Source organism: Thalia democratica, chromosome 5, assembly GCF_965202585.1.
Source record: "Thalia democratica chromosome 5, ktThaDemo2.hap1.1, whole genome shotgun sequence".
NCBI classification, from domain to species: Eukaryota; Metazoa; Chordata; class Thaliacea; order Salpida; family Salpidae; genus Thalia; species Thalia democratica.
Window position 1 is genome coordinate 40851665 of NC_139169.1, and position 51327 is coordinate 40902991.

The 51327-nt window shown below is 26.2% G+C and overlaps 2 protein-coding genes across 3 annotated transcripts in view; both read left to right on the forward strand.

Moving 5' to 3' along the window:
* LOC145837276 (uncharacterized) overlaps positions 1–1286 on the forward strand; it is a 19892-nt gene extending 18606 nt beyond the window's left edge. For both annotated transcript variants that reach the window (XM_082945077.1, XM_082945076.1), the window contains exons 4-6: positions 125–314; positions 745–892; positions 1018–1286. In XM_082945077.1, the coding sequence (XP_082801203.1) occupies positions 125–314; positions 745–892; positions 1018–1180 (501 nt within the window). In that variant the 3' untranslated portion in view covers positions 1181–1286. The remainder of the gene's footprint in view (positions 1–124; positions 315–744; positions 893–1017) is intronic.
* Positions 1287–21113: 19827 nt separating this feature from the next.
* LOC145835754 (PDZ and LIM domain protein 7-like) lies at positions 21114–30794 on the forward strand. The gene is made up of 8 exons (XM_082943465.1): positions 21114–21215; positions 24685–24836; positions 26869–26996; positions 28206–28542; positions 28896–29076; positions 29338–29455; positions 29627–29742; positions 30058–30794. The coding sequence occupies exons 1-8, from the start codon at positions 21123–21125 to the stop codon at positions 30130–30132; spliced, it is 1200 nt and encodes a 399-aa protein (XP_082799591.1). The 5' UTR covers positions 21114–21122; the 3' UTR covers positions 30133–30794.
* The last annotated feature ends 20533 nt before the right edge of the window (positions 30795–51327 follow it).

Below are 51327 nucleotides of genomic sequence, written 5' to 3' on the forward strand. Positions count from 1 at the left end.
TACAATAACAAGTAAAACTGAAATTCTACTGATCTCGTAAACAATTAAACGTTACACTAAGCTAAGCGATAAAAAGCTTCTTTCTTCAGAACAATCGTTTGCTAACTTCGACTAATTAACACAGATGGTCAGAACGATCCTGATTCTGCTTATGGTCCGCTCAATAATGTCGGCACAGTTAGACTGCTACGTAGGATTTGCATACTATAAGGACGGTGCAGAGCAGATATCAAAGCCAAAATCAATACTTTGTGCAGACGGTCTTCAGTGCGTGGCAGGAAAAGGCTCTTTTGAATTAAAATCGGGAAACATATGTGAGTTGTTTTAAGCTTTTGCAATCTGTTAATTTGCGCATTGAAGTTAAGGTTAGAATATGTCAATTGAAAATCAATTCTATTTTAGTTATGGGAATGTACAAAGAATAAAGTTTGGTTTATGTTAAAATCAAAACAATGATACTTTTTTGTTTATTGATAGCAATCAAATCTAGTGCAAACTTAACTTTTTAACTGAAAGTATATAAATATATTGCTATACTACTTGAAACACTATACATTACAATAGATAAGTATAAAGCACTGTACATCACATGACTTTAGATGGTATTATAAAAATGTAAAATGTTTTATAAAGATTATTAAAAATAAAACAGTTTTGTAAAAGTTACGCGTTATTATATAATCTAAAATATCTTTTTTTTTTGAAATGTTTGTAAAACAATCATTAGGTTGAACATTTTTTCAGATGTGGTTTCAGAGTTTAGGGGTTGCCATTCAGCATCGGTTTGTGGAAATATAACACAGGCTCCCGAAGATGAAATGCACAAAGAATTGTATGCTGCTGCCATGTCTGCCCTTGGCATCTCTAGCAGGGATACTGTTTATTCGAACGGGTTGGTTACTCTCAACTAGTTTTCATTACTGGGAAAAAATCTTACTTCGCCTGTTTACTCCCTTACTTTCGTCTTTTTATACTTTTTTATTTGAACGCTTCTTTAAAAAACAATAATTTTTACAGAACATACCCGACCGAGATAGCCTGTTGTTCAACCTCGAATTGCAATGGAGCCAACTTTCTTCCAGCAGGTTTTTCTAAGCCGGAGGACAAAAGTGGCAGTGCCTCGCTTCCAATTAACATAAAAATAACCAGCTTGGCGTTTTTGTTTGCAGTTTTCGTTTAATTTCTACAAATGTGCTATTGAACACAGAATTAAAAAATTAAACTGCCATACTTAGTTTATTCTAAAAGTTATCCTGTCGATACAAAATTTATCAACAAACGACTTGTAAGCATTTTTCTAAACGACTTTATGTAATTGCAAATTTGACACATTATGATGCGATACAATTTGCTAGCTTACTAAAACTTCTTTATTAGTTATTTTCTGTTTGTTAAACTGATTATTTAGTTTAGTTATAAATCTTGGACAGTTATTTTTTTTGTTTTCTTTTGATATATTGTTATTGAGCAACTGATAGCAAAACACATGTTTCTTAAAAACTGTAAAAATGTTTAACATAATTGAAAAATAATACACAATTATATGTACCTAATTTAAGTTTTATATTAGTTAATGTTTTGTTTTAGTTTAATTTAAAGTGATCAATGATTAATAGGCAAAGTAGATCAACATACAAACTAAGAAGTAAAGAGATATGTTTAAAAAATAAATAGCTATATAAATAATTTACGTAACTGTAGTTTGATGTGAAATGTTTCATATAACTTTAGTTTAAGTGTGTAGCTAACTTTTAAATTATTGAAAAGTTTAATTATGTAGCATAAAATCAATGAAAGTTAGCTATTATACATCATAAACTGCGTAATATTAAATTTATTACTTTTTTTTTGTTCTTGTAAAAAGTTATAGCTAAAGTCATTTTTATTTGAGAAACACTTTCTTCAAATACTCAACAATTTTATTACCTAAGTAACCGAGAAACTATAAAAAATTTAAGGTTAGTAAAAATTTAACCAAATATTTCTAAACATATTAATAAGTTGTAGTTATACGAATGAAAAATTGAGAGTTAGCCTAGTCTAACAATCTCACAGACAATGATACTCCTTCGCAGTCTTGTTGATTAAATGGAATTATAAACCTAATAAAGTTTTAAGTTATTTTGTTGATAAAAAGGCTTATGATTATTTTCAAGTCAAATATGTTTCAATTCTACTTAGTTTAATAAATTTTTTTAAATGCCACTACTATAAAGTTTTTCTGCAAGAAAATAAACTTTTTAATTTAAACTAGGCTTTTATAAAAAGTAAAAATCAAAAATGTTTTGGATATTTTTCTGAGTCTCATGCGGGTTTTAATTAGTTTTTGTTTTTGAGATTTTGAATGTTCTAGCTTTACTATATTCTAAACATGTGTTGCCACACTTAAAAAAGCCTAGATACGCCCCTGCTAAAAAAAGAAAATCGTAAAACTCCGTTTTAAACAAGGTTTTAAAAAAATATATTTAACCAGTTTAAGTAAGAAAAAAAACGTAGCTTTTCTTATTTCATTTATTCAATGAAACTTAAAGTTATAGCATTTTTTTAAACTAACAAAGGAGCACAGTTTACTCTAAAACAAAAGCAGAGAATTTTTGTAAAATTTTCCTATGAAAAATCTTAAATTCAATCATTCTGCATTAGGTGTTTCTTAAAAGCACGTTAAGCACGATAAATTTTTAAGTGATTTTCGTACGCAGGCCGTAGTTTGCCGACCCCTGGTTAGTTTGAAAATTCTTTAAGCACTTTTTTTTATAAGATGAAGTTTATTAAAACAGTTTTGTATTTGGGATAAAGAATTTGTTGAAAAATGAAAATAATTTTTTGACTATTTAAATATTGTAATTTTAAAGATCTTAACCTGTTATTAAGAGAAATTTATTAAAGGATACTTAAGTATTTAATTAAACTCTAAAATTACGTATCATTGAAAATCTAATGCGCTTAAAACTAAATGAGTTTCCTTTATATTGTGTGAGGTCATATATTAGTTTACAATAGTGAAAGTACTGTGTTTGATTTTTATGTTTTACTTTATTTTTAGTAAGCCCTTTTGCCAACCAAGAATGTATGTTTTCTTTACTTGTGACTGCGAGTGCCATACCAGCTACAACTCCCTTCGCAGATTTCCTAGTTGACGCAAGTGAGACATTGAAGTTCAATTTATTTCATTTTTACAACAAACCCTCGCACGATAATACTCACGTGCAAATGACGATAAAAAAAAAACACACAAAATCACTTACTTTCCAAAACCTTAGATCAAACGCTTACACTTTTGGTTGGTGTCTTTTTTAAGCAGTAAATCTACTAAAGTAATCTATACAGACATCAAAAAAGCTTTTGATTCTGTCTCCCATGTTAAATTAATTAAAACATTATCGCAATAAAAAATTCATAGCAGTCTAGTTAGTTGGTTCAAAGAGTAAATTTAAATTAAATTTACATTTTTGATTACAAGCTACTTGAAAGTTATTACTGCTTTTGTTAAAGTTTTTTATTTTGTAATTTAAATTTGACTTTAATTATGCAGTTTAAGTTAGTGCAGTAACTAAAGAAATTTACTATTAGTTTAAAATATTAATAGCCTTAAAAAATATTAGAAGTTGTCTATTTAGTTTAAGTTATTATTCTTAAATTTTTTAAAGTTATTTAAGGCCAATACACTTTTAAAGATTATTTCAGTAAGGAGGCAGGTTTATATTATAACTAATTTACTTCAAAAATTTGATTTTTATTAGTTATGAAAAGTTTATTCAAGCTTAAAAACCATTTAAGGTATTTTTAATGTATTTAAAAAAACCCAGGATGGTTCAGGACAGTTTAAGGTAGCTAAGGATAATTAGTTCAAAGAGTGGCAACCCTGTTTTGAGTTATAAACAATACTATCTTTTATTTTAGTAAGAATATTAACAACTTTTATTAGCTTAAAGTTGTAATTGGATTTATTTAATTTTTGTATCTAAACTAGTCTAGTTTTTATTTAAGTTTAGCTATACACTAATACATGTTTGATCCTAATAAAGCCAGTTCTAAGTACTATACATTTTTAATTTACCTACGATTTTTGATTAATATATTTAGATAACTTATTTAACGTATTTTTATTTTAATGTCTCAAAAGTTAACCGTAAAAAGCAGTCACAAGTATTTGCGCAAAAAAGTCATTGATATGAAAGTGACGACATGCAGAAATAACGCTTCGTGCAAAAATGCAGTTGTACAAATGTGATGATTTATGAAAATTTGATTCAGTGCAGAAGTAACACTATGCAAAATCTACACCAAGCAAAAGTGAAACAGTGTAAAAGTGACGTGCAGAATTGATTGTTTCGGATTTGATTTGGTAGGAATAGGGCGGGTTTAAACTGAGTATGTCCCAAGGAATTATGGTTTATTTATCTATTTATGTTTCAAGTTAGATTTAGCAGCTGGATTCTTAAAGGTGTATTAAAATGATAATTTTAATTGTTGTAAAAATTACATTCCCAGCAAGTATAAAATCAGAAACAGTTTAAGTTTTATTTATTTTTAGGTAACAAGCAAGTCCAAAATCGGAGGTTTTAATTGAGATAAATCGCTTAAGTAGGATATAACTTTTTAAACATGTAGATTTTTTTTTTTCAAAGTGTTTTATCTTCTTCGAGTTATTTTTCGTGAAGTTTATGAAATATCAAAAAAATGTCTTTAGTGAAAATTTACATGTCAATGTTTTAGAAATTAATGTTTTAATAGTTTTTTCTAAATTATTGATTAAAATTTATGTTAAAATGTTTAAATGTTTAAATAGTTAATAACTATTATATTTTTTAGACATATTTTAAAATAGTTAAAAATTTTTTACTACCACTTTGTTCCGGTTAAATATGTTTCAATAGTGATATTCAATATGTTTTATTTGAAGTTTAAAATCTTAGTTTGTAAATTAAGCAAAACGTTTCTTTACAGTTTTTAATCTATGGTTACCAGAAAAGGAAGAAAAATAGTATAAAATAAAAATCATACCTATAATATAATAATGTTTTAGACAACTATAAGAAAGTGTTTTCTTATTTTTTTATTGTATATCGAACTAAGTTTAAAGTTAGCAAAATAAATTTTAAGAAAAGCTTCAACAAAATAAACGATATTTCATGTTAGAAAGCCATGACGTTTTTCACAAAACAATTAAGTTAAACAATTGAATTTATTCTATTGTTTTGAATATAACAGCATTGTTTACATAAAGTTTAAATCATTAATTGATCTAAGTTGTTTCATAACTATTTTTGATTACTATATGAATTTAAAGAAAGTTTGTAATAATTTATGCATAAGTAAGTTTTAAGGAATTAAGCTAAGTGTACCTTTCCAAAAACTTGTGTACATTAGATAAAGTTATTGTTACACTAGAATTATTTTTGTAGTTATTTTGTGTTATAGATTAATATGCTATTCTAATAATAATACTTTTAAGGTATTTGCACTAACTTAAACTGCATAATTAAAGTCAAACTTAAATTAAAAATAAAAAACTTTAACAAAAGCAGTAAAACCTTTAAGTAGCTTGTAACCAAATGTATAAATTCAATTTTTTTATAAAAATTGTTTAAGAATAATAACAAACTGTTGATTAATTAAGAGAAAGGTTTACAAAAAGCAAATTTTTTCTTTTAAATTTTGAAAAGAATCCTCTAAATTTATTTTTTAAAACCTTTTTTTAGGCATTTAAATTTTTATTTTTAAAAACTGTTCCATATATGTTGTTGTTAAATAACTTTTATTTTTTCAATTTAACATGTACACTTTATAAATGTATGCGTTAGAGTAAAAGTAATCTTGAATTCAATGAATGTTTTTCTATTGCTTTTTAAGCTTGATAAAGCCTTTATCTTCAAACTCTTTAGTTTAACTAGTATAAAATTTTAACTGGTGAACCGTAAAAAATGTGGAAGTTGTTGTTTCAAGCAATTACGTTAACTTGTATCAAAAGTTCGAAGCTAGAAACTGAAGTTAATGATCAAAGTTTCATAATTGAATCCCCAACAGAAACTCTAAGTAAGTATTATCAGCACTTTTTACTAGTTTTTATACATAAAACAGGAGTCGGCAAGCTATGCATCGCAGAAAAAATGTGGTCTGCCGGGCAAAAGTTTTTGGTGCGCAAGGCGATTTTTGTAACAAATCAACTAATGCTAAAGGAGAATTTCAAGATTTTTTTTTGAAAAGTTTCCAAAAATTTTTACTTCTTTGCAAAGTTTATGTTTTTTATTTGTTTCTTTGTTTAAATATTAAATAATTCAAAAATACTTTACCCTGCAAATTACTTTTTTCTTAACTACGTAGACTTTCAAACAATAAAACTAACCTGCTACCCATAAAAGGCCAGCGACCCTTGTACTAAAAAAAAACAATTATTTTAAGTTTTTTGTTTAAATGTTATTTTGTTTTAACTTTCTTGCTTATAAATATTTTAAATAAGCAACAATTAAATCAGGGTTTGGCAAACTGCGGGCCGCGAGCATATCTTTGTTTAAAATTGGATACGGCCCACAAAACGGTAAAACTTAAAACATAAAACGGTCATGCAAACATATAAATGTGGTCCGTAAAAGAAAAATTGTCGAGCTTATAGTAAAAATACTGAAGTTTGAAATGAAAAGCTAAAAAATTTGTTAGACAAATTTAAAGTAAATTCAAAGGTTGTACTAAATAGTTCAGGTCAGTTATAAAGAGTAAAAAGTAAAACTACAACTATGGCCAAAGATTATTCTTATTTTTTAAGTTTTGCCCGCAACCATCAAATGCATTTTCACCCCTGCTATACATAATAAGTTGAAAAAAGTTCTAAACACTTTTTTTAATAAAATATAAATGATGTACAAAAAGTAGAACTTTACTTTAATTTATAGCTTTGTTTAAGTTTTAAAGCCTCAGCTTTTAAATATATACATCTTTTTATTTATATGCAGAAGATTTCATTAGTAAGATTAGAATTTGTATCGTCTTTAATAAAACAGTTTGTTTCAATAAAGTACGTTTGAAAACAAAAACTCAACAGAGTTTGGTAACTTTGAGCCATCAAGTAAGTGCATTGGAAATGAGCACAGTTGTTTCAACTCTTATGGAAAGAAAATATGCGTGCAAGAAAGTGTAAAACAAGCAGCATGTGCCGAATACCTTACCAAAATTTGTGATGATTATTCAGTTTATTTTAGACAGTACCACTTTTGGCCCCAGTTTTTTTCTTCAAAAAGGTGGGAATTAAAGTATAATTAGTTTTAATCAAAATTAAAAATTACAACATATTTACCTAATTTGGTGGAAAATAATAAAACAGAAGTTTAGATACTATTACTTGATATTAACTTTTCATTATAGTGATACAGTTGTTTTACCTTTTAACGTTTCTGTAGATGTTTGAGGTGCAGAAAAACATTTGACATGAACCAGTCGAAAGAATGGTTCAGTATAGAAACTTCAACAAAAAATAATAAGACGACATTTATTAAGAAAGATTTATATTCCATTATGATTGTACAAATTCCGTGTGAATTAAATGTTTGTTTTATATTAAGATTAGTAGCTAGTTGTTTAATCTATACATCATTATTAATGCATATTTTTCAAGTAAAATTTTCCATATAACGTAATGGAGCGTACGTAAGTAGTGAACATTTTGTTGAAAAAACTAAGTTTGCGTTAAAATGGAGTTTCTTTACGATGAACTTTGTTTATTTATTTATTTATTTTAATCAAAGGTAAAGACGCTGACTTCATCAGGCGATTGTGACCTGAAAACTGAGTTTAAGTGCGCAATTGGCAACATCAAGTGCATTCCGAGAAGTTATGTAAACAATGGAAATGCAGACTGCAATGATAAATCAGACGAGAATGTAGCACTTAATTGTTACAAATATGAGTTTAGCTGTTTATACGGCTTCGAACAACATAAAAACAGGTCTAATTTGTTACAAAACAGATGTTTAACTTTAGAAATGGTTGCTGATGGTAAAATCGATTGTGAACTGGACGAAACAACATTGATCACCAGTTGCTCTGACTCGCATCTTTTTCTGTGTTTAGACAAAAGCAGGTGTCTGCCAAACAGGTTCAAATGCGACGGAGTGCAAAACTGCGCAGACGGCAGCGACGAAATAGAGCAGTGCGAACATCCGACAATGTTCAGAATTCACAAGTTCGGTGGCAGAGAAAAGGTTTCGGTAGAGCATTGGCTGCATGTTCTACAGCTTGATTGGAAACTGTTCCAACATATAGTCTCTTTTGACTCTGAGAAAATACTAAAAAAAGGGAAAATGTTGGTTAGAAAACGTCTTTTTGGAATTAAATGTGAAGTGCGTGGTCACAACAGCCGTTATTATTCATCCGTTCCCCAACCAACGGACTCATCTAGCGAATATTTTTGCTCGAACGGTGAAGACAGATGTTTTGATAAATTTGATGTTCTGAAGTGTTTCAGATGTTTCAACGGCACCATCATACTGCACTCTCAAGTATGCGATGGAATAGTCGATTGCCAAGACTTATCTGATGAGTGTACGTGTGAGAACTCAAGAGTACAAAGCTTGTGCAAATTAATTTATGACGATAAACAATCAGGTTTACATAAGTTGGGAAAGGTTTGTGACTTTAATATTGATTTACCAGGCTCTTTTGATGAAAAGTATTGCAGTTACGAGCTAATGCACGCATATGAAGTATACTCTACAAAAGAAGGGTTTCATAAGCGAACTTGTTCTAAAGGTAAGACGGCTCACAATGTGTCTTTGTTAGTTCCACAAAAAAAGACGTTTTGTACGTCTTCCAATGATTTAAAATTTTGTGATTTCACCTTTCCTAGGTTCGAACAACATATTGTTTATGAATCACAAGTACCAAATAGTATACACAGTTTGTCTGAATCACAAAGTAAAATTTGCAATAACGAATTTGAATGTGCTTACAAAGAGGACGAATGCTCAAAGGAGTGTTTCGAACTTGATGAGTCGAACGATTATTATAGAGAAGAGATAATCTTAAAGTGTTACAGTTTTCTGTTCACAAACTTAGAATGGTTTTATTTTTACTTTGGAGGTCGAACCGAAACGTATTATTTCAACGATTCTATGCTGTTTCATGTGCCAGCTGCTCCCTACGTTTCGCAAGTTTCGAAGTCAATATATTATAGCGGTGATTCCTTGTTATTTCGTGACGAGTTAAAAAAAATTATGGTAGATTTAAGAAGCAGCACTTTAGAAGTTTGTACAAACACTTTTATTGAATGCCCTTGGTTTTTTAGATGCGATCAAAACAAATTTGAGATTATCGAAATTTCAAAAGTGTGTGACTTTAAGTTTGACTGTGAAGACCAGTCTGATGAAAAATATTGCTCCACAGAAACTCATTTTAACTGTTCAAGTGGACATCCTGTTTCTATAGCTAAAACTAATTTAAACGATGGTAACTTTGATTGTAACGACCGTTCTGATGAGTGTAAAGAAAACCAATTTAGTTCAGCTAAAGAAATGATCAAAAACACTCATCTGAGAAAGTTTATTTGGATAAGTTTTTCCGGTATTATTATTTTTAACTTGATGGTTGTCACAAATAATCTCAAAGAAATTAAAAGTGCTGTTAACAAAAGCTCTATAAGGTTCTACAACTTACTGTTTATCGTAAATTTAGCTCTCTCTGACATACTGTATGGGTTTGTCTTGGGCTCAATATCTTTTCAGTCGAACAAGTTTTCAGGAAACTATTGTTTAAATGATTTATAATGGCGGTCGAGCGCAGGATGTGATCTAATTGGACTTTTAACGCTAAGTTCATCGCAAACTTCTAAGAACATTCTTTTTCTTATCACTAGTTTTCGCTTGTACACTGTTTACAGACCGTACAAAACTTTACACATAAACAAATACAAAGTATACTTTTCTGTGTTTATTTGTTGGGGGTTGTCTTTCACTATTTCTTTAATACCGCTTGTTTTCAGCAAGCATTTTGAGCAAAAACTTGTAGTTTCAAAAAGCGTTTTTTTAAACAATAAACAAGTCGATCGCCTAATAAAACCAGAGAATCTTTACGAAACAGCTGAAAAAATTGAACGAGTCTGGGAGGCCGTGAAACCTGGAAGCATACCTGCAGCGAAAAGCGTTTCTAGAATTAAAAATTTTAACAACTGGTATTTTAACAATGAAGACGTCAAGAAACAAGTTCATGATGCAAACATCAACGTGAAGATGACTTTCGGCTTCTACAGCTCCTCATCAGTTTGCCTGCCTGACTTCTTTTCCAACTCATCGACGGCTTCCAGATTTTCCGTTGCTCTGTTAAGCTTAAACATGCTTTTGATAGTTCTCATTTCGATCGGTTATGTTCTTATTTTCTACAAAATTAAGTTCAGGAAAGTTGATAGGAGGTCAAAAAATAAGTCGGACGAAAATGAAGGAAGTGTGTTTATGAGAGTGTTTTTGATTGTGGCAACGGACATAGCTTGCTGGTCGCCAATTATTGTTTTGTCATATCTTAAATATTTTGGATATCAGATACCTGAAATTGCACATCCTATTTCTTCTATTGTTCTTTTGCCAATAAACAGTTTGCTTAACCCTGTCTTATACTCGAAAATTGAAAGTGTTTTGTTCAGGAAACTAAAATCTTTGTTTTCTTGTTTTAGAAAAGTAGAATGATAACAAATTCTGTATTTTAAACATTTAGCAACACAGTTTTTAAACATTTTTAGATTAACTTAAAATAAAAAGTTAATTCTTTTTTTTTTATGCGTAATTTAAATTTTGTTAAATATAAGAAAAGTTTTAGCTTTGCAAAAAATTTTTTTTGTGTGCATTACAAAATAAAAATATTGTTAAGTTTTTAAGCGAATATTTGAAAAAAAAAATTAATTCAATTTTATTGTTTGTCTTTATACTTTGAATATTGACATAAATTCAGGTATCAAAACATTATTTGATCTTCAACAATATAGTACAACTGACTAGATACTTTTAAAAAAGTATTTTATAATACTTACTTTAAAAACTACACTATACATTTAAAATAATTATACATTTTACTGGCGATTATAAAACTTACCCAATTACTCTAATTACCAGAAATTGAAGTAATAATTCGAAAGGTATCCAATTTTTTTTTCTTTAATTTATTTGATGAAAAACTTTACTTAAGTCAACAGTAAAGTTTTCAAATTATTATAATTTTAAGTTCAGTTAAAAGTTTTAAACATAGTAAAATCTAAATTAGATAATGATTGAAGTATATAATGTACAAGTACATGTTATGTATATTATTTAACTTTTAACATACCATATTACACTATTTTATTAAACGTATAGTCTAATAGTCTTTTAACCGATAAAAAACGCTAAACATATTTTATTAAAGGACCTGGTAAATGAAAAAACCTCTCAGCTATCAAGTCGCCCACCACGGATACCTTTTAACGTCTTGTAAAGCAACTATCATATATTGTTTTAAAATATAGTTGTTTTGACTATGTTATACATTCATAAAACAAATAGTAATACTTTTACTTATACCTATTTACAAACTTATAACTACTAAAAAATAAGATAAGTTAAATAAACTAAAATAACTACTTGTATATATGACATTCAATATTAAATTGTATTTAATACTCTAATATAGAACATGTTGAGTTATTTTTGTCGTTTCTATACGGTAAAAGCCATAGTTTAGTTTAAATTGTTTTAATTTAAACAAGAAACTATGTTAAAACGTATTATTCGACCAAAGATATGTAATTATGGCTTTATGAATATCAAATTTAAAGAATTTTTTTTGTTAACAATGGTATAAAAAATAAACTGTTTTAATCGGCTATTGTTGTCAGTATGGCGTAAATCTAGCAGTTAAAAATACTATAAATTTTAAAGTTGATCATCAAGCGTATACTTCTGAAAAGCTAAGTTTTAAAATTTACAAACTTTTAAACAGCAAGATATATTAGTATTTTTTTTAAACATCTTCTTTTAACAGTAAAAATTAAAAAAAAAACTGACTTTAAAATCAATTGACTTTATTTATACAGAAAAAGATTGAGTTTATAAACAAAAATATTAAAGAAATTTAGAAACTAATATATCATTTTAAGAAATGTACAACACTTTTACCAGATGAACAAAAATAAAAACAAGTTTTACTAAAAACAATACTTAAGTTTCCTAACACTTATGGAATTTTAGTATTCAATTTTTTTTAGTGTTTTGATGACTTAAGACAATTATGTCAAATTGATAGTAAAAAAAAATTAAAAGATTATGTTTAAGTATAAACTTTGAAGTTAAAAAGTCTTTTAAAGTTATAAAAAAGTAGTTAGAGTGAACTATTTATTGTTTAAGTCCTATTCCATTTGTTATGTTAGGGAAAAGTATAAACTACTATTAAAACATTAATTAAAGAAATTATTTGTGTATTATTTTTCTATATTTATTATGTTTATTATATTTAAACTATAAACTTTTAAACAATAACAAAAATACTTATACTGTATACACAGAAAATACACAGAAGTGATGCGTAAATAATTTCAAAATATTTGAGTTGTTGTAAAAACTTTTAATATGAATAAATACTACTTCTAAGTCACAAATATACTTAAGTTTTGTAAGTAAAATTGAATAATGTTATTTTAACTTAAAATTTAATCTTTCATCTCGTTTTAACCTACTTTAAGTAATATGTTTACCAATATTAATTTGACCTTTTAACAAAGATCAAATTTTTTATTAATACATAGGGATTACTTTAAAAACTATAATTTATATGTGCAGAAAATCACCTAAATAGTCTTACATAGCTTATTTAAAAATTATAAACCTAAATTCACATTAATAATTTATTAATAAAAACGTTCAGTTTTTTTCATATAAACTAAATACTACAGTTTTCTAATTCTACTTTGATCATACACAAAGTAGAATAGTTGATCAAGGTTAATCCCTGACGTGACATTATTTCATTTTCTTTTTACATATTGACTGTTAGTTACTTTGTATGTTATAAAGTTTCAAAAATTTTTGTTTTCTTTATTAAAATTTCTAAGACCACTGCTGTCTAGGACAAAATATTAAACTGATCGGGTTTTTGTACGTAAGTATTGTTCCTGGGCTACCTTGTCGTTCAATAAACATTCTTTTGCTTATTGTTTATTTCTTATTCTTTAGTTTTTTCGTTATAATATTTATGTTAGGCTATTGATAGTTGAAACTATTATATGTAAATCAAAAATTTTATTTAATGAATTTAGATATATATATAAATTTAGCGAAATGATCAAATTAATATAAATTTTCAGTAAGAGATTAGTTATCAAAACTCTAAACAGTCTTATACAACAACACAAAATGTTTCAACACTACTTACTAGTAAATAAATCTAGATTATTTTCTGCTAAATAATTTTTAAGATTTTAGCTTCTAATAAAAAAAAAACTACCTTAATAAACAAATTGATAAAGGTAAAGTTTATTAAAAAATGCATAAAATGCACATTTGTAGCAATTCATTTCTTTTTTTCTAGTTTATACATACGGGTGCACGACTATTCAATTCTTAAAAAAAAAATTAATACAGCCACAAATAAAAAAGTAATGTATATTTGTCAAATATGAAAATTATATATGTAGGTTCTATTAATATCTACAAGCCATTTTTTTCTTTTCGCAAAAAAATAAATATTTTTTGAGATATAGGTTAAATAAAGTAAAAAACATTGTTATTTTTAGTAATTTTAGAATATCTTTAAAAGCATTTTAGATTTTGAAAATATTAAAAAAGTGGCTTGTAGATATTGTTAAGATCTACATATGTATTTTTTTGTTTTTTGTCAAATTTATATTACTTATTGAGATGTAGTCTTTTAAATATTTTTTAAGAATTTTAATTGTCGAAATTTGAGTTTTCCGAAATTGAATTGTCATGTAACGATACATACATACATATATATTAACTATTTGCTCAATAAAAAGATAATTTCTCAGGTTTTTATGTGCTTTTTGAAAAATATTCATTTAATGCGCTAATAAGCTCTTAAAGAAAACTTAGTTTGCTAAAAACTTTAGAGAAAATAGAAATATGTTTGTTCTCATTCTACACAATAGAGGTTTTTAATTGTTCTGTAACAATCAAACGTATAGTACTTATAGTAATTAACTATAGTAAGCTTTATTTAAATGCTTAAAAAACAGTTAATAATTAGTAAAACAAAATCTAGATATATAATTAAAAAAAGTACTTTATGTACTGCATTTATTGTTTTATAAGAGCTTATGAAACTGTGTTAAACATAAATTTAGACAGTAGTTACCCTTAAACAATGGTTTCAACATTAAAGCTATGCACACTTAATTACTAAAAAACAAATTGTGCACACTGTACTATGAAATAATAAAATATTATTAAAAAACGATTCTTTTGTCTTACTATATAAACAACGTGTCAAGAACTCCTAATAACTATCTTTTCATAAATATTTTTTACCTCGCTTAATTTTATGTTAGAAGTAAACTTATTTCTACGCAAACTACTGTGAACGCAGTGAAGACAACTATTTTACAGTAATGTTCAAACAAAATCATGAAAAACTGTGTTTTATATATTTAAGAACTTAATTAAGTAAAAAAACTAAACTGTCTTAAATTAACTTCAAAGAAAAGGTTATCAGCAAAAAAAAAAGTAAAGCATAACAGAATTTTTTCGAAAAACACCATAGTTAGTTGAAGGTAATCTAAGAAAACTTAGATAATTTAGTTATCCTATTCCCATTTTTAATGGTCAGTATTTTGGTACATATATTGAACATCATAGCTGTTTTTGTCATTTAAAATTTATGAGGTTTCAAAAATTTTCATAGATATTTAAATTGTTTAAGTAAAACTAATACAAATAATTATAGAAATATTTTATACAGTTAATTTGTTTTCTATTTCAATTATTTTTTCTTTGTTGTTATATAAGATTTATAAGTAACTTTTTAAGAATGGTTTAAAAGCCTTTGAAAAATTTCTAGATGTAGTAAAAGTTTTTGTAGTCCACAGTTAATTCTTTATTTATTCAAAAAATGGTTTAAAGCAAAATCGTAGTGCAATAAAAATTATTTTGACTCTATTGCTTTATTACAACTGAATTAAGTTTTTGTTTAAAAGTTTTATACATAATAAGTGTAAATTTTAGTTGTTCAGCAATTTGTATTTTAATCAAAAGGATAAAAAACCAGCCAACAGTTTCTTCTAATTAGGTCCGAAAAATCGAGACATTTATTATCAACCTATATTTCAAGGTTAATTAAGAAGCTGTAATGACTGTGCAAACTAAGTTTTTGTAGTAAAGTTTGTTATTTTCATACTAGTCTGGATAAAAAAGCTTCACTTATACAAGCATATCTAACAACTAGTTTAAAGTATTCAAAATAAAAACAAAATACAAGTCTAACAACTTTAATTTTGATTTTATTGTAGTACTTTTACAAGTTATTCACGCAGTAACTATTGTGATTAAAATTATTCTTCGCAGTTGTTTGAATGAAAGTAAAACTAAACGCTCTTAATTTTTGAATAAATTTTTATATAACGAGTGTTAATGAAATATAAAATGTTTAAGAAAACAATATTAGTTATTACGAAATGTGTGGATATAGTTTTAAATTATAGAAATGACAAAAAAATAATCATTTATTAACAGTAACTTTTATAGTTTACTAAAGTGTGTTTAGAAGGGAGCCGATCATTTCTAACCCGCTATCATTTCTAACCCGATCACTTCTACCCCGATCATTTCTAACCCGATCATTTCTAACCCGATCATTTCTAACCCGATCACTTCTAACCCGATCACTTCTAACCCGATCACTTCTAACACGATCACTTCTAACCCGATCATTTCTAACCCGATCACTTCTAACCCGATTATTTCTAACCCGATCATTTCTAACCCGATCACTTCTAACACGATCATTTCTAACCTGATCACTTCTAACCCGATCACTTCTAACCCGATCACTTCTAACAAGATCATTTCTTACCCGATCACTTCTAACACGATCATTTCTAACCCGATCATTTCTAACCCGATCACTTATAACCCGATCGTTTCTAACAAGATCACTTCTAACCCGATTATTTCTAACCCAGTTTAGCCAGATCATTTCTAACCCGATCATTTCTAACCCGATCATTTCTAACCCGATCATTTCTAACCCGATCACTTCTAACCTGATAACTTCTAGCCTAATCGTTTCTAGTCCGATCGTTTCTAACCTATTTTACTTGTTTATTTACATTTCTTTGTTTTAAGGATTTAATGCAAAAACCAACAAATCTTAATAAAGTAATTAAACCAATAATAAAAATTTCAATTTTTATTTTTTTATAATATAATGATTTAATATGTTACGTAAAAATTAATTTTTGTATAATTTTTTATTTTAGTATTAACTTAACATAATATTAATTTACTTTATTTACCTCATTTTTTGAGTTGTATAAACGAATCTATTAACTTATATTTATAATTCATACATAATGATCGCTAAATAATATAAAGTTTTTGTGTTTTTGGAAATCTGTAAAATAATAACTTTTAAGACATATCAAAAAAAAATACTAAAGAAGTTTTTACTATTAATCGTGTAAAATTATTTTTGGAATTTTAAATTTCTAAAACTTTAAAATTTTTATTAAAAATGTAAATTTATTTTGCTCTATATACAACATATTTTTAAAGAAATATGAAAAAATCAAAATATTAAGTTTTCGACACTTAACTTTTATGTTTAAGTTTATTACATAATATTTCTTATTTAATCTTTAGATATAATTTACCATTGGCTAAAAGAAATAAAATCTAATTTAAGTTCTAGTAAATGACAGGGTCTATTTATAAACAAAAAAACGTTTACCTCTACTTTTTACTTTGTGCTATAAAGTATACACTTTCGTTTTAAGAACTTATGATTTAATGATAATAATTTTTAATTAAATTACTATACTAATTATTATTACTAAATTATTTTAACTGTATTATTTTAAGTTTCATATATACTCATACTAATACTCTTAAAAAATGGTATTTCGTTTAAATTTGCCCTAAATTTGAATGCAACTTGCCAGTCTGGTCTCCATACTTAAAATTTATACTAACCATATAGAATCTCTTCAAAAAAAAGTAAAGAATAGTCTTTAACCACTGCAATGCTCATTATATTTCTTACATTGACGACTACCAAAATTTAATATTTAATCTTTAGAATTCAGAAGACTTCTACTTTTCCTAATGCTTTTAAAACTAAAAACTACAGTTAATTTATAATCAGTTTTTGAACTCTATTAAAATAATTAATTACCACGAAAATTACCACAAAGTCATAAATATTTTTTAGTTTAAATGTGGACTTAGCTTTTAAACAAAACTAATCTTTACATAAAGTTGAACAAATTTGATTAAAATAAGATAGTTTATATTAGAAACTATCAGTAATTTAACAAATTTTGTACTTATGAACCATTGATTTAATATGTAGGATTTTGTTCATTCTATAGTTTGATTTTATTGTAATTGCCTTTCCTATGTAAATAATAAATCATTTTCTAATGTTTCCGATAAATGTTTATTTAAACTGTATTATTAATGTGCTTTGGACTTAAGGTTTTAAATTTAGTGGTTAGTAAATGTATTTAAATTTTTCGATTATGCTTTGGCAAAGCTACAAAAAATGATAAAAAAACAATGAAATACCAAACGGTTGCACAAATGAGCAGAACCTAAGTCTAAAAGTTAGGATGTGAAAATCTGGTAGATGTATAAACTAGAAGAAGTTTTATTCATAAGTTTTTGTAGTTTGTTTAAATTCTGACACTGTAGTATATTCTAAATAAATTTCATAAAAGTACTACTGAACCTTATTTCAATGTAGAAGTGCTTGATTAAGACTACTTTGCTGATTTCTGAACTAAATTCATAGAAGAAATTTACTAAATTGTCTCAATATATATTGCTGAATTTTGCAGAGAAGGTTGTTTGTTGAAAAGAAATTAAAGTTAATTCTAAAAAGAAATGTTAAGCAGCTGTGTTTTGTTTTATTGCAACTTACTGATCGTTAAAAGAGTTGATATTTAAGTTGCTTATTATAAAATAAAAACTGAGTTTGTTTAAAATTTTTCTTCAAATCATAAGTAACTTAATTAGTCTTATACTAAGTGTTGATTTTATTTTTTGCTGTAAAAAAAAAATGTAGTTTTTGGTTTTAAGATATATAAACTTTTGTCTCTTTGTTATGTCCTATTTAGTTTAAGCTGCCCAGATTATTATGTGTGGGTCTAGCGTAGGAAAAAAAAACTTCCAATAACAATAAATATCAAAAGTTGAATTTTATTAAAGCTATCTAAACATTAAGTTTTACTTTAAACAAAATATACTAAATTTCGATAAAAAAAAAACAACTTTCTTGAGATTTTTTTGTTTTTAAAACAAATCTTTAAATTACTTCAATAATACATAAACGTATTAATACAGATCGAATAAATAATAGTCGGGTTAGAAACGATCAAGTTAGAAATGATCGGGTTAGAAATGATCGGGTTAGAAATGATAGTGTTTAATCGGGTTAGAAGTAATCGGGTTAGAAGTGATCGGGTTAGAAATGATCGGGTTAGAAGTGATCGGGTTAGAAATGATCGGGTTAGAAGTGATCGGGTTAGAAATGATCGGGCTAGAAGTGATCGGGTTAGAGGTGATCGGGTTAGAAGTGATCGCGTTAGAAGTGATCGGGTTAGAAATGATCAGGTTAGAAGTGATCGGGTTAGAAGTGATCGGGTTAGAAGTGATCGCGTTAGAAATGATCGGGTTAGAAATGATCGGGTTAGATGTGATCGGGTTAGAAATGATCGGGTTAGAAGTGATTGGGTTAGAAATAATTGGGTTAGAAATGATCGGGTTAGAAATGATCGGGTTAGAAGTGATCGGGTTAGAAATGATCGGGTTAGAAATGATAGCGAGTTAGAAATGATAGTAAACCGTTTAGAAAGTTATCGTTCAGTTTTTAAAAAATTTTCACTTAAAATCTTTGTGCAAGATTTTAAGTTGTATACAAATCTACAAAGTTTAACTGTGAAACTATAGTATATTTTGAAATTATCTTTTTCGGGTTCGTCAACTTTTTTATAGGAAGTCTGTATTTCTATATTGTTTAAAAAGCAAAAAAAAAAAATCAAAAATCTCATAGCTATAAATAAATCTAATATAGCTTATACTTTTATAAAATAGTTTAAATGAGTGAAAGACTGATTTTTAAATAATTTCTTGAATTAATTAACTGCCAAACTTTATAATATACAATATAAAAAAAGTAGTGCAAATAACATTTTCAAAATTTTTAAGATTAAAATTGTGTATTAAATAACTTAAAATGGTAAGACCTGATAGTTTAATTTTTTTATTTTGTATGATAAAAGTTTTAGCAAAAGTGTTATTTTAGGGTTGGTCAAGTAGCTATATGTTTATGTTACTTCATTTGACTTGAAACTTCTATTGTTATTCAAATTGCTTTTTATAAGAAGGTATACATGTTACAGTAGCACAAAATATGAAAATTTTCCAAAAGCTTAATCCGTTCACTTATATTTTACAAATTAACAAAAACTTTGTGTTACATAAACTTTGAAACAATAAGACTACATGAAATACAATTTCGTAACTTCATTTTAGCTCAAATGACTTGAGTTAATATATTATTTAGAGCTTAAGTCGTCAAAGTTAATGAATATTTTATTATTATACAAAATTCAAAAGCCTTACAAGTAAGATAGTAGACATTCGTTGGTTAAAAATGTTTCAAAAAGTTTAAGGTTAAGATTTACATTTGAACAAATCTACATAACTTTGCTTTTTGAAAAAACTTTAATTTTTTTTGTAAATAGTTTATAAGTTTTCAGTAGTTGTTGCAGTTATAGTTGCATAATAATGTTTTAAATGTTTCAAGAGTTTTATATTTGTTATAGACTGTTTTTAATTACAGGCAGACAACTAACTAGTTTGGTATACTTCGAAAAGGTTAAAGCGAGTAGTAGTAGAAAAAAAAGCTACAAAAAATGTTTAATGAATTTTAAAATTAAGCACTGCTATTTTCAAACTTAAATGTTTTAATCGTTTTCATGTTCAAACAACTTATAACTAAAAAAATTAGTACTTATACTGAAGCAGTTTATATTAATTTCTGTTTTTTATCACAGTATTTATGATAAACTAAGCAGACGGTGATAAAACATTGTCTGTTGGTTATCTACTATTTAAAGACAGCACTAAAGTCTCTGGAGAATATTGTTTGTATAATTCGCTTTTACAAATCATATGCTTAAGTTTCTAGCAAAGTGTATAGTACAAACAAGCTTCAGTGCAATAAAAATTATTTGAAGTTTAATGTAACAGTCACATGATTGAGTTAAAAAATATATTAATAAGCTTAAGACCATTCAAAAAAAAAAAAAACTAATATTGTATTGTAGTTGTATGATGTTTTAGTATAATTGTTTTAGTAAGTCAGCTAATGTTTTATTTTTCAGTTTTTAGACTGAAAGTATCTATCTTTTTTTTTTGTTTTAGTAGTAATGTTTTAGTTTTTTAATTTTATAATAAACCAAACATTTAAAAACTTACAACGTTACGTAAACTTATTATAGTTATTATGTTGATAATGAATATTAATTTTAAACATTAAACTTAATGTTATATTTTTGTTCTGTTTTTATTAGTTATACAAAATTAATATTTTTATTTTAAATTAATATATTTATTAAATTTACAGTGCAGTTTAAATTACTTTAAATTCATAATTTTTTGCATCATTAAATAAACAAGTATATATATATAATAATTGTTCAGTTAAAATTTGTAAACAACCATAGATTAATTTAAAAGTTAGTGACTACATGAACTTTTTACTTTTGAATCTTTTTTTAAGTACATAATATGATCAATGACAACTAAGTTACAAAAAAAAATATTATTTTACTGCAATCTACTTAAAAAAAGTTCTACTAATCTTTACAGAAAAGTTTTGATTTTTAACTTACAAACTAACTTTAACACTTGATATTTTTTAGATAATTAGTTAAAATGACGGAAACAGTTATCTTAACAGGGGGTCCACCTTGGGGTTTCAAAATTATGGGGACAGCGAGTAGCAACAGTTTTATTGTTGTTTCACAGGTAAATAATTTGTAGTATAAATAACATACAAACAAAGCATCAGATTGGCTGCTGTTGCATAAGTTCTTTAACTTTTTTTACTAAACAAATGCAAAACGTCTGTAAATGTAAATAAGAAAACTTTTGTGACTACTATATCAATTACTAAGTATTAAATATAAGTACTTTGTTATATAACTTTTTACTTATAAACTTAAAAGTCTTGTAAAATTGTTATTTGTATTATTTTATATTTTTGTATATTATAACTTCATCTAATAATGTATCATTCAGAGTAATATACAAAAACACTTGTTTTATATGTTAGCTACATTCAAAACACGACAAATAGTTTATTTAAGGTCCAAAAGTTTGTACAAAAAACAAGTCAACTGCTAACACAAATAATGATTAAAAACTTATTGCAACTGTTTTTTTATCAATATAATTACAGAGAAATTGTTTAAAAGGCTCAGTTTCTACCGGTTAGCAAAACTAAACTATTACGTAATTAACCAAATTTATAATAAAATATAGTCTTTTGCGGTCTTCCTAATAAACTTTATGTCGGCAAAAGTTAATTAAATTTGTGGTTAATAGTATAATTCTCAGACTTTAGCAGATAAAGTTAATGCACAAACACTTAATAAACTTTGTGCAGCTTCCTTATTTAGGTTTTAACCACAACTTTAGTTTAATATTCTGTGAAAATCTTCAATAGTTGCTGTTAAAAATACTCTTTTAAGTTCAAAGCTGTTTTAAAAGGTTAGATAAAAAAACTTTATTTTCCACTACAAGTAGTAATTAAGTGGTAAAACTTAAAGGTTGAAAAACCAACTGTTTAACTTTTAACACTTTCAAAGTTTAAAATTTAACTTAAAGTTCATTTTTTCTCTAAAATCTTTTCAAAATGTTTTCACAATTGTTTTCGTATTACCATATATTCTTAATGATAAGAAAATCACTATGTAGCAGTTAAACTTTGAAAACATAAAAAAAGTCAAGCTAAATTTAATTGCAAAACGTTTTTGAAATGCCTTCGGTTATACTTTGCATTTTTTTATACTATTATATTATTGTTTACTATTTAAGTTCAAAAAGCAGTAATTTTAAGTCAAAATAAAATTGTGGCATTTTTATACTTTTTGAACACTCAAAGTATTAGCACATTATGATGAACTTTAAAATATGTATATTTTGTTATTAACATTTCCGCCAAGTTTTTAGCTCTCATTAGTGTTTCTCTAAACGCGCGCAGCAGTTTACATGAAAGTATCTACGTCACAAACAAAGTTTTGATAAGTACTAGTAAATATGTTTGAACATTAATAGTTATTTTAGATTTTTTTAGAAATAAAATTTTCGTAATATTATTTTTCAACATATTATGCTAATTACAAACCAGATAAAACTGTTTTTTGTTATTAAATTGTCTAGTGCAGCGATTCTTAACCTGAAGTAAATTTCCCTCTGGGGGTAAGTTATCTTGTTTTAGGGGGTAAATTTTCTTTATTACAAGTTATGTGTATCAATGTTTTTAATTGCTTCTTTTAATTTGTAAGTTAATATTTAGTTGTTTTTTTTTAAAGATAAATAAGCTCTTTAGATTTTACTATTTTTTATAGTTAGTAAGCCTAAAGTTAAAAAATATATAATATTCTCCTCAAGTTAAACACTATTTTGTGTATTAAGGGTAAATTTGGTAATTACCTTCCAAAAAGGGGTAAACTTGATGATGATCTTTCAAAAAGGGATAAAAAACGAAAAAAAGGTTAAGAACCGCTGGTTTAGTGTGCAAAAATAATTTTTTCAGTAGTTTACTGTGCACAGCATTTAGATTCAAAAAACAGTGTAACATTATAAAACAACTGATGTCGATACGACAATGTATCAATGCATTTTTCAAAACCTTAAAGCACAAAGAAAAATTAAAGATAATTCAAAACTTAATTTTTATGCGTTACCTAACAGAAATATAAACACAGCCACAAACATAAAAACTACTATAACTTTGTTTTACTGCTTCGTAAATTTATTTGTAAATTGAAACTAAATTTATACTTATGTTTTAGTTTTAATTTAAAAAAATTGTAACTCTGTTAACAAAAAATTTAGAATTCTAGTATATTAAACGTAAGTGTTCAAAGTAGTTAAGCATTTAATATTTAAACTAGTGATAACTTTAATTAATACCTAGTTTGAGTTTGTAGATAAAACGTAGGTTAAACTCATTAGTAGTAGACAAGGTTAATTAAATCTCAGGTATATATCTATGAGCTCTAATCTAATAGTGTTCGGTTAAAAATGTATTAAATACTTAACATATATTTGACAAAAGCACTAAGCATCAGACCACAGTGGTTTCAGTGATTACTTAACAAAATCATAGTTTTAATTTTATTAAAAGGTGGTGTTTAAATTAAATGATTCACTAATGACTTAACAAAAGAGCTAATAGATTAAAATTGTGGTATTAAAAATCTCGATGACGATAAATTATTAGTTAAATTTTTTACTATATTGATTTTTACACAATGAACCTTTCAATAAGTTTTTCTAAACATATGATCACTTAACTTTTTAACGAAATCTGAATATTATTTAAAACGAGTAATACGTACAAACTTTAGACTTTTGTAAAACCTTTAAAATATTTTTAACTACAATTGAATTATAGCAAACATGTTTAACTGTTAAATTTTAGATACATATTGATAAAAACACAAAAGGCATATAATAAAGCACATATAGTATACATCAAATGTTATAAAGTTTATAAACATACTATAGCTTGACAGAGATAAGGGTTTCAAAGTAGAGATTAATAACACTAAAATATATTTGATGTTAGATATGATATTTAACACTTTACTTCTAAAAGGTATACGAGGTTGGTACGTGTCTTATATTTTAACTATTAAATAGAAAAAAAGTTCAATTAAGCACCTTAGTATTGTGTGAATTGATAACCATTGTAGTAATTAAAAGCTTTATGTGATAAAACTACTTAATCTTTTTCATTTTATCGTATTACTAATTTACTAATGATCATATGTAAGCTTAACACAACTAGTAATTTAGTAAATTAAATAAGTTGTGGATAATATATATAACATAAGCAACTTAGATGTAGTTTTATATAAATTCTTTCATTAAAAATTAAACAAAATTCAATGTAAGTCCAATGTAGATACATAAAAATAGGCCATTTAATACTTTAAATGTTTATTTTTATACCTAAGGTAGCTAAATTCTTTAGCTATACTAGATTTTTTTTTCATTATAAGTCTTTACAAAGTTTATGATACACAAAAAATCTTCAAAACTTGACTATTGCATTTTGTTTAAAACGATAATAAAATAGCTTTTACCTTTTATCACCATTTTAAATAGGGTTAATCCTGTCAACACACCGGATAACTATAAAATAATTTTTAATTTTGTTATTATTATTATTACTTACTTATTTTTCTTATATATTATCCTTCAGGTAAACCCTGATAGCATAGCTGGAAAGGCAGGTCTCCGTAGTAGGGACATTGTTTTAGCTATAAATGGGATCGTTTTGAAGAACTGTAATCTTCAAGGAGCAATGGATATCATAAGAAACTCACCAGGAACACTTCAATTGCAACTTAAACTGTTTGTTTTTATTACATCTTGTTTATAAAGTTCTAATTTATTAATGTTAGGTATTGCAATAAGATTTGATTTAGTTAGTTTTATTTACCTTGTAAGTTTTTATTTTGGTTCATCATTTTTAATAAACAAGTAGATTTAAAAGATGAAAAATAATTATACTTTTTAATAAGTTGGCGTTAAAGTTTCTCTATCTGCCAAATAATTGTTAATGGTTTCCTAACTGCATATAAACAACTTGCGTTCTGTTAATTCCTACTTAAAATAAAAGTTACAGGTAAACTAGACTTTAACAAAAAGTAGAAGTATACCTTAGTAAAAACTGTTCAAGTAAAAATGTTTATTTTTTAACAAAATTATAAAGTAAATTTCAAAATAACATAATCGAAATAGAAATTTGTTTAAAGTGTAAAACTATAACAAGTATTACTAAACTCAGTCAGTATATTTATTTGAATGTCGGATTATGAAATAAGTATGATAAAGTTCAATCTTTAACACTTTGTTAAAATCTATTCGTCTATATTTACTTGTCATCTACGTAATTAATCTCAAAATAAAACAGTTTCTGTTTTCAAATTTAAATGTCAAAGTTTATCAAATATTAACAGATTTAAACATAACATTGTGTTTTAAATGTTTAATCTCTGACTTTTAAATTTAATTAAGTTGAACTTTATTTCATCTTCCGACACTAGCAAATTAATAAAAGGCTCAAATTATTTTCTTAGACGAGACCAAGTATAGCACAAATTCAAACAAAAGTCTAATTTTCTATGTATACTATATAATTTGCACTAGCATATACCAATAAAAATTGATAACCCTAAAGATTGTATAATTTTATGTGATTAAACTAGTACAATAGATAACTTGAAAATTTATTTTAACCATTAAACTTTTACAAAGTATAAGTTTGTTGCTTTTATGACAGAAAGCAAAATTGTTAACGCAAAATTAAACCAAACTTTTATGTCTCTGACGAATCGCTGGTTTTCAGTCAGCAAACACGCAATAATTTTTTATGACGTCATAATAAAATGTTACATAGTTATCATTGCAAAATAATTTCAATCTATAAAAACTACTTTACAACAACTATTTGTTTAAGAAATTTGTTAGCAGTGGTTAGTTTTTTTTATTTATAAAAAACTTAAATTAACTATAACAAACTACTACTTTATTATCAATCTAATATTGTAACCAATGAGGGCTTATGTAGTTAAATAGACTTGTAAATCTCTTAAGAATTTAATTTATCTACTTAGAAAAAAATTAACTTTATAGAACTTTTGGAATTAGTGATAAACTAACTTAATTCACCATTTGTGAAAGATACTTCACCTTAATTTTAAAAGTAGTAGTAACTAGGTTGTGAATAGATATTTCAAATATGGAACGAGTTTTTTCAGCTTACGGTTACCTTTCTGAACACTGTTGATTAAGTGGGTAGGTGTCAAATTTCGACCCGTTCCCTGATAAGTACACCCAGAAACATCAAAATTGATTCAGTTCATTTTTCTAGCTAAAAATTAATTAGAACTATCTATGAAAACTTTAATTTTTTTTATACATTAGTTAATGTTATAGTTTCTAATAATTAACTTATGTATATGTTCTAGTATAAGTACTGTTTTTATTATAAATTGCTTAATACAAGCTTGATATATTGTAGAAAGCAATTTGTTTACATATATCGTAAACAGATCGAAAAATAAAAATAAGTTGTCAGACTGCTAACTTGAAAGCTAAAAAAAGTTTCTTAATTACAAAGACATTATTGTTAGCCACTTTAATGTAGGCTTTAAACCAGTTTTCTTTAACATTTCGTATTTTTTAAACCTCACAAACTTTCAATTTTTGTAATACAGCTTTTTAAAAGCTTTGATTGTCAATCATCAAAGAAAGTGTAAGGTAAAATTTTATATGCATAAGTCAACTTAATCTTAACTAACTTATATAATCTAACAGCTAGCGGCATCAGTCAATTGAAAATAAATAAGAATACTAAATTAACATTTCTAAACTTTTCCAGGGCAAGTGTATTTGATTTAAACCCACGCAAATCTCACCCAGTTCAAGCCACTACAGTAAAAGCAGAAACCGTTCAAAAGAAAATTATTCAACCAAAACCAAACCCTAAACCAAAAAATTTAAGAAAAGGTTTGATGCTTTCATTAATTTTGTTTTGTACTAAAGTACACTTTTTTGATTCCTTAACAGTTGTTATTTTATTTTAGATTGATATCAGATTTAAAAAAAATACTTATTCTAATTAACAAATTTGAAATTTTATATGAGACTCAGAAATATTTTAGTTATTTATAAGCTTCTTAGAAAGCTTTATTTAAGGTGATGAGCAAATGATAAACGAACTGTTAACGAAAAATTTCGAACAAAAACCTCAAAGTTTAATTGACAAAACTTCAGTTGAAAAAAGTTCAGTCGACAAACATTTTATTGACAAAACTGTCCTTATGAATGAAATAGTTGCTCCAACTAACTTTATTGGTTATCAATTAGCTTCTGAAGAACTAAAATCAGTACTTGGAGATGATTACGAAAAACTTAAATCTACTTTTGATGAGTTTCACAAGACATTGGCAAACATTATTGATTCAAACAAGAAATAAACAATTTCTGTTTCACATAACTAAAAACAGATTATCATGTTTATCTAAATAATGTCGTTACAAAATGTATTTGGCTTATTAGTTACTGAGTATTAGTGGGTTTTCTCTATTTAATTTTTGCTGTTTTTATCTTTTTATCGCTGTTTTTTAACCATAGTGTTTTATAACCAACTTTTAGTATTCAATCCTAAACATTTTATTCTTTGTTTGTGTTCAATCCAGCTTTGTTGCTTAAACTTGACATGTGTCTCTAAACCTTGCCAATTTTTTGACCGAACTTTTTCAAACTATACTTCATTGAGCTAAAACTACAACAATAATTTTTTTAAGCGGATTTTTATACACAATTAACTTAACTTATTTTTAATCTTAAGAAATACTGAAGAAAACTTTCTAGTATTCTTTATTAGGGTCTAAAGAGCATATACATCAAAGATTAATAAGTAAAAAAACAAAACAAACCTAAATTTAAATATTTATCCTTTAAATTAAAAATATTGCAGTTTTTACTTGATGTAAAACTTGTGTTTTTTATTAATTACGAATGCAAAGACTATTCTGTTTATATATTTAAAGTATTATCCTCTATATACTATCATATATAATATTCATACTTATATTTTATATAATGTTATATATATACATGTTTTTGTATAGTGTATCATAATTATACATGTTGTTATGTATTTCATTATATTTATACATACTTTAATCAATTATTTGCTCTACTTTTTTTCAGGGAGAATAATAAACAGTGCAGTTACAGTAAATGGAGATTACGACAAACTAAAAATAATAAAACCCCCTGAAGAATTTAAAATTATCAAACCTCTTGAAGAACACAAAGTTACTCCATCAAATGGAACCATAACACCAATTACTAAAAGTTCAAAAAGTCCGCTAAAGCTTGATGTAAATGGTAACAAAAACCATAATATTAGTGGCAGTAAACCAAACGGTATAAGTATTCCCGAGACGAAATCATCCAAAACTCCTGTCTTAAAGAGAAAAAACTACCAATCAAATAATTCTAGTGCAGATTTCTGTAGAGAATGTGGTAAACCTATATATGACAGGTTTTTGATTTTTAATATAAGCTTTTTTATCTTGAAAGTACAAATTATGATTTTTACTAAAAATTATGAATATTAATAAACTTATAAATAAACTGTGTTTAGTATTTCGACTTGATATTCAACTAATTTTTATCTGATTTTATTTTACAGCTTTCAATTAGAAATATTAAACTACCCTTTTTAAAGAAGCGTGTAAAAATAAGATTTTTTTTTGTTTTAGACTAAGTGTAAAAAAAAGATGACTTGAAAGTTTTTACTTGTTAAAATTAAGTATTAGCTTGTATTTACCTAAACAGGTACATTAATATTAATTTTTTATGTCCATTCTATTTAATTTTCATATGTCTATACAGTGAGTACTTCAGTGTGAAATCAGATTGTTACCACAAACAATGCTTTTTGTGCGCTGCTACAAACTGCAGAAAGAATCTCACTTTAGGGTATTTTACCGAAGATGGAAGACATTACTGCGAACTTTGTCATCAGAAGTATTTTTCTAAGACTTGTATGAAGTGTCAGAAACCAATTTTGAGTGTAAGTAGCTATTTTAGAAATAATTGTAATTTACAGAAAATATTGTACAAAAATGATAAAAGTTATCAAATTGAAAAAAAAATATATAAAGTCTTTGAAAAATAAAGATTTTTTTTCATAATGTTAAGAAAACAAAATTTTTTATAGAGCATTACATATTTTATTAAAATTTAGCACAAGCAACCTTTTAAGCGTTAACGTGTATTGAAAAGTTAATCAAAGTTTTACCTAATTTTATTTGTAAGTTTATTATTTTTGCAGGATGCATTTAAAGCACTTAATATGCAATGGCATTTGGAATGTTTTTCTTGTATTGAGTGCGGTAAACCCCCTACAGAAGGGTTTTGCATCGAAAATGGGGATGTTTACTGTCTTAAAGGTTTAAATAAGCAGTTTAATATATAACAATGAGTTTGTACTTTAGTCAGTAGTGTAGCTGTGTTAAGTAGCTTTTGTAAACTAAAAAAGGTAGAACTTATGAAAAAGAATGAGAGTTGTCGTTACATAAAACTTTATCAAATATGTTAAATTGTATTTCCTTTTATAACAGACCACGCGAGAATATTCGCAGATACGTGTTTCAGATGCAAGCTCCCAATACTTGCTGGACAAAACGAAATATCTGCAATTGACAATAAGTGGCACTCTAAGTGTTTCTATTGTAAGGTGAGTACACATAGTTTGTATAAGTTTAAATTTCTAGATAGCTTTTTTATAACAAAACACTAAGGTATGTTATGTTTAAGCTAACTAAAAGTATTACGTCTTTACTATAAAGTGTCATATAACCTAAAAAATATAAGCTATGGACAAACTTGAGCTTTTAATTACTATAAATGTTTTAAAGGTTTTTAGTTTTTATACATGTAAATGTACAATGTCAAGCTTAATACCTAATTTTATGAAAAACCTGCATTGTAAAAATTTTAAACATAATTTTTTTTCTACGAATATCTTAAATTATATTCAAATTTACAACAGAGTTGTAAACGAAATATGAACGGAAAAAGGTTTGTAAGAAGAAATGGTTTTCCACTTTGTATAAAATGCAAGTAACCTCAAAGTATAAATCAATAAATATGAGAAATATTTAATAAAAAACTGCTATAAACAGCAGCTGACTGTTTTAAACTATTTGTTGTTGTGTGTTTTTTTTTCAGCCTCAAAATTCTTCGTTTTCATATGGTAGATTAAACCTACTTTGAAAGTTTACAAGTGCTAAAATGCTGACCTATGTTTTATTTCTACTATAGTTACAATAAATTTAGTTTTTGTAAATCCAACGTTTTGTAAGTAATCTGGTTTTTTATCTTATTCTTTATGTCCAAAGGTATCTTAGCTTTTATATCGTTAATAGGTCAAAAGAGCACGAAATGTGACTTTTTGCACGGAGCTTTAACTGTTCAAATTGAAAACTTTATGTACATTTTTTTCCTATAAACTTTGTTTTAAAATAAATTATAAAATTGTTTGCTCAATAATTTTAAACCTGACTTTTTTAATAAACTAATAAACAAAAATGACGCTCGTGCATTTTTGACACCTCACAATCGTTCAAAGTTCGTATTTCTTTTCAACCTTAAAATCCTCATTATTCTCTCGATAAAAAATACTTAATGCTCTGTAACTTTATATATTTTGTTAATATTGTCTCGACTATGCTTAGTTTTCAGATATGTCTGCTTTTTATGTAGTAATTTGCCTGTTTAACTCTTAAAAGCACATCACAAGTAATTTGCCGATTTTTATATAAAATAAATCTAACTCACTTACAAAACAGTTTGTGTTTTATTAAGCTATGTACAAACTATTTTTTTCTAAAATAAAGCTACTATTTGTTTTTTAATCGCAGTTTGACTTTATTTTGACAATGTGCATAACTACTTTAAGAACATTATCTACTAATTAGTTAATAATTCTGACTAATAAATGTAGTAGTTACTAAACTTTTAAAAAGCTGTACTTAGTATATACTTGAGTAAAATATTCTGTACACACTAGGCTAAAAATAACATGCACCTAATGTAACAAAAACTACCTTACGGCCTTTTAATTTAAAGTTTTATTTTACTTTAAAACAGCAACTCAAAATTAAACTCAATGAAAAATAGATTTTGAAAAACTTCAAGAACATAAACTGTGTGTTACTAACTCTTGTGCAAATTTACGGGTTTAGATTGTTAAGTTTTAAGCTTTTTTTTTAATCTAAACTTTATTTAAAACTAATTTAATAAAGTAATTTTTCTTATAAAATTTTAAATATACTTTTGATTAAAAAAGTTTTATATAAACTTGTATTATTGTAATGTCATATGCCTTCTAAACTAGTTTCATTGCATTGAAGGTATAAGTTTGAAACACATAAAGTTAATACAAATAGTGGATTTTTTCTATACCTACATGTAAAATAATAATACAAACAATTATATTTTAGGAACTCTGTGTAAAAAAAAAGAAGTTATTCTACTTTACAAATAATTATAATAGCATCACTTTCAGATTTAAAAATGTTTACTTTACACGGAATAGAAAAAAATAGGTTTAAGGTAAAAAACTGTGTTAAATAGTATTACAACATTGAAAAGATACTGTAGAGCTACTTTAAATGTGTTTTTAAATAAATAAAAATTTTGATAGGACAAAACTTTTTATACGATAGATTTTTGTGTCGTATCGAAATTTTACTACTTAACATGTAAAAATTGTTATATTCAATGTTTTTAAAAAATTTCTCAAATTCCAGGTTTAGTTGCCATCCTGTTAATAAGACTCTATTGTTTTTATTTACTATATAAAAAAAAAAGAACAATTAAAAATAAAAACACTTATAAATATAAACAAAATAGATTTAAAATCAACGTGTAAAATAAAGTGTGCTGAGTAGTTCTGGTTTGAATTTTTTTTTTAATAAACTAACAGCATTCATCATTTTTATAAGTATTTAATTTTAGTATGTAGTCAAAGTTTAGTATTTATTTGTCAAATTTATTTTTGATTCCTAAAAAAACTGAAATTTTTGAAAGAATATATACTGTTCAAATGTTTGGTAGTTTCTTGAACATTTTGTTACATCAATAATAAATCTAACTCAAGAAAAAAAAATTGAAGTATATGTTTTAGCTGTATATACGTGTTTTAAACTAACCTATACACTAAAGTATATTTTTCAAACACAGGTTAGTAGCTTTAGCAAAGTTTTTTTCATTTGATTTAAAAACATTACAGCTTTCTTATTTACAACTGTAATATAAAAAAGAACAACCATTTTAAGATACAAACAGTTTAATAAAATAAAACACAATAAACTTTCAAAAAAAGTTGAACAAATTAAACGTATTTACAATAAGTTTTTATTAGGTAGTATAAATCTGTTAAAAGCAAAACTTAATTGAATATCTACTAACTATAAAACTGAAGAAGTAATAATTGTTTAATCATTATGTTTATAACAATAAATTGTAACTTGGTTGGTAAAGGTGAAATTTATCAAAGTAAGCTAACTAAAACAGATATAGAGACTTGAGTTGCTATGTTGTATGCTTAACTAATGAATAGTGTTATTTTATAAATTTAATAAAAGTTACATGTTAATGTTTAATTATTTTAGTTTATAAAATTTCATTAAACCGTAAACTTAAAGCAATCATAAACGTTCTAATTATAAAAGCATCTTTTTCTTAAATACTAAATTTAAAACGAAGATTTTAGTAACAGAAAACATCAAAATTAAGAATTTATAAATATTTTTGATACTCTTCAGCAATACTTTATAATGACAGTGTTTTTCAAAATATACCGTACACTTTTTGAAAAACGCTTTACAATTTCAGATATAAGGTATCGACCAAAAACAGGTTAAGTCAGTATTCAAACTTATAATAAACAAATAAAGTTATCCAACACTATTTACATAAATGTTTAAAAATCGTCAACAAAAACTAGAATTAATCTTTTATCTAGGACAGAAATTGTATATATAATATACAGGGTTGCCAAAGGTTTTTTGTAAATTTCTTTCAGGGTTTTTGAACTTTTCCAGGTTTTTAAGAAATAAGTTTTTTTGGTTTATGTTTAGTATAAAATCAAACTTAAGTCAAAAAACTGTCTTAAAAAGTATAAAAACTTTTAAAAAATATTGTAAAGATACTTTAAATGTGTTTCTTAATGAAAAAAATTTAAATGATACAATTTTTTTTATGATAGATTTTTCGCATCTTATCGAGATTTTGTTACTCTACATGTAAAAATAGTTTGAAATACCAAGTCTTTCCAGCTTTTTTTTGCCTAAATTGTTAAATTTCAGATTTTTTGGCAACCCTGAATATACATTAAACTCAAAACAGACACATTCAACAGCGATAAAAATTAACACGTGTTTTAACAACCTGTTGTATAGTTTAATACAAATAAAAAAACATACAATTTAATGCTTTTTCTACCATAAATAGAAAAAAAACAAAACTTTATTCAAGTAACAAGAGTTATTTAGATATTGAAATTGTTGATACAAATTTTTTTTACTTAAATATAAATTAGTGTAGTCATATCAGTAAAAAAAAAAGTAAATATAAGATAAAAAGTGAACTCAATTTTTTTAGATAAAAAGACTAATCAAACATCATCCATGTTCATAAACACGCAAAAAAAAAACTTTAAACAAGTAACAACACCAAACTAGACCAGAAAAAATCATTAATAATCTATCCGAAATCCATATGCTAAATTCGGTAACAAAAATAGAATGTTTTAAACTGTATAAAATATTTCAACAACAAACCGCACAAATTTTCCAACGGCTCACCTGAAGCTCAGCACGGACACGGTGGTCGAGCTGTCCCTGGTTCCGGTGTCCGTGGAGCTCTGACGAGACGAGCTGCCGAGAGAGTACGACGAGTCGTCGGTGTCAGCGGTGGTCGAATGCCCCGTCAAGTCGTACCCGCAGCACATGCCGTTCTCGCAAAAGTCCATTTTCTCGCCGTTCATCGTCGCGTTGTCACACCAACCGCATATCCAGCCAGTCGCCTTTCGCTTGCTGTTAACATCAAATAATTGCAAAGTTCATTGATCTAACCATAAAATAAATTTAAAAGCAACTAAACATGGTAGTAGCATTAAACCATAGTGATATGTAACAAACCGGGATTTCAAAAGTTGCTCTATTCAAGATAAGCCAATTAAATAGGTTAAGTTAACATATTTAAAAGTTTATCATCAAATAAAATCTTATTTCAAAACTTTATGCTTATAAAAAAGTCTAGTCTAATAAACTTAACAAAATTTAATACTGATAAAAATAAAGACACTTTGGAATTATCCCGGAATGATTTGGCTTTCGTTTTTATAATTCATTACTTAGCATACTTATATTTAGCTTAAGTTAATTTGAGTAATAAATATGTCATCGTAACAAAATTTAAGAAATTACGGCTTGAAGTTGATGTTGTGCAGTAAAATATTAAACATGTATCAAAACAAATATCAACTAACGATTTTTCATGATGTACTCGGTACAAATTCATGTGATTGACTGTCATCATGTAAGGCCTTTCTTCGGTGCCATCATTTCTTTCTACGTCTTCGACTGTTTCATAAAGTAATTGAAAAAATTATACGACTGACATTAAAAGAAACATAACGATTGATAGAAAGACATTTACAAAAATTAATAATAAACTAATTATTCAACAACTTGTTTTACAGTTCAAAACTGTTTTTATATATCAGATAATAAATTTATTAAAGTGTAAGTTTTTACTTTAGTTAGGTATTTTTTCCCTTTTAACTTAATTTTTTTGGAAGTGTTATTTTCTAACAGTTTCAACAGAAAACAAGATAAAATTTTAAATATTTCTTTAAAAAAATTTCTACAAAATAAAATTTATATTATACAAAAAATTTCTATTAATAGATATATTTAAAATTATTATCTATTATTCTCGAGTATTTATTTTTAATAAGATAATATATAAAAATTAAATAGCATTTTAACTTTAAAAACATGTTTTTTTATACAACATTACTTAGTACCATCTACTATGCATGTTTCAGTATATAAAACTTGTACATTGAACAAACACTAACGATAACTCAGATAGTTGGTATCTGAAGCTGCTAAGAGGATACCGAAAAATCCAGAAGCAACATGGTATGTACAGATTCCTACAACCTGAAAATTTGTTGTAAACTGGAAATACAACAACTTATTTTTGAACACTTTTTGACTTGTTCTAAAGTTTACCTATGTTTAACTACTTTGTACCTAGCAAAAATTCATAGTCAAAAGGTAATTCAATACAGTGATAAGTCCTTTGAACTTAAAAAAATATATTTAAATTTTGAAAATAGTTTATATCTAACATTTCTTCACACTTTAACTCTAAAGTATACACAATTAATATTTATATACATGACTTAATTTAGTACTTTATAGATACTTATATTGGTAGATTTTTTAATATTTTAATAACTCAGTATATACACTTTTTGAAATTATCAATAATTTTGTGTCTTTTTAATTTTCTTTTTGAGAAGCTTTCTTTGTACAATATACACAAAATATTTTGATGATTTATAAAATAGTATCATATAAGTAACATAATCAATTTATTTTTAAATAAATACTTTCTATGTAAGTTATACATTTAACATGTCTCTTTTAAATTTAACCTTATGTTAGGGATTATCAAAGGAAGAAAAATTGCCCTTTTTAAGCGCGTTTTAAACTTTGGGCAGTCATAGAGTTTTTACTTTTTAGCTTTTGTTACTATTCAATATTTGACCCTGAGGTAAGATTCATGTAAAAAATTTATTTTGCCAACAAAATATAGTGAAAATGTAAGTGCTTAGAGAACAGGGTTTCCCAAAATGGCTGATATCGTACCCTTGGAGCATTAACTTGTAAAGCGATAAAAATTTAAAAGGATAATTAAGTGGAGCGAGGATATGAAAATGAGTTCGGAAAACCCTACCCTATGTGTATGTAAAAACAGGTTTAATGAGTAGCTTGATGATCATAAAATAAAATTTATTAAAACTACTTCAAACTAACAAAACAAGGTCCTGGAAAGAAATTCAACAGAAACCTTCTGGAACCAACCAAGTCACCGACTCTGTCAGTGAACAAGTAGTACGAAAGATACCATACTATCAACGTGACTTCTAATTTCGCTGAATATATAAACGTAAGAATTCAACCACTAAATAACCGATTCACATTTTTTATAAGTATAAAACTTCATGTGATAAAAATATTATATTGGCGTTGTACATTAATGCAAACTTAATACAATACTCACCGATGATAAGTACAAACTCGACTGTTTTGTCATATACAGGATGTCTCAAATTATTTCTCAGTATAAGTTTGAAAGCATTTTCACCAGACTTGTACAAGCTCTTACCATGTACCGCCATCTGAATTGATTTAGATTGATGAGGTGTTTAAAACTTTAGTAAACTTAATAACTTTGAAATCCTAGATATGTATTTTTATTTTCAAAGTAATATTAAATTTACAAAAATTTCAAATCATACTTCACACTGTAAGCCTAAATTTAAGTATTTAAAGAATTATAATTTCTTATTTGTACTAATTTATATAAATTAAAAGAATCATTATATCACTGTTATATATACTATTAAATATAAATAAAAATTCATAAAAATAATTCAAATTAAATTAACATGAACAGATAAAGTTGAATTAAAAGCAGGAGGTGTGGATTTTTTAAAATATAACACAAAGACTTAAACTAAAAACTTTAAGACAACTTCAAAAGTGATAAAAAAATAATTTTTAACATTTACAGAAGTATTTGAGTGTTCACTTTAATTCTTGCCATAATCTTTTATTTGATTCAGCTATTTAACAAACATTTCCTAGTTAACTTTAAAAGAACAAAAACTAAAATAATTTTAGTAAAAACATATTCAAATTAAAACCACTTAAACATAATTAACAAATGAAACCTTAGAAGATTATACACGCCTCAAAATAAATATCCAATGTATGAAAAATCCAATTAAAACTAACCATAATAAGTGCGTTCTTGTTGAAAGTGTTCAAATACTTGCCACTGAAACTGAACACCGGCAGACACAGTATGTTCTTGATGTAGACGAGTTTTGGTATCTCGCTGAACTTCATTTTGTGGTAGACGAAGTCGATTACCATTCTGGTGAATTGCAACGGCGGGAATATGAGTGCTGAAAGTGCTATTGAACCGTTGTGATATCTGATGAAAGTTAGTGAAAATAGCAAATCAACGTTCAAAATCAATTTATATACGAATTTTAATAGATCTTATTAAAGATATAACAATGGTGAACGAAATAGTATATTTAAATTGAAACATCAAATTGTAATTAATTATCACTATTACTTTATAATAAAGTTATAACCTACACTAAACTAATATTAAGAAATAAAAAAACGTTTTGTTTCAAATGTTTAACTTTATATAACATAATTTTTCAGAGTAATTTTAAATATAATTCTAAAAACTCATTTTCGTTAAATTATTCAAAATTTAGCGTTTTTGAAAATACTTAAGCTATATAATTGCAGAATCACAAATATAAATTTACATAAAATTTGTTTTTTAAGGAAAAAAAGTAAACTAAAAGTACTTTTATAACGAAAAAAGTTCTAATTAATGAACTTCTATAGTAAGCATAAAAAAATCTACAATATACCAAAAAATCTATACAATAAAAATTTATCTACAAACATTATTTCATTAAAATTAGTTTAACCAACCTCATAGCTCTACCGAAACTTTGCAAGACAGGAGAGAAGAAAATATCTTTTGACTTGTCCCAAGCCCAGTACTGAGCGCAACTAGCACCTATTGTATGTTATTATTCAGAATGAAAACTTTTTTTTTAATAATTGCAGAACATAAGTTTTCAATAGCAACAATGTCAAGCACAATTAAATAAAAAAAACACTAAATAATAAAATATGAGGACTTTTAAAACAAAAACATTTATGTTTTGTCTTAATTAAATCACAGTCTATAATTAATTAACTTACATTTCGAAGAAATTTTTTATAGACCTAAATTTCATTCCTTGTTAAACATACCAAAACTAAAATTTCATTATACTTCTCTATAAGTAAGTATTTTTCAACATAACTGAAAACGTTTTTTTTTTGATAAACGAAAGATCTCTTGCTCAGTGTTTTTATTTTAAAGAATTGTGACATTTATTTGCAACCTTTTTTTAGCCAAATTTTTTTTGTCCAAAAAGGTATTTTTAATTGGCAGAGGTCAAAAATTGTATGTATTTCACTTCAAAACAAGGTTATTTTTCTATTTCTTTTTGGTATAAATAGTTATTAATTAAAACAGTTGCACTCGTCTATGCAGAACTTTGACTATTATAACAATTTAAAACAAAAAAAATGTTAATTACCTGCATAAGTAACATAACTTAACTTTGTCACATAACTCATCAAATATAAAGCTCCAAAGAACAAAAAGAAATGTGTAATTTCCTGACTGAAAAAAATAAGTAATTGCTGTTTACTTTAGAGAAAAAGTTTTGAACTTGTCCATGGTTTAACTTTAAACATTTTATAACATACTTTTAATAAACTTAATTATTTGAAAACTATACTTAAAATACTGAACAAAACAATCAACACGGCATTTTATATATGAATTAAATGTAAAACATAACTCTTTTTTGTATCCTAGTTACAGAACTAAGTTTAAAAACAAAAATAAAACGAATACTTAGTTATACAAAATACTTTAAATATATAAATAACTGATTTAAACACTAAATATAAACTTAAAATCTATTTCATGATAAAATAATTAAAACAAAAAATCAAAAACCTCTTAATTTGCTTAAAAATAGGTTAATAAAATCAACTATATACTATTAGTTGTAAGTAATACAGACTAAGTCTAATGTGAAAAACATACAATACTGCAACTTTTTACTGAAATTGAGAAATCAAACATATAGTTATTAAGTTCCAAATTAGTTATGTTTTTTATCAATATATAATAAAACTAACTTCATTTTGTAAATGTATCTTACAAACTGACAGCTAGTATTTTCATTAGGGTCTCTATCCTGAAAGTTTATATTTTTAAATATCAGTTATTTTGTTAACTCTCCTACCGTATAAAACTGCATTTCTATACAAAACTCTCTTTGAAATATTCCGAACAACATTTTATTGTAAAGCAAAAAAATAAACAGTAATAAAACTTTTCTAAATCTAAGCTAACAAAAAATCAAGTTGATATCAGTTTTTAGATAGAAAACATCACGGAAGCCAACGTTTTTTTTTGGTAAGATGACAATTCAAACACCTAAAAAAAAATTAAGGGCCACAACTCAAAATAAAAATAAATTTTTAAGAATAAAAAAGTGTATGTAGGTCTAGTTAATAAGCTTATGTCAATTAAACCACATTTGAAAAAAAAACTCAAAGAGAATCTAAAAACGTACAAAAAACTTCTTTTTTTTTTAAACTAATTTGAACCATTACTCAAAAAAACTTAAAATTTTGCAAAATAAAAGGTTAGTAGGTATTAATTTTTATTCGGGGTTGCCACTCGTTTTTGAGAAATTTCTTCAAGATTTTTGAGTTTTTCCAGGTTTTTGAAAATACACCTTTTTTGTTCTATTTTTAGTTTCAAGTTAAGTTTAACGTAAAAAATAGTGTTAAGTAGTAAGTAGCATAACATCATTAAAAATATACTGTAAAGTTACTTTAATGTGTATTTTAATGTGCATAATTTATGATGATGACAAAAAAATATCTATATGATAGATTTTTGTGTCAAATCAAAATTTTACTACTTAACATGTAAAAATTGTTTAAAAATCTAGGTTTTTTAGTGATTTTTGAACAAAATTCCCGTTTTTTCCAGTTTATTCTTCAATATTCTCAAATTCCAGGTTTTTCCAGGTTTTATGGAAACCCTGTTTATTTTTCAAGTAAATATTAATTTTTGAATTGTGGTACTTAAATACTTTTAAAGATTTTGAATTGTATAAATCTGAATTTTTGGAATTTATGTTGTCCGCATTTGAATAGTCATGCACCCGTTTTTGCTCAAGAATATTCTTAAACATAGAGTGCACTTTTTAAATATTTTGATTTCGTCTTATTTGAAAGACTATTAATAATAAAATTTAAATTAATATGACTAAGCAATATCATTCATAAAAATATTTTACTTTAATAGTTAAAATGAAAACAATTAAAATAAAACAAAAACAATAATAAACACGTTTTGATTATAAATAAAATTACAGAAAACTAAAGTTGTTACCAATGAAGTTAAATAAGTAGCATTGTTTTAAATAATCTGGAAAAATTTAATCTAGTAAAATATTTACTAAATAAAACTTTTAATAAAATCAAACAGTACAAACAACAATTTAAAAACTGACCAATAAAGTGCACGGTTCCCCGTTTATTCCGTAATCTTTGGGAGCAATGAGGCCCTCGTAAAATTTAAAACCGTCGGTAATAATACTTCTGCCCTCTATGGGAGTTAAAATGTTCCTCTTCTTTATTGATTTGGTTTTGTTTTCTGTTTTTTCTAAGACAAATTTTGAAAGTAAAACAACGATTTTCTGTTAATTGTAAAACATAAACTTATTATAGATAAAATATCAATACTGTAGTTATTCTAAAAGTATAACACAACTGTGTTTAAATACTTTCCTTTAAAATGTTTGTAAATACGAAATATCTTAACTAATAGTATTAAGATATTTCTCATTGCTTTTTATTTTATGGAGTAAACTCATTTACTTTTAAATTTGTTTATACATCTTAATGCATGTACATACTGAATGGAAAACTATATGGTTTTTCATATAAGTTTGTACAAATGTTAAAAATTATAATAAAATTTACATAGGTTGTTTTAAAAAAAACTTAAGTATGAACTAAAAGCAAGTTTTTATGTATCAAAAAAATGTCATTTGACTTTAAAGATACAACTAACTTAGTAGAAAGTTTCCGGTATAAACGTAAAGTTAAGATTTTATATATAAAATGATGATTTAAAGATAATTTTTACAAATTTTTTTTTCAAAATTATTAAAATCTTCTGGCTAGAAATATATAAATATTATCATTATAGATATGAAGAAGTATGAAGAATATGAATATTGGCTAAAAAATTAACACGTTTTCAAAGTGAAATAATCTTTTCTGGCATTTTAAGTTTGCACTTTACAGAGGAACCTATAGAAATCATTGACTTTGATTGTTAATATTTTATTTTTATACATAGAAGCGAGTTAAGCGGCTAAAAGTGTCTGATAGGTCTACGCACAGTAAGTTACAAAAAAAGTTAAAGGTAATAAGGTAATTAAATTAAGTATTTTATATATAAACTTATACCATTGAGTCTTTTTGCGTCTCTACTAATAAATATACAAAGTTTGTTAAGAATTATCAATATAAAAAAACGTGTGAAAACAATTAAATTAAATCTTTTAAAGTTTGGTTCACTATTTATCATAATGTTTATGTTTCAATTTCAAACATCTAGGTAAGTTAGGTGAAAGACGTTATTTTGAAAATTACATATAATAACTAACATTTTCAGAAATTGCACGAGTTAAGACTTTTACACAGACGACGTGTCACTTAGATTTATAGTTACAACATTTAATTTTAAATATACACTTAAAGCGAATCAAACTTCACAAAGTTTTAGGAGCTTGAGTGTTGTAAACATACACCCGTCCAAAATAAAGTAATTTTAAAAACAAACAATAACCTTTATTGCCACTCGAGTTGTACGAAACACTATCCAGCCAGTGCAAAAACTGTTCATTGTTACGAAAGTCTTCACCGTGTACAAAATCCTCTTCTCCATAGCCAGTAACGCTTCGTTTGCCTTTACTTTTAGGAACACTAAAGTCAGGAAGTTTTTTCTTGGTTGCTTCAAAGTCTTGCTTAAAAATTTCCTTTTCATCTTTGACGCCTGGAATTTTTGAAAGGCCTTGTCCATCTTTGTCGAGAGCTGGTATCTTTATAAAGTTTTTTTTTATGCTATACTTTATATTTAGCACTACAGTGATTTATACTTCTTTTGAAATATTTAGTTTAAGTTATGTTTAATTTTAACTTTCAGAGGGTTAGCCTTTACTGCCATTTTTATTTAATACTCTTTGAAACTTTTGTTATCAACGCTTTTAATTATTTTAAACTCTCATGATTTTTTTAAACTTATGTTTTAAGAGTATTTTATTTTCTTATTTTCTATAAAGTAAACACTTCTTAAAAATATGGTTAATTTAATATTGTTTGTATACGGTATCTACCTCATATTTTGTTTATAAAACCACCAAGTTCCTTTTTATAACTTATTTCATAAATATTTTGATTTTAGCAATTTTAATAAAGTTCAAGCTACTTCATAAAACCTGCTTCACAGAAACCAATCTCAAAAATATATATGAAAATAATTCAAATCAGTCTTTTATACATATTTAGTTTTTGCTTTCAAATAAACAAGCTTGATACTAAAAAAAACACCAAAACCAACGTTTGCAAGAGCGCCGAGACCGGCGAGCAAGTTGGGGGCGTAACCCAGCCCGGGTATGAGGGACACGTCGAGCCACTTGTAGGTCGGGTAGGCCGACGATGACGCGAACACGCCCGATTGAACCCAGAAACCGGCGATTATTATGACGAGCAGCATGTTGACGAGGGGAAACAGATAGATGAATATGATTGGCCGAAGCGATCTGACGGTCGAGTGGTTTCAGTGTTGAAAAAGGGTAAAAATAAGTTGCTAGTATATGAATATTTTTAAAGCTTATGTAATTTCTAGGTAAAACAATTATAGCAATAAATAATATTAATTTAAAACAATCAACTATAAAAAAGTTTCATTAAATTATATCAAGTATTCGCAACAAAATATAAACTATTGCTTACAACTTAACTTAAGGCTTTAAAGGGTTGCCACTGGCTTTTGAAAAACTTCTTCCAGGTTTTCTGAATTTCTTCCAGGTTTTTAAACGTACACGCTTTTTGGTCTATTTGTAGTTTAAAGTTAATTTTAAAAACTGTGTTAAATATTTATAACAGCATTGAAATGGTACTGTAAAGCTAATTTAAAAGTGCTAAAAAAAAATCAATGATGACAGATTATTCTTATCTATATGATAGATTTTTCGTGTCAGACAAATTTTACTACTGACCAGGGGCGTAGCGTGGGGAGGGACGCTGGCGGATGCGTGCCACCCCAAAAAAAAGAAGTAAAAAAAATATGCAATATCTTTATCCTTTATTGCTTATTTTTACTGCTTATTTTGCCTTTTTTTAACTATGTTTTTCTAGTATTCGAAAAGTAAAACGAAATTTCTAATACCAATTAGTGACAAGCTAGGGAAATTACCTAGTATACTGATTCGGTGCGTAATTTCAAATGCGCACCGATGTTGATGAAAAACTCCATAAGGAAAAATTTTATAACTTCATTAACTTCATAAGAGTTTAGACTCAAAGAGTACGCAACTAGTTAGTGCACCGCAGTAGTATAACCTTATGATAGATTTTTTTAAAGGAAAAATGCTAACATTTTGTTAACAAACCATAAAGCTAAACCTGTTTTATAGTGATAATGATTCAAGAATAAACAAATTGTTGTAAAAATAGCAATAATCAACTGCTAATAAATAAAAATAAATGTATAATAACAATAAAAAATATTGACAATAAAAAAAAAAAAAAAAAAACAACTAAAAAAATAAAAAAAGAAAAATAATAATAAATAAGCAGTTCATACTGTGATTACAGTTTTAATCTCACTATACAAAAAGTATTGTTTAAATGATCTAAACTTGAAATTGTTATTAAAAGTAGTTTCTTTTTTTATTAAGATAACAAACAAATCAAACTTTGTTGTTCTATCAGCCATAAAGTTTAAAAAATAATCAATTTTTGTAGCAATTTATTTTAAAATTTCTTTAGTCACATCTTGAATAAATTTATAGCAACTTGTAAAACAGAGTTTTTACAATCAATTTATAGTTCAAAATACATAATTGATTAATTTTAAATATAAATTTATTTAGTTTTAAATCAAATTTTAAATGGTATTTAAAATTTTTTTTCTTACCAACTGTTTGTAGTATTTAAAAAATGCTATTCCCTAAAGATCTTAGAAAAACTGATTTTAAGATAAGTGAAAAGTTATATTTCTTGTGAATTTTTAAAAGCATTGAAAAAGTTGACCTTAAAAAAATTTTATTTCAAACATTTTCTTTTGTATCAGAAACATTTAGTAAAATCATTCCACACACTCAGGATAACTCAGGATTTTATGAAGTTTTGGAAAACTTTAGTATGACAAATCAGGATAACTCAGAATGTTTTAAATACTTTTAAGCTCAGGCTGACTAAGGATAGAACTGTTATTTTATTTAATCAGGGTAGATTTAGTGGTTTTAAAAGCTTTGTTATAAAGCCTAGTTTCTATTAGTTTAAAAACAATAAAAAAATTCTCAAAAATAATTTAAAATGCTTATGATGACACATGACATTTTTAAACTAACTCAGGACAGTTATTTTGACTCAAAGAGTGGCAAGGCAATCCTGATATCTTTAAAGTTAATTGTTTTTTGTCTTTTTATAAAACATGTTTTATAATACTAAAAAAAAATAAACGTTTGTTTTCATTAATTTTTAGATTATTATTTAAAAAAATATGCAAAGTAATATTGTATGGATTGTTGCAAGTCTAAAAATATATCAGATAGGAAAATTATTTGAAGTTCAAAAGCTTGAATTGAAAAATAGCAGACCAACACCAGATATTGCTAACAATCAAGACTGCAGTTCAAGTGGTATTAAATTTTAATTTTAAATTTTGTTTATATTTCAGATTTTCTTCATTTGTTAAGATTCATTTTTACAGTTTTATTTTGTTATATAGGTAAAAATGTAGAAGTTAAAAAAAACTAGCTCTTTAGATTTATTCTACAAAAAATTTTAAATTTCTAACTTTAAATTTTAATACTGAAGATTTAACATTTTTATATAAAAGATAAAGATAGTATATTAAAAGCTGCAACAAACTAAAAGTATGAGTTATTTTGAGTTTAATACAATTATTTTTTGTTGATATAAAATAGATATTGAACACTATTTAGAAATTGCACAGAGAAAAATGTTTTGAGGTATTAATTGTTATACTTAGTTGACTACTTATTTGTAGTTTAGGGCCATAGGGGGGGGGGGGGGGGGGGGGTGGTGAAAACAATGTTTTTTAGAAATTGATCTTATTTTAAAGAGTTTTTAAAGCTTTAAGATGCTTTTTATTTCTTTAAAAAATTCGAATTATTTTTTGAGATATGACCAGTCAAAGTCGGGCCGCATAGTAGGTTGGTTACCTATGGGAAGGGAAGACTAAATCAGCGAAAAAAAGCTAGTTTGTTTAAAATCTATCTCCTCCTACATTTTCAAGCAATCTTCTTCAAACTTTAAGAGTTTAATCTATATACAGTAACAAAAATACATTACTTGTAAATTTAAAAATTTGTAATATTTTTTTTTTTGAAAAAAATAAAACTTTTTTTTTTTAATTTTTTTAATAAAATTTTTATTTATTTTAATTATCTAAATTTATAAGTAACGTTTTTTTCTTGTAATGTAAGGAACATTTTCTAAAATTTGAAGAAGATTGCTTGAAAAATGAAGTAAGAGATAGATTTTTAGTAATTTTTTAAATTTCCGAGAAATTTGCCGCCCAAAAGTTTTAATTTAGGGGATTTTTTGAGAAAAAAATTTGCGCACCCCTGATTAAAATACCACGCTACGCCACTGCAACTGACATGTAAAAATTGTTTAAAATGCCAGGTTTTTCCAGTTTTTTTTTAAATTTCTCAAATTACAAGTTTTTCCATAATTCCAGGTTTTGTGGCAACCTTTTTTAATAAAGTTGATTATGTGATAAATATTAGGGAAATGTTAGAGCACAAGTAAAGATAAATTAAAATAATAAACTTCAAATTATTTCAATGCTATATAACTATCACCAATTTAAACTAAGATTTAGGTAAAAACAGAACACAAAAATAGTTTTCAAAAGATAAAAATCATAATATATAAATTTTCTTTGACTTCTTTAGAAAGAAAACACAACTTAAAATAAACATACTATTATATTAAAAATTAATAGATCAGTTTTATAAAAATCAAATCTGACCTTCCAGTGTGCCCAATAATTCTAATTGCAGATGGAATTTTAGTGAACGAATAAACAAAAAACACGAAGAAAAATGCAAACACGAAGAAAAAGAAGTTCCCTGTGAGTTAAAGCTTTTTATTAGTAAATTTAATCACAATAAAAACTAAATTTATAATTACACAAAATCTAAAAAAAGTTAGCTTTAAATACATATAAGATGGTTTTTAACGTTTTTTACAATACCAATGATTATGTGATAATAGTTTAACTCTGGTATATAAAAAAAGTAACTCATAAGCAGTAAGTTTTTTTTCATAGTGTCATTATGTAAAACTAAAAGGCAATTAAACGTTTACTTAATAAACAAAAACAAAGTACTTCATAAGAAAAAAAAATAGTATAAAGAGTGGTTATAAAACTTTTTTTTGTCTTTAAATTTAATTCTTTAAACTAACAAGTAGGGTACAGTGCCCTAGTGGTTGCAATAAAAGTGTTTTGTTTTGTCCAAATATCCAAAGCAACAGAATATTTACTGAACCCAATTTTGAATCTCCACCACTGTTCATATCATATGAAAAATTACAAGTTTAAAAAGCGCTGCAAATAGAATTTAACGACTAATAAACTATAATATATATAACAAATATAACGATGAAAAAATAATCGTTTTACTGAAAAATCAATGTACCTATAAAGTGTTTATAAATCAAACGAACCCAATGATAGAAGAACACATCGATAGCAACGGTGAGACAGAGTGGGAAGAAAGAGAACATGGTGAACCAGACGACTGGAAGCGGAAACAAGCTCATGCCGACGACCCATACAAAACTTATACCCGCCCCTATTATCACCACTCTGTTGAACTTACCTCATTTACTGAATATACGCTTGAACTTTTAAATTATTTTTAAAGCTACGAATTCTTTTCTTCTACCACAGGCTTTTAAATAGTAAAAAATGTACTATACTGTATGTAAAAATTATAAAATAGTTTTACAATACAATTTTTCTTTCAGTACAGACTTTTTAAACTTAATCTTTGAAAGTTTACCTTAAATTTTTATTAGATATTTTGATTTAAGAAACATAAATCTGACAAAGTTAGTTACATTAAGAAGCATATTTTAAAGTAAGTTAGTAATCATAGACACTGCTTAGACACTGCTTAATGAAGGTTGCTTAAATTACTAAAAGTAATTAACAAAAAGTAAAATACCGATATTTTAACACATGGAATTTATATAAACACTTAGTTTAACAGTTATCACAGTAAATTGAGCAATTTTTAGTTAGGGGAAACAACTCTGAACACTTGGTTTAAAAAACTTTGACCTAATTTAATATGACCACCAATAAACGAACATGATCATCCAGTCCCAGCATTTCAAGAAGTCCCTGAATATTTTAGTGGTGGTGGGAATCGTGTTGATGCTTCCGTTCAGCACCACTTCGGCGGCGAAGTTCAGCACGGGCGGAAATATTATGTTGGGAAACGAGTACTCCCCTTCGCCTATCATCGGGAACGGATGGATCGCTTTGTCGCCACCCTGTTAAGTAAAGGTGTAAATAAAAGTAAAATTGCTCCAAAAAATAAATTTTGATGTTTTAAGAATAACATCAAGTATATGTTATTGTATAAAGTAGTCTGACAGCTCAGTTAAACGGGAGCTCATAGAATATAATAAAACAACTGGAAACAATATTTTATTTAATGTTTAACACAATTTCTCCAGTTAATATGCAGAGCAATTATTCTTATACAAGACTACACAGTTATTGCTACTAATTAGTTCATTAATTTTTTCAACTACTTTGCCATACTAAGTCTATAAATAAAAGCAAATTTTAAAAATTTAAATAAAGATAAACTTCTAACAACTTTTAAAACACTTTCAGCAAAAATAAACTCACAACTATATATCTTCCTTTTTTCATTAGAGGAATACAATACCCTTCAATTGCAAGGGACTTTAGTTGGTATGGAGAACAATAATTCAAGTCAACAGTTATATTCTTGATAAACTAAAACAATATATTTTTCTACTGTTTTTTGTATATAAGTTGTTAAGTTATGTGGTGTCAAAACTATTATAAAGGACTTAGTTTTTAAGAGACTAAAAATGTCAAGCAAACACGCAAAACAAAAACTAATCAAAATAAGATAAACGTTTTGAGACATGCCCAGATTGGATTTAATTATTTAACTTTTTTTCACTCATTTGAGTCTTTAAAGTTTGAATTTAATCAACATTCAAAACTTTTACCATACAACTGATGAGTAAAAACATTTACTTCTACATTCTGCGCCAGGTAATCCCAGCTCGGGCTGTAGTTGGGCACGCACTTGAACCTGGACCAGCTGACCAGCAGCCACTTGGCCCACCTGGGTATCACCCTGTCGGGATCGGGTTTGTTGGGCGGGATGATCTTGCTGATGAGGTCCGCCACCAGCAGCTTCAATTCCTCAAACGCCCAGTGCCATGTGAACGACGGGCACGTTTCCGCGCACCACTGTTGAACACATATTGCTAAGACAGAAATGTAGAAATATTTGTAGATTTTTAATAAATAAATACTATTTTAAACAAAAATGTAACAAATTATACAACCATAATTCACAAATAATTCTTAAATTGAGAGCTTCTAACTTTAACTGTTTATTACAAAAACGTTTGTTGTTGTTTTTTAAAAAAGTAAATTTTTCGGCCGTTGCAGTTTGCAAATTGTTTTTTGGCATTTGGCCCGCGAGCCGCAGTTTGCCAACCCCTGATGAAGACAGAGATAACTCAATCGACCTTTTTAAAACTGTACAAGCATCATCTTTTTTTTTGTAACAAAGTTTAATCAAATTTTATGTCAAAAATTATGCACTAATAATAAAGAAAGCAATGTCTAAATAAATTCAACTACTATAAGCTATAAGTAACAGCAACTTTTTGGATTTTATTTTATTTGATTTTATCAACTAACCGTTTGATATATTGATATTTAACACAGCAAGAGTATACTAACTTACATTATTTCACAATGCTTTAATAAAATTAAGTTTGTAGTTTGCTTATAACCTTTAAATCTTGTTATTAATATGATTTTAGCTCATTTTGAAGAAAAAATTATTTGTTTAAGTTTGTTGCATAAAAAGATGTACACTTTAAAATGTAACTAAAATAGCACAACAAACCCTTCTGGTTGGGCAAATTCCTCTTAATCCAGCTTGGAATGATTGAGAGCATTTGTTGAAATCCCAGTATCTAACATAAGGCTTCAACCTGTTAATTTTAATTTTATACTTAATAATTATTCAATAAATTAAGGACATGGAATAACTTTGTAAAACTTAACATAAAAGTGTCACATTGAAAAACAAAATGGATGAGATTTATGTTATAGAACTAGAGCCTAAAAGATTTTAAAACTAAAATTACAGACTATCAAGATTAAATATAAATTTACTGTATTAAACATTCTTGTATTATAGATAGATACTACAAAAAAATAAATAATAACTCATGTAAAGAGTACATTTATTAAGTTATTAATAAATCTTAAAATGTAACACTTACATTTTATCTTTAAAACCAAAAAAAAACTTTTAAAATTATTAAAACAAAACCATAAAAAGTAAGTCAATAACTAAATATTGTAAGTGTACTATTTTCATAAATAAACTTTAATGACTTACTCATTACCAGGCTTGTCTTGGTACTTAACTCCACAAAACCTGCCTTCAAAATCAACTGGATAAATACTTATTACTGGATTTCCGTTAAGCCATGCTGTGAAATGTTTTAAATATAATTATATTATGTAGGACTGAAGTGATTAAACTATTTAAATATTTTTTTGATATATAGCATGTCAAAAAAATCAGTTATTAATTGAAAATGAAACAGTTTTAAAATATTCAATCAATAATTTTAATTTATACCAATACATGTCAAATGTATAAAAAATTTACTGGAGTCGACCCTTGTGTTGCTATAAAAACCTGTGGAAAAATTTATGTAATTTGATGTTTATTTTTGGCAAAGTTTATTAAAAACTAGCAGCCTCTGGCAAGTAAATTCCTGAGGAATATCTGCACAGACATTCGTACTCTTTGAAGTGCACTGCCTAGATTGCTATCTTAAAACATGGTGAAATTGAATCATTCTGGTTTGAGGACTATAGTATGCAGTATGTTAAAATCAGGTGACGGTGCTTGGGTTGCAAAAACATAAACTATCTCAAGTGACTATTTCATATTTGATACAAGTCAAATATTTGATTTCAATATATTCTACACTCTAACTACAAAAAAAAAATTAAACACTTTTTTAAAGAATATAATAACATTTGAGGTAGTTGATATTGTTGCTTTTCACCATGTGTTGCCACTGGTTATAATCAACAAGCAACATATTCTTGGCAAGCTTTAGATAACCACTATTCCACACATAGAAGTCCTCAAAGCATTATCATACACCTAAAAAAGAACTAAAGTCATGAATACAGATTTTTTTTCCAAGAGAATGATCAGCTGTAGGTCTGACCCACAGCAGTTGACGTACTTAAATACTTGTAATCTCTAGATTTCTATTGTTTGCTCACATTAAGGAACATTTGATTTGCCAACAATAAGCACGAAATGCAGCAAATAAAGCTAGTCTGACCTAAAAGTTAAGAAGGGATTTTAAGAGTATTGATCAGCATGTCCCTGTGGCAATAAGTACCAATGATAAGTATGGTTTTGTACGAAATACATTAAGTACTTTATTTGTTAGAAAGAATTTTAATGATAAAAGTGAAACTTGGTGTTTGTATAAGTGATCATAATTTTTAAGCGTCATGTACAACTGTCCTTTTTTGTCAAACAAAAAAACTAACTTAATGAGCTATACTATTTAAGGGTTGGTGTCAGAAATGCACAAGTGTCACCTTTCACACTTTAACTTACTCAAAAAAGTCCAATATAAAATAAAAACAATATATAATTCTAAAGAAGTTTTAGACAAAGTCTAAAGACAAAAGCTTTAATTTGTAAAAAGGGTTTCATTTAAAAAAATAAAAAATAAATGTA

Excerpts from the sequence above, each read along its gene's own strand:
- LOC145835754 (XM_082943465.1), top strand. The coding sequence starts at position 21,123 with ATGACGGAAACAGTTATCTTAACAGGGGGTCCACCTTGGGGTTTCAAA. Across the intron at positions 26,997-28,205 it reads ACCAAAAAATTTAAGAAAAG|GGAGAATAATAAACAGTGCA; the intron begins GTTTGATGCTTT and ends ACTTTTTTTCAG. Across the intron at positions 29,456-29,626 it reads GGATGTTTACTGTCTTAAAG|ACCACGCGAGAATATTCGCA; the intron begins GTTTAAATAAGC and ends CTTTTATAACAG.